The following is a 72,089-nucleotide window of genomic DNA, read 5'->3' on the forward strand; positions in this document are numbered from 1 at the left end:
TTATTTTTTGTTCGATCTAGAATACATGTACATTCCTTTATGGAATATCGGATCGATATATGTAAAATTCTATATTTGTCGCAAATCGTATCTTTGCGAGGCGTGGTGCTATTGGTGGACCGGAGGCGTAGCGGAATAAGAAGCAAGATAGATGTGACAACTCGACCCGATGGCGGTGGCTAAAGATGACAGCAGCTAGGGTTGGAGCACACAGAGAACAGTGATGGAAAAGGCCATAATAGTTGGAAAATTAATTTCCATATTTATTGTTTTTATTTACTGTGATGTGTGTGTGCATGTGATGTATGCTAGTATAGGTTAAAATTCCTCACCTTAAATAACTAAGTGGGAGAGGGATTTATAAATAAATTCCACGGTCTCCATTACTGGTTTTTAAGTGATGCAAACAAACTTGCGCGTTGGCTCTGCGTGCCTTCCTCCATATCGGATGAGTTTGTTTGTGGATCACTAGATCAAACTTCCATTTGGATGACTATAGGAAATTAACTAAGAGTGTGTGATCTTCCCCATCGGAAGGGGCACAATCTTATTTGATAGACTAAGTTTCAAGTAATGGTATACACTTAGGCACATCTAATAGTATCCTCCCCATCGGAGTCACTGCTATTATTTGTGTGACCAAAGAAAACCAACTATTAATTTGTCATAAATATAAGTTGACAAGATAATAAAATTAAAACCCCCTCTAACAAATGTTGAGATTTTGTATATGTCCACACTATCATGGCATACAAAATTTATGGTGTATGAGGTAATTTTATTTGTCAGATTGACAAGAAAATTAATAGGAAAAACCTCTCTTATAAATGTTTGGTTTTGTATACGTCCACACTATCATGGCATACAAAATTCACGATGTTTGAGGTATTTTATTTGTCATAAAGATTTATTGACAAGATAATTAATGGGTAAAACCCTCCTCTTACAAATGTATGAATTTGTATACGTCCACACTATCGTGGCATGCATAATTCCCGGTGCTTGAGGTGTTAGTGAATTTTAATAATATTGTTTGAGGAATCAATGTTAGTTTAAATTCAAAGTTTTGACCAAATATTTGACCTAAGACAGACTAACTATTAATTTTATTCGTCATAAAAAAAGGTTGACGAGATAATAAAATTAATAGATAAAATCTCCTCTTTGATTTTGTATGTGTTCACACTATCGTGGCATACAAAATTCATGAGGATTTTAAGGAGTTGGTCTTGACCAAATAGTTTTGTAATTCTTAGGATGTTTGTCAATCCCCTAGTTGTTATACTATAGAATAGACTTAGTAGTCCCAATTATGATTGGAAATAAAACTTGGAATCTAAGGTGGACTGTCCTCTCAGAAATGAGAACAATAAAAGTGTATTTAATTCATTAGTTGGTGAAACATGTTTATTGGTGTTATCTACCAGTACATGTTATGTAGATATGGGAGCCACTGATCATGTCTGCAATTCATTGCAAGGGTTCCAGGAAACCTGACAACTATGTGAAAGGGAAAATACTGTCTACATGGGCACTGCTGCAAAAGTAGCAGCTATTGCAGTGGGAGATGTTTATCCTTTGAAAGGAATAAAACATTGATTGTCTTGACGTACTAAGTTTTAGAAAGAACTTGATTTCAATTTCTAAAACTATTTAAGGATTGATATACTGTCTCTTTTGATAACAAAGTTGTTATCAAGAAAAAGAGGGAAGTTATCTATTCTGGTACGTTGGTTGACAATTTATAACTTCCACGATGCAACAAATTGGAAATTAATAACACATCTTCTAACTTTAATAAGAGAAAGCAACCTTCGTAAATGAACCAATCACATCTTTGGCAGTCTAAGGCTAGGTTATATTAATTTGAGTAGGATTCAAAGGATAATAACAAATGAACTCTTGGGTTCATTGGTGGTGAAATTTTTCCAACCTGCGGGTCTTACTTGGAAGGAAAAATAACCAAGAAGCTTTTAAATCTAAGGGGTATAGAGCCGAAGATATGTTGGAATTGGTTCATTCTGATTTGTGTGGTCCTATGACTATCCAGACAAGAGGTAGTTTCGAATATTTCGTCTATTTTATAGACAACTATTCGAGATACAGATACATTTACTTGATGTGCCGCAAGTCTAAGTGCTTTGATTAGTTCAAAGATTACGAGGCTGATGCGAAGAAACGTCAAAGTAATAGTATAAAGACACAACAGTGAGATCGTAGTGACAAGCACCTCTTAGGAGAGTTTAGGAGTCGCTTATCAGAAGTCGGGATTCAATCCCAACTAACTGCACCTGGTATACCCCAACAGAATGGTGTAGTAAGAAGGTATAGGACTCCTATGGAAATGATTAGATCGATGAGTCATTCAGAAAATTACCAAAATTCGTTTTAAGGATATATTCTGGAAACGGAAGTGAGCATAGTACCTCTTAAGTCAGAACTCTCTACTCACATAGAATTGCATAATAGGTGTAAGCCTAAGCATATTCGGATTCAGGGTAGTCTAGCACATGTGCTGAAGGGAGACACTGATAAGATGGACAGGAGTTCACTTGTTTGAGGGTTATCCTAGAGAAACGAAAGGAGGTTTATAGTCCTAAAAATCAGAAGGTCATGATTAACACCAATGCCCAATTTTTCAGAAGAGGACTATGTAATGAACCACAAGCTCATAAGTAAATTTGTTCTTACAGAAATAATAAAGGACACATCTAACCTAGTACCAACTATACAAGATGAAATATCACAAGAAACTGCAACACGTATCACAAATGATACACAATTGCAGAAAGTGTCTCGTCGTAGTGGGAGGGTAAAAGGTGTAAAAGGCATTAGGTGAAAATAGGTCTATAATAGGAAAAGAGGGATAGATGGGAAGGTGGAAACTTTCAAAGCAAGGCTTGTTAAACAAGGAAACTTTTTCACCGGTAGTCATGCTTAAGTCTATCAGGATTTTTTTATCTATTACTGCTCATATGGACTATAAGATTTGGCAAGTGGATGTCAAGACAGCTTTCCTTAATAGAAGTCTTGAAGAAAACATCCATATAAAGCAACCAGAAAGATTCATTGCAAAGGGCAAAGAGCATATTGTGTGCAAGCTCAATCAATCTATGGACTGAAGCAAAGCTTCAAGGTCTTGGAATATCCAGTTTAATGAAGTAATCCAGTCGTATGGATTTATTCAGTGTACGGATGAGTCTTGTGTATATAAGAAGTGTGATGGAAGCGTGGTGGTATTTCTTGTACTATACGTAGATAACATTTTTGATAGTTGGAAACAATATCAAAGTGTTGTCGGAAGTAAGGGTATGGTTGTCCAAGCAATTCGATATAAAGGACTTGGGAGAATGCGCACATATTCTCAGGATCAAAAAGGATCGCAAGAAAAGAATGTTGTGTTTATCCTAAGCTTCATATAACGAGCTCATTTTAGCATACAAGACTACAAGAAAAGTTTTATACCTTTTAGACATGGAGTAGCTTTATCTAAAAAGATGTCTCCAAAGATATCAAAGGAGATAAAAGGACATGAAGGCAGTTCCTTAAGCTTCGGCTGTTGGAAGCCTAAAGTATGCTATGTTGTGCACGAGATATGATATCTGTTTTGCCCAGGGCATAGTTAGCAGATATCGAAGTAACCCAGGACCGAGACACTAGAATGTCGTAAAGCATATATTAAAGTACCTTAGAGGCACTAGAGATTATATGCTACTTTACTAGGCAGACGATTTGATTTCTATGGGTTACACGGATTTGATTCCTATGGGTTACACGGATCGCAAGAAAAGAATGTTGTGCTTATCCTGAGCTTCATATAACGAGCTCGTTTTAGCATACAAGACTCCAAGAAAAGTTTTATACCTTTTAGACATGGAGTAGCTTTATCTAAAAAGATGTCTCCAAAGATATCAAAGGAGATAAAAGGACATGAAGGCAGTTCCTTAAGCTTCGGTTGTTGGAAGCCTAAAGTATGTTATGTTGTGTACGAGACAGGATATCTATTTTGCCCAAGGCATAGTTAGCAGATATCGAAGTAACCCAGGACCGGGACACTAGAATGTCGTAAAGCATATATTAAAGTACCTTAGAGACACTAGAGATTATATGCTACTTTACTAGGCAGACGATTTGATTCCTATGGGTTACACGGATTTTAACTTCCAATCAGATGGGGGCAATAGTAAGACGACGTCGGGGTTTTGTGTTTACTTTAGGAGGTGAAGTCATAACTATGGAGGAGTGTTAAGCATAGGTGTTTTTCCGGACTCCACCATAGAAGCTGAGTATGTGGCAGCCTCTGAGGCAGCCATAGAAGTTATATGGCTCAGAAACTTCATGATGGACTACATGATTTCTGGTTTGTCCAAAATTATTACAATTTTTGTAATAATAGTGGTGCAGTAGCAAACTTGAAGGAATCATAAGTCCATAAGGCAAGTAAACACAATAGAGCGCAAGTACCACCCAATACGAGACATCGTATAACGAGGAGAAGTTATTGCCGCCTAGATTGCATCAGATGATAGCCTGAGGGATCCTTTCACTAAGAGCCTTAAGGCAAGAGCTTTTGATGGGCATGTTGAAGGGTTGGGAATCAGATGTATAGCAGTAGATATGGCAACTTAGTCTTTTATTATAAGTGGGAGATTGTTAGAGTGTATACTAAAAGTCTAGCTTTTTGTAAACATTTATATTTGAAATAAAAAGAATCATATTGATCAATATCTACATTTATATGATAAGTGTAGTTGTTCAATTGATTTATATTGTAGATAACATGGTGTGTGGTGTCACATTCAGAAAATCATGTTATCAATTCCTTATAAATTACAAACAGTAGCTCACGACTAAGATGGAAAGAAACAAACCATTGGAATAGTCGTAGTGTAATTAGGTATTAGTTTATTTTGACTAATAAATTACACTAGTATACTCAGAGTGTATTGAGTAGGACCATTTAGGTAAGTTCTTTTTATACTGACTTAATAAAAGAACTAGACCTTAGTTATTATGGAAGTGTGTGCTCTTAATCCTAATATAATAACAAGCATATATATTTAGTATTTATTTATTTAACTTATCAAAGGGTGAGATTTAGCTCGATAAATCAATAGGCCCGATAAGTTGGGAAATGATATTACTTATAGTGTGTGTTGTTGATTATAGAAAGAAACTGTGTCCTAGTTATCTAGGTTGAGAATGTCCCCAAGAGGAGCTCATAAGGATTGTCATGTTAAACCCTGCAGGTGGACTTAGTCTGACATGAAATGAGGTTGAGTGGTACTACTCTTGGAGCTAGATATTAATTAAGTGAGTTGTCAGTAACTTACCTAATTAGTGGGCATTCGTTATCTTAAACACAAGGAGACTAACACACTCATAATAAGAAGGAGCCCATAATGTAATTTGGGATTGGTGCGGTAGTGCGATAATAACTCTCTAGTGGAATGAGTTATTATCGATGAACTTGAGTTGGGTGTTCGGGGCGAACATGGGATACTCAAGCTCATCGGAAGGCCAAAACCAATTTCTCCTCTAGGTCACTATCGTAGCCTCATTAAACCCTCAACTCCATCCAAAGAAAGACCCATCTTGGCGTCCAAGAAGGGGGTCGGTCCATTGCTTGGTGACCAAGGAATGGCCGGCCACATTTCCTCTTAAAGGGTCGGCCCTTTGCTTGGTGCCCAAGCATTTAGGGGTCGACCACAATAATTCAAAAAAGGAGGGGTGTTTTGAATTTTTAAAATCTTCTCTTTGTAGAAAACTACAAGTTTTAAAAAAGAGGTTTTAAATTTAAAAACTTTCCTTATTTTAATTAGGCCACATGTTTTAAAAGAAAGTTTAAAAGTTTTAAAACTTTTCTTTTTTAACCATCCTCATGGTTTAAGAAAAAAAGGAAGAGAAGTTTTAAAATTTAAATTTTCTATCACCATATTAAAAAAGGAAATTTTATAAGAGAATTTTTAAATTTTAAAACATGGTTTTATTTTTAAAAACTTTCCTTTTTTAATTCCTACTTTAGGAAATTAAAAGAGAGCTTGTAAAATTTTATAAGGGCTTATAAAATTTTATAAAAAATTATTTCTCCCTTTTCCTTGATGAGGTGGCCGGCCACCTTGCTTGGTGCCCAAGCAAGGGGTCGGCCCGGCCAATCAAAATTAAAACCAAATCCATGATTTGGTGATTGATTCAATCAAGAGGAAAGAAAAGGAAAAATTAAAAGGGAGAAGGAAAACTATGAGGAAGATTTTAACTTTTGTAAAAAGTCTTTCCTTATTTGCCTTGGTCAAGTAATATAAAAGAAGGGGTGAGGAGGTCTCATGAGACAACAATTCTTATTCTCTTGCTTGGAGATCTTGGTGTGCCTGGCCCCTCTCTCCCTCTCCTTTCCCTTGCTCTCTTTTCCTTGGTGGTGGTGGTGGCCGAATATTAGAGGAGGAAGAAGAAAGCCCTTTGGGTGGTGTTCATCTTGGAGGATCGTCGCCCACACGATGTCCAAGGTGAGGCGAGGAATACGACAGAAGATCTCGAGGTCATTAACATACAAGGAGAAGGTATAACCAGTAATTTTCTTCCGCACCATACTAGTTATTTTTCTTTGTATAAATTCCAAACACAAGAGGCATTAGATCTAGTTTTTCGAATTTATTTTTCGAGTTTGTGTTTTCCTTATTTTTCAAATTTGTGATTCGATTGTTCTTTTTGGTTAAACCTAGAGTTATTTAAGGAAATTAAATATTAGCTTTCCTTAAAAGGCTTTGTCTAGGCGGTGGTGGTTGCTCCCATATCCAAGAAGGTCATGTGCATCGTCATGTAGTCCTGGAAGTCAATTTTGGAAATTAATATTTAATGAAATTAATAACATAGGTGGATTTGGATCAATAGTGTTAAGTTCCGCTTGCGATCCCAATTTAAACCATCAAGAACAGATAAGTTAAATTTGGAATCAATAATGTTAAGTTCCTTTTGTGATTCCTAATTTAACTTCTAAAGAACACAATAGGTTATTTATGGAAAGGTTCGACACTTGTACAAAATTTTTGTACAGTGGAACCGATACGATTTTCTTAGGACTAACCAACAATACCTTCCTTCCAAGGGAGGAATGCCCCCAAAACATATCTTGATTGGGAGATGAAAATAGAGCAAATCTTCTCATGCCACAATTACAATGATGCAAGGAAAGTAAAGGTGGTTGCCCTTGAGTTCACCAATTATGCCTTAATTTGGTGGGATCAATTGCAAAAGGAGAGAAGAAGGTATGGAGAGCATCCTATCATCACTTGGGACGAAATAAAGACTTTGATGAGAAGGAGATTTATGCCTTCCCACTACCACAGGGAATTGCACAACAAATTGCAAAGACTCACCCAAGGGAGTAGGAGTGTTGATGATTACTACAAGGAGATGGAGGTGGCTTTGATTAGGTCCAATATTGTGGAGGATTGGGAAGCTACCATGGCTCGGTTTCTCCATGGCCTAAACCGAGATATTGGAGACATTGTGGAGTTACAACATTATGTGAAGCTTGATGACTTATTGCATCAAGTAATGAAAATAGAGCAACAATTAAAGAGAAAGGGCGTTATGAAGAAATCATCTTCTCCAAACTACTCTTCAAGTTGGAAGGACAAGCCAAAGAAGGAGGGTTCTTCTTCAAATTCTAAGGAGGCAGCAAGCTTTAAGAAGCCTATTCCTACTACCTCTTCTTCCACTTCTAAGAGTAGGGATATCAAGTGTTTTAGGTGTTTGAGAAAAGGACATATTGCGTCTGAATGCCCGAATAAGAAGACTATGGTGTTGAGGGATAATGGGAGTATCTCTAGTGAAGAAATTTCTTATCAGTCCTCTTCCTCAAGCGCTGAGGAAAATGATGGAGCAACCTATGCGTAAGATGGAGATCTCTTGGTGGTTAGGAGATTATTGGGAAGCCAAGTCAAGGAGCATGAGGAAGACTAAAGAGAAAATATTTTTCATACCCACTGCCTTGTTTAAGGTAAGACATGCTCTATGATCATTGATGGTGGAAGTTGTACCGATGTGGCAAGCACTAGGTTGGTCACCAAACTCAACCTCAAGACTATACCACATGCAAGACCATATAAACTCCAATGGCTAAGTAATAGTGGTGAATTGGTAATGAACCAGCAAGTGTTGATTAATTTCTCCATTAGCAAATATGAAGATCAAGTTCTATGTGATATTGTGCCTATGAAGACAAGCCATATTCTTCTTGGAAGACCTTGGCAGTTTGATAGGCGAGCTCACCATGATGGATTCTCCCAACAAGTTCTCTTTTGCCCACAATTCTCGCAAAGTCACACTTGTACCATTATCACCTAGGGAGGTTTGTGAGGATCAAATAAAAATGAGAGAGAAAAGAGAAAAAGAAGAGCGAGAGCTTAAGAAAAAAAAAGAGTGTGTGAAAAAGAAAATACTTGATTTTGAGGACAAAATTCAAAAGAAAAGAGAGAATGAGGAAAAGAAAGAGAGAAAAATAGAAAATGTTTACAAGAGGAAGTGAGGTGAAGAAAGCTTATTTGACAAGGCAACCTGTATTTCTTCTTTTGTGCAAGGAAACTTGTTTGGAATCTAATACTAACTCCTTGCCTAGTTATGTTGTTGTTATTTTGCAGGATTTTGAGGATGTGTTTCCCAAGGAAGTACCTCACAGTTTGCCACCAATGAGGGGGATTGAACACCAAATAGACCTTATTCCTGGTGCTTCTCTGCCCAATAGGCCAGCTTATAGGAGCAACCCTCAAGAAACAAAGGAGATACAAAATCAAGTGGAGGAATTATTGCAAAAAGGATGGGTTAGAGAAAGTTTAAGTCCTTGTGTTGTACCCGTAATTTTGGTGCCTAAAAAGGATGGATCATGGAGGACGTGCACTGACTGTAGAGCAATCAACAACATCACAATTTGGTATAGACATCCTATCCCTAGACTTGATGATTTGCTTGATGAATTGCATGGTGCTTGCTTCATTTCTAAAATTGATTTGAAAAGTGGGTACTGTTGGTGCGGGAAGCATCAGATGATCGAACCCAAGTTTTGATAATGGCAAAGGGTTCAAAGTTAAGTAGTCCTGTGATCTAACAAGTTCATGGAGCTTGCAGGAAAGCCCTAAGTGGTACTTAGGCAAAAGTCCTAGCTGCGGTTAGGCAGGTGGAAAACCCTAGGGGGTGGTAAACCTAGGTCATAATGGGTGGTAATCCTATGCGAAAAGTCTTGGCGGGTCTAGAGCTTCAGGCAAAAGTCCTAGGGGAGGGTAACCCTAGGTGGAAAGTCCTGGTGTCGCGAACCAGATGAAAGACTGGACGGGCCGGAAGCGGAAGTCCAGCAGAAAGTCCGGAAGCTTCGAACGCTGACCAAAAGTCCAATCGATCTGGAGGATCGCACTGGCAACAGGTAAATCTCCTGAGTGGAGTAGGTGAGGGTGCGTTCCCCGTAGAGGGAACAGTAGGCGTCGGGTCGACCTAGGGTTTTCGGTTGGAAATCCGAAGTCAGACCCGGACAGTCCGATGACTGTCGATTATATCACTTATAATATGTCTGTGCTAACTTTTTTTTGCAGGGGTTTGTATTTGGGACTAACACATTTTGCAGGAACAAAGAAGCACATTTGACCTCGGATAACAGTATTCGAGACGCCTCCATGGGGCTTGGAGGCGCCTCGGGTGCAAGCCGAAGCCAGCTGTCCAGAGGAGCTGGAGGCGCCTCGGAGGAAGATGAAGGTGCCTTGGACCAGGCATTGGAGGTGCCTTGGAGCAGCTTGGAGGCGCCTTCAATGGGATAAGGCGCGACCAGATCAGAGCTGATCCACGCGTGCGACTCAACGACCTGGAGGCACCTCGGACAGGCATGGAGGCGCTCGGACATTTTGTACCTTCATATCCTCGCATTATTTTGGAGAATATACTTACTAGTCCTAATTATAATGATTGGAAACAAAACTTGGATACTAAGGTGGACTGTCCTCTCATAAATGAGAACAATAAAGGTGTATCTTATTCATTAGTTGTTGAAACATGTTTAGTGGTGTTATCTACCGGTACCTAGTGTGTAGATACGAGAGTCACTGATCATGTCTGCAATTCATTACAAGGGTTCCAGGAAACCCAACGACTACATGAAGGAGAAATCACCGTTTATATGGGCAATGCTACGAAAGTGGCGTTTGTTGCAGTGGAAGATGTTTATTTATCCTTTAGGAATAAAATATTGATTTTGAGAAATTATCTTTACGTACCAAGTTTTAAAAAGAACTTGATTTCAGTTTCTAAACTATTTAAAGATAGATATACTATCTCTTTTGATGACAAAGTTGTTATCAAGAAAAAAAAGAGAAGTTATCTGTTCTGGTACGTTGGTTGGCAATTTATACTCTAAATCCGATAACTCCCACGATGCAACAAATGGAAATTAATAACACATCTTCTAATTCAAATAAGAGAAAGCAATCTTCGGATATAAACCAAACATATCTTTGGCATCTAAGGCTAGGTTATATTAACTTAAGTAGGATTCAAAGGTTTATAGCCGATGGACTTTTGGGTTCATTGGTGGTGGAAAACTTTCTAACCTGCGAGTCTTGCTTGGAAGGAAAAATGACCAAGAGACCTTTTAAGGCTAAGGGGTATAAGAGCCAAAGATGTGTTGTAATTGGTTCATTCTGATTTATGTAAACCTATGACTATCCAGGCAAGAGATGGTTTCGAATATTTCATCTCTTTTATAGATGACTATTTGAGATATGGGTACATTTACTTGATGCTCCACAAGTCTGAGTGCTTTGATAAGTTCAAAGAGTACAAGGCTGATGTGAAGAAACGTCATGGTAAAAGTATCAAGATACTACGGTCTAATCATGGTGGAGAGTACCTCATAAGAGAGTTTAAGAATTACTTATCAGAGGTCAGGATTCTATCCCAATTGTCTGCACCTGGTACACCCCAACAGAATGGTGTGGCGGAACGAAGGAATATGACTCTTATGGAAATGGTTAGATCGATGATGAGTTATTCTGAATTACCAAATTCATTTTGGGGATATGCTCTGGAAATGACAACGTACATTCTGAACTTAGTACCTTCTAAATCAATATCCTCTACTCCCACAGAATTGTGGAATGGGTGTAAGCCTAGTCTAAGACATGTTCGGAATTGGGGAAGTCCAGCACATGTGCTGAAGGAAGACGCTGATAAGTTATAATCACGTATAGAAGTCCGCTTGTTTGTGTGATATCCTAAAGGAACAAAAGGTGGTTTGTTTTATAGTCCTAAAGATCAGAAGGCCATTGTTAGCACCAATGCCTGATTTTTAGAAGGGGACTATGTAATGAACCACAAGCTCATGAGTAAAATGTGTTGGGACTTTCGGGCGGCAAAAATCACTTTTTGCGTTGCGGAAACCCCGAAGTTCCATGCCACCGGATCCGTGCGAAGATTAAAATTTTCATATACATATTTTCTAATCCTTGATCTACACTAGATCTACAAGAAAGTGAGTATACCTTTGAAGCAAAGTCCTTCGCAAATCCCGCTCATCCAAATGTTGCCGGATCTCGAGTGTGTTCAAGTGTACACACCTCTAGTAGTATCCACACGAACAAGAAGTGATTCTCAAACCACTCTATATGGAGAAGAGAGCACCAAAAGTGTTCTAGCACTCCCAAGGGCTCTCGGATAGGATTGAAAGAAGAAAGGAGAGAAAAAGAAGAGGATTCTCATACACTTCTCTAAACTCTCTACTTACCCTTTCTTCTTGGATTAAACTCACTCACCTTCACCCTTCTTGCTTGGAACTCTCGACCAAGAGGAGAATGAGAACCAGAAGGAGCTAAGGAGGAAGAAGACAACAACCAATTATCACAATTCAATGCCAATGAATCCCATATTCATTTGGTCGCCCGCACATGGAATGCCAAGGGTCTTTGGCTCTTGGCATTCCATGCCTCTAGCTCTCCCTTGATGATGTGGAGATGATGTGGCAAGGATGTATTGGTTAGCCATGCCCTGTAGGATGTCAAACTTGATGTTTCAATTTCCAATTTGGTCAAGTCAAAATTGACCACTTATCTTCCTTGTTGAGTTAAATCCAACCTTTGATTCAAATGTCAATTTCAATTTAATGAATCTCAATTCATTAATATAAATTGACTCAATGAATCAACTCTAAATTAAACTCATTCAACAATTGAATCCAATTGAGTCTAACTCAATAAGTCTAATTTGGATTATTCTTAATCCAATTTTGGTTCATCATATGAACCTCATCCAATTGGTTCACCATATGAACCTAATCTCCATCCACTTGTTCTTTATGTGTGACCCAATAGGTTCTTGTAACATTGGCAATATTTCTAAATCTTATTTAGAAACATAAACAATGAGCGACATCTAGCAATACATCATTGTTACCCAAGTTACAAGAATGTTGAGATCCAGCATCACCTTGTGACTACTAATTGTGACTCTTCACAATGTATGACAATGTCCTTCTATCTTGACATCTAGATTGATCAATTTGAGGCGTAGACGGTGTCATCCTCTGATCAATCTAAATCTTGAACTCCAAGTAGACACACTATAATCAAATGAGCTCAATATCTCATATTGACTCATTTGGGCATGGTCATGCACTTAGTGGTCTCACTCTATCAAGAATAACGATTTCACTCCCGTTATATAGGAGGGATAGATCCCATCTACATCACTCACATCCCTCCACATAATTTGTTACATACCCAGTAATCGCCTTTATAGTCCACTCAGTTACGGGTGGCGTTTGACGAAGCCAAAGTATGCAACTCCTTATGTAGGGAACCATGGTGACTTCAGGTCCAAGGACTAATAGTCATACTAATAGAAACATGAGAAAGTATATGACACTCATATAATGATCCATGATACTTTCTCATGGCAGGTCATTCAGTATACATTCTCCAATGCATACCCATGTGTCAACTTGATATCTCTATATCCATGACTTGTGAGATCAAGTCATCGAGTTGACCTACATGCTAGTCTCGTCGCATTAACATTATCCATGAATGTTAATACTTGACTATGAATGATTAAGAGTAGTATTCTCTATATCATCTCACTATCGATTCAACCAATCGATTGATATAGATAAGAACCTTCTACTTAAGGATGTTATTATACTTAGTTATTTGGCACCAATACAAGTAAGTATAATAACCAAAACAAATAACTTTATATACATAGGAATATGATACAATGAGTCCATACAACAATCACCATATGATTGACTCTAGGGCTCTAACTAACAATATCCCACTAGCACTAGTGCCAATCAGTGTAGGCTCTAAGGCCCAATGACCTAGTGTGACCATCATGCTTTCTCTGTGCCAAAACCTTGGTCAAGGGATCAGCGACGTTAGCCTCTATGAACTCTTCCCGCTCACAGCACCACCATTCATGTTAGCTAGAGCCCTAGGGCCAATCATTTGATGATTGTATTTTGGACTTGTTGTATCATATTCTATATAAATATAGGCATTTGATTTTTGGTTATTATACTTACTTGTATTGGTGCCAAATAAACTAAGTATAATAACGTCCTTGAGTAGACAGTTCTCACCTATATCAATCGGTTAGTTGAACTGATAGTGAGATGATATAGGGAACACTACTCTTAATCATTCCTAGTCGAGTATTAACATTCAGGGACAATGTTAATGCAATAAGACTAGCATGTAGGTCAACTCGATGACTTGATCTCACAAGTCATGGATATAGAGATATCAAGTTGACACATGGGTATACATTAGATAATGTATACTGAATGACCTGCCATGAGAAAGTATCATCGATCGTTATATGAGTGTCATTTACTTTCTCATGTGGCTATTAGTATGACTACTAGTCCTTAGACCTGAAGTCACCATGGTTCCCTACATAAGGAGTTATGTACTTTGGTTTCGTCAAACGTCACCCGTAACTGAGTGGACTATAAAGGTGATTACTGGGTATATAACGAATTATGCAGAGGGATGTGAGTGATGTAGATGGGATTTATCCCTCCCATATGACGGGAGCGACATCGGTATTCTTGATAGAGTTAGACCACGAAGTGCATGCCCAAATGAGTCAACATGAGATGTTGAGCTCATTTGATCGAGTGAGTCTACTTGGAGTTCAAGATTTAGATTGATTAGAGGATGACACGGTCTATGCCTCACATTGATCAATCTAGATGTCTAGGATAGAAGGACAATGTCATATATTGTGAGGAGTCACGATTAGTAGTCACAAGGTGATATTGGATCTCAACATTCTTGTAACTTGGGTAGTAATGATGTATTGCTAGATACCGCTCATTACTTATGTTTCTAAATGAGTTTAGGGGCATTGCCAACGTTACAAGAACCTATTAGGTCACACACAAAGAACAAGTGGATGGATATTAGGTTCATATGATGAACCAAGAGGATTAGATTCATTTGATGAATCAAATTAGATTAAGAGTAATCCTAATTGGGCTAATTGAGTTGGACTCAAGTTGATTCATGTGTTCAATGAGTCTAATTTAGATTATGACTCATTGAATCAATTTAATTAAATGAATTAGATTCATTATATTAAATTGGCTTGAATTAAATGGTTGGATTAGATCAACCATGAGAGAGATTAAGTTAAGTTTGACTTGACTTGAGAGGAAGATGAAGAGTCAAGTTTGACTTGACTTTATGCCACCTCATTGGTGAGTTGGCATTAAGTGGACCAATGATGATGCTCCACATCATCATGGTTACTTAAGTGAAGTGCCACCTCATGGGAGTTACCAAGAGTTGTGACCCTTGGTATCCCATGGAGGTTACAAACCACTTAATTAGATGAAAAGAGTTTCATTTTGCAAGTGTAACTCTCATTCAAGTGATCTTCCTCCTCCTAAGCTCTCTTCTTTTGGTCATGGGTTTCAAGCAAGGGAGAAGAAAGGAGAGTGAATCTAATCCAAGAAGAAAGGTTAGTGAAAGTCACATAGAGAATTTAGAAGAGTGTGTTCTCTTCTTTTTCCTTTCTTCTTCTTCCAATCCTACCCGAGAGCCCTAGAGAGTGCTAGCACACTTGTGGTGCTCTCTTCTCCATCCTTGAGTGTTAGAGAACACTTCTTGTTTGTGTGGATATCACTAGAGAGTTGTCTACGTTGACAACTTCGAGATCCGGCGTACCGTTGGACGAGCGGGATTTGCGAGGGCACGCTTCAAAGGTATAAAATATTTTTCCTTTGTAGATCTACTGTAGATCATAGTTTGAAACTCGTACTCATATTTTTGAAATCTATCCTTCGCACAAGATCCAGTGGCATGGGTGATTCAGGGTTTCCGCGACGCGAAAAGCGGTTTTCGCGGCCCAAAAATCCCAACAATTTAAACAAAACACAAACCCAGACTGCGATCTATAATCATCCTGATCAGTTTGGAAACTGGCATCACTATAACCCTTTACAGCTAGCTCATTATCGCCTCCATATATCAAGAAATATTTTTTTAGTCCTTCTTAAGTACTTAAGAATATTCTTGACCGCTATCCAGTGACGCTCACCTGAATCTGACTGGTATCTGTTGGTACGGGAAGCATCCGACGATCGAACCCAAATTTTGATAATGGCAAAGGGTTCAAAGTTAAGTCTTGTTGTTATCTAACATGTTGAATGAGTGTTTCAGGAAAGTCCTAACTGCGGTTAGGCAAAGGTGAAAACCCTAGGGGGTGGTAACCCTAGGTCCTAGGGGGCGGTAACCCTAGGTGGAGGAAAGTCCTAGCTGCGGTTAGGCAAAGAGAAAACCCTAGGGGGTGGTAACCCTAGGTCATAGGGGGTGGTAACCCTATGCGGAAAGTCTTGGCAGGTCGATGGCTTCAGGCAAAAGTCCTAGGGGGTGGTAACCCTAGGTGGAAAGTCCTGGTGTCGAAAACCAGATGAAAGACTGGACTAGCCGGGGAAGCGGATGTCCAGCAGAAAGTCCGGAAGCATCGAGTGCTGAGCAAAAGTCCAGTCGATCTGGAGGATCGACTGGCAATGACGCGTTCCCCGTAGAGGGAACAGTAGGCGTCGGGTCGACCTAGGGTTTCCGGTAGGAAACCCGAAGTCAGACTCGGACAGTCCGGAGACTGTCTATACTTCATTTATCATGTTTATTGTGCTAACTTTGTGTTGCAGGATATTGTTTGGGACTAGAGTATCTTGCAGGTGCAAAGGAGCAACCTAAAGCCTCGGATGAACAGTGTCCGAGGCGCCTCCATGGAGCTTGGAGGCGCCTCGGGTGCAAAAGCTGAGCTGGCTGCGAAAGTTCATCGAAGGCGCCTTGAAGGGAGTATAAGGCGCCTTGGAAGGCGCCTTGAGCAGGGTATAAGCGCCTCCAAGGGATGAAGTTCGACCAGTTCAGATCTGATCCACGCGGAAGACTAGGCAGCATGGAGGCGCCTTGAACAGCCTTCAAGGCTCCTTGAACACCCTTTATAAGGAGGTTTCGACCAGCACTTCAAGGCATCAAGTTTGAGGCTTTCCTTCTTCAACGTGCTGCTAACAAAATCATTCCGAAGCGCTGCTACAACATTCCGACGACTCGGAGCTCTGCTTTCTTCTTCTTTAAGTTGTCGGTATAACTTTATTATACTTTCTTTGTAAGAAGCTTGTAATTCTTATCGAGATTATAGTTGTTGCCCACGGAAGCGATCAAGGATCGCGGGCCTTCGAGTAGGAGTCGATCAAGGCTCCGAACGAAGTAAAAATCCTCCTGTCTCTGTGTGCTTGTTTTGTTTTATTCCGCTGCTTAATTACTCCGATAATTCTTACGTTTTCGATAATCGAACAAAATAGCCACGAGCGCTATTCACCCCCCCCCCCTCTAGCGCGGTCTCAATCTAACAATTGGTATCAGAGCGGGGTCGCTTTGAATTGGTGCAACCACCATTCAAGCATTTTTCGTGGCTTTGTCGTTTATATAGGTTAAAAATATAACCTTACGCCTTTCGTTTTTCCCTCCAAAACTATTTTTAAAAAATTAATTTTCATTTTTTCACCATTGGTTGGAATTAGCGAAATATTGCGTTTTCAAAAATTTGTGGTAATATTATTTTAATATTATTTTAATAATATTTTATTATTTTTTTTCTCGAAATTCCTGAATTACTATCTTTATTTCTCTCCCGCACTACTAATCCAAGACTAAGTCTTGGAACAAGCTTTATTGTGTTTATTTTGCGAGATTGTGTTTCTAAAATGGCCCATCAAGAAGGCTACAACACTGCTCGCCCACCGCTCTTCTCCGGAGATAATTTCGGAGACTGGAAGGGTCGGATGGAAGTGTATCTCCAGACTCACTTTGAAGTCTGGATGATCGTCAAAATCGGGCTTCACCTTCCAACTGACGGTGTCGGCAAGACACTACCGTACGAAAATTAGGATGCGAACCTTATCAAAAAGGTAGAAGCAAACGCAAAAGCAACGTATACACTTCAGTGCGGCTTAACGAATAAGGAGCTGAATCGTGCCAAACCATTCTCAAGCGCCAAGGAGCTGTGGGAGAATCTGATAGAGCTTCATGAAGGTATGTCAAACACAAGTAAGCATGATTTAAATGATTTATTTGAATTGGATGAACAGAATGATACTACTTCGGCCGAGGAAGGTATTACGATGGTTGCAGGTACAAGTAAGACAGAGAAACATATGTTGAAAGCAACTTGGTCTGAGTCATCAGATGAATCTGAATCCGATGAAGAAGAACAAGCAAGCCTCCTCGCTCTACCAGTACTAGCACATGTTGTTGAAACAGAGTCCGAGTTCGAGTCCGATTCAGAAATCGAGAGTGAATCAGACACCGAGTCCGAGCGAAGCCACGGATCCGTATCCGTTTCAGAAGGACCCAAAACCACTGTAAGTGCTTTAATGTCTAGTATTAACTTAGATGACTCGCATAATTTAATTCCATACTTGCTTAAAAAAATTGGCTAAATCCAACGTCCGGGTTAAGTCGCTCCAAAAGGAGGTGACAACACTTAAGGAAGCAACTGACTCAAGTTCTTTAACTGAGTCAGTTCAAATTGGAAGTTCAACTCAAGTCCAACAACTTGAGGAAGAAACATCCAATCTGAAAGCTCAAATTAAAGAACTCAAGAACACATTGGAATGGTTCACCTTGGGTTCCAAGAATCTGGATCTGATTCTTGGAAAACAGCGAGCCGTTTACAACAAAGTCGGACTTGGATTTAAGACCAAAACGAAATACAAATCGTATTTATCATTAGTTAATAGAAATAAAATAAAGGTAGTCCAAGCATGGGTACCTAAGTCCAAATTGGTTAATCAAGTTGGACTTGGTCAATATTGGGTCCCGAATGATCAAATACACTACCTCGATAGACCATATCGAGGCTATGATCCAGGGGGAGCAAAAAGAAAAATAATCTTAAAAATTTTAAAAATTCAAAATAAAAAATTCAAAATTAATTCAAAATTTGAAATTCAAAACTAAATTTAAAATTTGAAATTAAATTCAAAATTCAAAATTCAAAATTCAAAATTCAAAATAAAAAATTCGAAATTAAATTCAAAATTCAAAATTTGAAATTCAAAACTAAATTTAAAATTCGAAATTAACTCAAAATTCAAATCAAAATCAAAATTCAAATATAGATGGAGGATCCAGACTAGCTGGCACCCCCAACTGAACTACCCACAGGGTAACTGAACCTAATCTACCCGAAATGAGTAAAACAATAGTAGATTACCCGGTAGGGTAACTAAGGTTAGATTAAAACGGACTAGGTTTAACTTGACTCATAGTACTGGTGAAGTTTTTGGATGATAGTACGTTAGGGAAGCTTGGGCATCGCATGTCTAGGAAGATATGGCTTCGACCTGGTGCATTTGGCCAAGTGGAACTGGCCGAAGCTACCCTTAAATGGATCCTAACTAGTTAGGCCAAGGATTAGTATTAAGTTCAATGGGTAGGACTATTTGGAAAACCTCGAAGGCATGGTTACTTTAATGAGCTCCGTGTGACTCACCATAGCCCAGAAGTTTATCCAAAGAATGCTTACTTGTGGAAACCAAAGCTAAACCTGAATCTAACACAAAGTTAAACCAGCCCCTTAAATTGAACCTCAATTCATCTCACAAAAATTATAGGATTACCTGGTTGAAAACTTAGATCGGGTGAGATGACTAACGAATTTAAAATTCAAATTAAACTCATAACTATAATTCTATAATCAATTAATCTTTGAAAAATCATTTCAAAATCATTTAAAACTTAATTTCAAAATTATTTGAAAAATATTTTCAAAATCATTTCAAAATCTTTAAAACTTAATTTCAAAATTATTTGAAAAATATTTTCAAAATTATTTTAAAAATCTTTTAAAACTTTATTTCAAAATTATTTGAAAAATATTTTCAAAATCATTTCAAAATTTTTTAAAAAACTTCATTTCAAAATCTTTAAAATTTATTTGAAAAATCTTTTCAAAATCATTTTAAAAATCTTTTAAAACTTTATTTAAAAATTATTAGAAAAATCTTTTCAAAATCATTTTAAAAAGCTTTTAAAACTTTATTTCAAAATTATTTGAAAAATATTTTCAAAATCATTTCAAAATTTTTTAAAAACTTCATTTCAAAATGTTTAAAATTTATTTGAAAAATCATTTCAAAACTTATTTTAAAATTCTTTTCAAAACTTAATTTCAAAATCATTTTAAAAATCTTTTTAAAACTTAATTTCAAAATCATTTTAAAAATCTTTTCAAAATCAATTTCAAAATTATTTGAAAAATATTTCAAAATCATTTTTAAAATCTTTTAAAATTTTATTTCAAAATTATTTGAAAAATCTTTCAAAATCATTTTAAAATCTTTTCAAAACTTATTTTAAAAATCTTTTCAAAACTTAATTTCAAAATCATTTTAAAAATCTATTCAAAATCAATTTCAAAATTATTTGAAAAATATTTCAAAATCATTTTAAAAATCTTTTAAAATTTTATTTCAAAATTATTTGAAAAATCTTTCAAAATCATTTTAAAATCTTTTCAAAACTTATTTTAAAAATCTTTTCAAAACTTAATTTCAAAATCATTTTAAAAATCTTTTCAAAATCAATTTCAAAATTATTTGAAAAATATTTCAAAATCATTTTAAAAATATTTTAAAATTTTATTTCAAAATTATTTGAAAAATATTTCAAAATCATTTTAAAAATCTTTTAACATTTTATTTCAAAATTATTTGAAAAATATTTCAAAATCATTTTAAAAATCTTTTAAAATTTTATTTCAAAATTATTTGAAAAATATTTCAAAATCATTTTAAAAATCTTTTAAAATTTTATTTCAAAATTATTTGAAAAATCTTTCAAAATCATTTTAAAAATCTTTTCAAAACTTATTTTAAAAATCTTTTCAAAAATTAATTTCAAAATCATTTTAAAAATCTTTTAATATTTTATTTCAAAATTATTTGAAAAATATTTCAAAATCATTTTAAAAATCTTTCAAATTTTCATTTCAAAATTATTTGAAATTCAAAACTTATGTTTTATATCAACTGTAAAGACAACTCCATCTCACGTTCACTCAAATGTTAAACATGTTTGTTAATCTAGATTGAGTGAGATGGAAAATTAGGAAAATAATTTTTTAACCTCTCATGCTTGAACTTCTGAACTCAAAAATTTATTTAGGCATTAATTAAGGGGGAGTGATTTTGAGTTGGTTTTAAAATTAGTTTTCCTTTAAAATAAAATTTTGACTTGACCTCAAAATTAAAAATTATTTTTTACTTATCTTCAAAAATTCAGGTTATTTTTAACTTAACTTTAAAATTAAAATTATTTATAACCGGGCTTTTAAATTACAAGTCTTTTAAATGTTTTCAAAACTAAGCCTTTATGTAAAACCTCTTTAAGCTAAGTACTTTATCAAGTCTTCTTTAACTAAGCTTAATTAGACTATACTCTAAACTTAGCTATTTGGCAAGAAGTTTTCTCAAGGCAATCATTTTTAAGCTAAATATATAGCTAAGTATTTTCAAACCTAGCTAAGTACTTGTTAAAGTTTTTTTAAAAAAAAAGGACAAAAAGGAAGTATTTTCCAAAGCATTCTCAAAATTTCATCAAAATAAATTTTTTTTGAAAAACTAAGTCCTTTCAAAGTTAAATACTTAACAAAGTTATTATCTTCATAAGTTTAGCTAAGTCTTTGATAAAAGTATTTTAAAAGTAAAAATCTTAGCTAAACTGAGTCTTGATCAATTTTTTTCTAAACTCCCTCTTTAAAAACTAAGAATTTAAAGTGTTGTGATCTTATCTCAGCTAAAAGTCTCTCTCAAACTAAAGGAAATGGAAATATTAAGATTAAGCATGTTTGTACTTTAGGGCTCTGATACCTGATCAACACCAATTAGATAATTTGAAATCTATTGAACTTGACTCATGCTTGGACTTAAGAACCAACTAAATAACCTAAACCAAATTTTTAGCTACTTCACTCCCTCCTTGTCCTAAAATTTAATATTGTTTAAAATTATGCTAAGTTTTTTTTAACCTAAGCTATAGTTTTCAAAATACAATACTTGCAAAGAGCTTAGCTAAGGTTCAATCTTTATTTTCAAAATTTTAAAACTTAGCCCACAAAAATGTCTTCTTAAAAATCACTTAGGCTCCAAATATTTCACTAACAAAATCTATACATATAGTGTAACTAGCTTTTTCAACTTAGTTAAAGACTATCAAAAGGTTCCACCGTCTAGTGGTTTCCAAAGAGCTAACATCATCCATTCACTTAGCTAAAAGTAAGAAATGAAAAACTGTTAAGTGTTTTCAAAATCTTGTTATCCATCTTTAAAAATCAACTGCCTATTTTTGCTTATTTTTTGATATATGGCAAAGGGGGAGAGTAGGAAATTCAAAATCAAAAGTAAAAAGTGTTTTATTAAGGGGGAGAATCCTGTATTAAAGGGGAGCTTCACAAAAGTTTAAGTGTTAGCTTAAGTTAGGCATTCATTTGAATTTACATACTTAAGCTTGCTCACTTAAAACTTTTTAATATACTTATGCATTTGTTTTACTTAACTTTGAATTTGGGTTGCCATAATCAAAAAGGGGGAGATTGTTGGTGCGGGAAGCATCCGACGATCGAATCCAAGTTTTGATAATGGCAAAGGGTTCAAAGTTAAGTCTTGTTGTTATCTAACATGTTGAATGAGTGTTTCAGGAAAGTCCTAACTGCGGTTAGGCAAAGGTGAAAACCCTAGGGGGTGGTAACCCTAGGTCCTAGGGGACGGTAACCCTAGGTGGAGGAAAGTCCTAGCTGCGGTTAGGCAAAGAGAAAACCCTAGGGGGTGGTAACCCTAGGTCATATGGGGTGGTAACCCTATGCGGAAAGTCTTGGCAGGTCGATGGCTTCAGGCAAAAGTCCTAGGGGGTGCTAACCCTAGGTGGAAAGTCCTGGTGTCGCAAACCAGATGAAAGACTGGACTAGCCGGGGAAGCGGATGTCCAGCAGAAAGTCCGGAAGCATCGAGTGCTGAGCAAAAGTCGACCGGACTGGCAACAGGTAAATCTCCTGAGTGGAGTAGGTGAGGACGCGTTCCCCGTAGAGGGAACAGTAGGCGTCGGGTTGACCTAGGGTTTCCGGTAGGAAACCCGAAGTCAGACTCGGACAGTTCGGAGACTGTCTATACTTCATTTATCATGTTTATTGTGCTAACTTTGTGTTGCAGGATATTGTTTGGGACTAACGTATCTTGCAGGTGCAAAGGAGCAACCTAAAGCCTCGGATGAACAGTGTCCGAGGCGCCTCCATAGAGCTTGGAGGCGCCTCGGGCAAAAGCTGAGCTGGCTGCGAAAGTTCATCGAAGGCGCCTTGAAGGGAGTATAAGGCGCCTTGGAAGGCGCCTTGAGCAGGGTATAAGGCGCCTCCAAGGGATGAAGTTCGGCCAGTTCAGATCTGATCCACGCGGAAGACTAAGCAGCATGGAGGCGCCTTGAACAGCCTTCAAGGCGCCTTGAACACCCTTTATAAGGAGGTTTCGACCAGCACTTCAAGGCATCAAGTTTGAGGCTTTCCTTCTTCAACGTGCTGCTAACAAAATCATTCTGAAGCGCTGCTACAACATTCTGACGACCCGGAGCTCTGCTTTCTTCTTCTTTAAGTTGTCGGTATAACTTTATTATACTTACAAAGAAGCTTGTAATTCTTATCGAGATTATAGTTGTTGCCCACCGGAAGCGATCAAGGATCGCGGGCCTTCGAGTAGGAGTCGATCAAGGCTCCGAACGAAGTAAAAATCCTCCTGTCTCTGTGTGTTTGTTTTGTTTTATTCCGCTGCTTAATTACTCCGATAATTCTTACGTTTCCGATAATCGAACAAAATAGCCACGAGCGCTATTCAACCCCCCTCTAGCGCGGTCTCGATCCAACAGTATCTACTCGTCATTCTCAAAGCATATGAGACATCAAGACGAGTACATAGCATGGCGTAAATGATAGATCCTATGGCTGAAGCATAAGGGATCTTATCCATGCGGTCTCTCTCCTCTCTAGAAGAGGGACTTTAAGTCTTCGAAAGACTCACACCATGTGACATCGGCATAAATCCTTTCTTGGAATTCTGCATGGCAAATCGTAGTAATACCTTGTCAATATATGTACTTTGACTTAGGTCAAGCAATCTCTTAGATCTATCTCTATAGATCTGTATGCCTAGAATACGGGCTGCTTCACCTAAGTCCTTCATTGAGAAACAATTCCCTAGCCAAGTCTTGACAGACTGCAGCAAAGGGATGTCATTCTTAATGAGTAGTATGTCATCCACATATAATACAAGGAAGACAACTGTGTTCCCTACAACCTTCTTGTAGACACAGGGTTCATCTTCATTCTTGATGAAACCAAATTGTTTGATTGCTTCATCGAATCGAAGATTCCAGCTCTGAGAAGCTTGTTTTAGTCCATAAATAGACTTATGCAGTTTACATACTCTGCCAGTATGCTGTGGATCTACAAAACCCTCAGGTTGTGTCATGTACACATCCTCGAGCAAGTTTCCATTCAGAAACATGATTTTGACATCCATCTGCCAGATCTCATAATCGTGGTATGCTGCAATAGCAAGCATGATCCGAATGGACTTAAACATCACTACTGGAGAAAAAGTTTCATCATAGTCAATACCATGAATTTACTTGAAACCTTTAGCTACCAGACGACCCTTATATATCAGTCCATCCATGTCAATCTTTCTCTTAAAGACCCACTTACACCCTATGGGTTTTATCCCTTCAGGTGGATCAACCAAAGTCCATACTTGGTTGGTGTACATGGATTCCATTTCGGATCTCATGGCCTCTAGCCATTTCTCAGAATCTGGTCTCATCACAGCTTCCTGATAAGAGGTAGGCTCATTCTCAATGAGCATAGCGTCATCATGGTCAGACAAGAGAAATGAGTATCTCTCAGGACGTACCCTATCAGACCTGCGAAGAGGTAGATCTACTTGAACTGGTTGTTGTTCCTCAGATCCTTGTGGAACAATCTCATCATCCACAACACTTTGTGGTTCCAGTTCAACTTCCATCAAGGCTTCAGTGCTATGGTCCATATCCTGAACTTCTTCAAGATTGAACGTACTCCCACTAGTTTTTCTAGAAATAAAATCCATTTCTAGAAATACCCTAGTCTTAGCCACAACTACTTTGTATTGACTGGGAATATAGAAGTAATATCCCTTCGTTTCCTTGGGATATCATATAAAATAGCACTTATCGGATTTGGGTCCTAGTTTGTCCGAGACTTGACGTCGAACATAAGCCTCATAACCGCAAATCCTCATAAAAGACACCTGGGCATCTCTCCCAGTCCATATCCTATATGGTGTCTTTATCACATCCTTGGACGGAACACGGTTGAGTATGAAGGCTGCTGTGTCCAGAGCATAGCCCCAAAGAGATATAGGAAGATATGTGTGACTCATCATAGACCGTACCATATCTAATAGGGTACGATTCCTCTTTTCGGATACACCATTCCACTGTGGTGTTCCAGGAGGAGTGATCTGGGATAGAATCTCACACTCAGCTAGATAATCACAAAACTCATGGCTAAGGTATTCTCAACCTCGATCTGATCGAAATATCTTAATACTCTTGTCAAGCTGGTTTTGTATTTCATTCTTGAATGCTTTGAACTTTTCAAAGGATTCTGACTTATGTGTCATCAAACACACATAACCATATCTACTGAAGTCATCAGTAAAGGTAATGAAGTACCTATAACCACCTCTGGCTGCGACATTAAAAGGGCCACATACATCACTGTGTATTAGTCCTAGCAAGTCATTCGCTCTTTCGCTGTGTCCACTAAAGGGAGTCTTGGTCATCTTGCCCAGTAGGCATGACTCGCATGTCTCTTATGATTCAAAATCAAATGAGTCCAGCAAACCATCTTTATGGAGCTGGGACAAGCGTTTATCATTTATATAACCTAAGCGACAGTGCCAGAGATAGGTTTGGTTCATTTCATTTGATTTGAACCATTTGGTATTTATGTTATAGATGGGGTTCTCTAAGTCTAGAATGTAGAGTCCGTTCATCAGAGGTGCACTACAATAGAACATATCATTTAAATAAACTGAACAACATTTGTTCTTTATAAACGAAAAACCTTTCTTGTCCAAACAAGAAACTGATATAATGTTCTTAGTAAGAGCAAGCACATAATAACATTCATCTAATTCTAGTACAAGCCCAGAGGGCAAAGATAGATAGTAAGTCCCTACAGCAACAACTGCAACCCGTGCTCCATTGCCTACTCGTAGGTCTATCTCGCTCTTCATCAATGCCCTGCTATTTCTCAGCGCCTGTACATTAGTACGAATGTGAGAAGCACATCCGGTATCTAATACTCACGATGAAGAAATAGAGAGATTGACTTCTATAACATGTATACATGAAGTAGAAATCTTATTTCTCTTCTTCTTAATATCTTCCAGATATCCTTTGTATTTCCTCTTCCAGTGCCCTGCTTGTCCTTGATATAGTTGACGAAGATGTTCAACCATATCATAAGCAGTCATCAACTCATGTTGCTTCTGAAGCTCAGAGTTCATGGTTGCGAGCATGAGGCATGATACATCTAATGCGTCATCTTGATACTTCTTGTAAGCATCTCGGTCAGCTCGCGTGGCAGTAGCAGGAGGTGCCTCGGGCATGGGCTGCTACAGGATGTACAGTTTTCTTTCATGAGTGAGAACTATTCTCAGATTCCTGTACCAGTCCAGGAAATTAGCTCCATTGAGCTTGTCCTTATCAAGGATAGAACGCAAGGAGAAGGTGTTCGTGTTTGACGACATGGCAATCTACAACAGAAAATGTAGAAAATAAATATCATATTCCACTAATCATTTAATTAGGCCTTTAACTAAATGATGCTCCCACTGAATTATAGAACTTTTGTATAATCAAGTCATGGATATGGTCAAACCACACCTACTAGATTCTAACCAACTAGCTATAATTCTTGCGGGACAAGATCCACATCATACTACGCCTTGAGTTAGCTTTGGCTAAATCACCCAAGACTTAGTATGATCGGTAGGTAACTAATTACCAATTACATCTCTATGCAACTCTTGTTTCTAGGATCAAGATCCACATGTATATTAAAACTCGAGTTAGCTTTGGCTAAATCGCCCAAGAGTTAATATAAATGTGATTTTGACCTATCTACCAACTATTGGAAAATGCCTATAGTTAAACCCAATCCAATTGAGTTTAACTAGTTTTACTCAATCTGATTGAGTTTGTACTCACCCAGGTGTTGATAGGCGGGACCAAGATTGTCCCTCCGTGTTGGGTTTTTCGGGCCACGAAAACCGCTTTTCGCGTCGCAGAAACCCCGAAACCCCCAGCCACGGATCCGTGTGAAGTAAAAACTTTCGAAAGCATACGAGTACGAGTTTACAAAAACTTAGATCTACTCTAGATCTACAAAGAAGAAGAGCTTATACCTTCGATGCGTGCCCTTTTCGTATCCCGCTCGTCCAAAGAGATGTCGGATCTCAAGTTGTCAAGGTAGACAACTCTCTATGCGTATCCACACGAACAACTTGATGGAGGGAGAACCTTTGAGTGTGCTAGCACTCCAAGAAGGTCTCGGCAATGGAGAGGAGAGGGAGAGAAGAATTGGAGCAAGGAAGAAGATAAGAGTTACACTTGGAAAATGAAACTTAAACTCATCCAATAAAGTGGCCGGCCACTTATGTGGTTTGTAACCTCCATGGGATACCAAGAGTCACAACTCTTGGTAACTCCCATGAGGTAGCACTTCACTTAAGTAACCATGATGATGTGGAGCATCATCATTGGTCCACTTAATGTCAACTCACCAATGAGGTGGCATAAAGTCAAGTCAAACTTGACTCTTCATCTTCCTCTCAAGTCAAGTCAAACTTGACTCTTCATCTTCCTCTCAAGTCAAGTCAAACTTGACTTAATCTCTCTCATGGTTGATCTAATCCAACCATTTAATTCAAGCCAATTTAATATAATGAATCTAATTCATTTAATTAAATTAATTCAATGAGTCATAATCTAAATTATGCTCATTGAACACATGAATCAACTTATGTCCAACTCAATTAGCCCAATTAGGATTACTCTTAATCCAATTTGATTCATCAAATGAATCTAATCCTCTATGTTCATCATATGAACCTAATCTCCATCTAATTGTCCTTAGTGTGTGACCCTATAGGTTCTTGTAACGTTGGCAATGCCCCTAAACCCATTTAGGAGCATAAGTAATGAGCGGTATCTAGCAACACATCATTACTACCTAAGTTACAAGAATGTTGAGATCCAACATCACCTTGTGACTACTAATTGTGACTCCTCACAATATATGACAAGTGTCCTCCTATCCTAGACATCTAGATTGATCAATGTGAGGCATAGACCGTGTCATCCTCTAATCAAACTAAATCTTGAACTCCAAGTAGACTCACTAAATTAAATGAGCTCAATATCTCATATTGACTCATTTGGGCATGGTCATGCACTTCGTGGTCTCACTCTATCAAGAATATCGATGTCACTCTCGTCATATAGGAGGGATAGATCACATCTACATCACTCACATTCCTCTGCATAATTTGTTACATACCCAGTAATCGCCTTTATAGTCCACCCAGTTACGGGTGACATTTGACGAAACCAAAGTACATAACTCCTTATGTAGGGATCCATGGTGACTTTAGGTCTAAGGACTAGTACTCATACTAATAGCCACATGAGAAAGTATATGACACTCATATAACAATCCATGATACTTTCTCATGGCGGGTCATTCAGTATACATTCTCCAATACATACCCATGTGTCAACTTGATATCTCTATATCCATGACTTGTGAGATCAAGTCATCGAGTTGACCTACATGCTAGTCTTATTGCATTACCATTGTCCCTGAATGTTAATACTCGACTAGTAATGATTAAGAGTAGTGTTCCCTATATCATCTCATTATCGGTTTAACTAACCGATTGATATAGGTGAGAACCTTCTACTCAAGGACGCTATTATACTTAGTTTATTTGGCACCAATACAAGTAAGTATAATAACCAAAAACAAATGCCTTTATTTATATAATAATATGATACAACAAGTCCATAATACAATCATCAAATGATTGGCTCTAGGGCTCTAACTAACAATCTCTGACTAGCACTAGTGCCAATCAGTATAGGCTCTAAGCCCCAATGACCTAGTGTTACCATCATGCTTCCTCTGTGCCAAAGCCTTGGTCAAGGGATCTGTGATGTTAGCCTTAGTGGATACTCTGCAAATCTTCACATCTCCTCTATCGATGATCTCTCGAATGAGATGGAAGCGCCGTAGTATGTGCTTGGTCCGCTGGTGTGAGCGAGGTTCCTTCGCCTGTGCTATAGCTCCATTGTTGTCATAATAGAACTCAATAGGGTCAGCGATACTGGGAACCACCCCAAGTTCAGTGATGAACTTGCGGATCCAAACTGCCTCCTTTGCTACCTCTGATGCAGTAATGTACTTTGCCTCTGTCGTAGAATCAGCTACTGTGTCCTGCTTCGAACTCACAGCACCACCATTAATGTAAAATACGAACCCTGACTGCAATTGATAATCATCCTGGTCGGTTTAGAAGCTAGCATCACTGTAACCCTTTACAGCTAGCTCGTCGTTGCCTCCATATATCAAGAAATATTCTTTAGTCCTTCTTAAGTACTTAAGAATGTTCTTGACCGTTATCTAGTGACTTTCACCTGGATCTGACTGGTATCTGCTCGTCATGCTCAAAGCATACGAGAAATCAGGTCGAGTACATAGCATGGCGTACGTGATAGATCCTATGGCTGAGGCATAAGGGATCTGATCCATGCGGTCTCTCTCCTCTCTAGAAGAGGGACCTTGAGTTTTCGAAAGACTCACGCCATGTGACAGCAGTTCTGCATGGCAAACCCAAGGAGTACCTTGTCAATATATGTACTCGACTTAGGCCTAGCAATCTCTTAGTATCTCATAGATCTATATCCCGAAATTGGGATGCCTCACAAGTCCTTCATTGAGAAGCAACTCCCTAGCCAGTCTTGACAGATGAAGCAAAGGGATGTCCTTCCCAATGAGTAGTATGTCATCCACATACAGATGAGGAAGACAACTATGTCCCTACAACCTTATTGTAGACACAAGGCTCATCTTCGCTTGATGAAACCAAACTGCTTGATTGCATCATCGAATCAAGATTCCGAGAAGCTTGCTTTAGTCCATAAATGGACCTATGCAGCTTGCATACTCTGCTAGTATGTTGTGGATCCACAAAACCCTCAGGTTGTGTCATGTACACATCCTCGAGCAGGTTTCCATTCAGAAACACGATTTTGACATCCATCTGCCATATCTCATAGTCATGGTAAGCTGCAATAGCAAACATGATCCGAATGGACTTAAACATCGCTACTGGAGAAAAAGTTTCATCATAGTCAATACCATGAATCTGCTTGAAACCTTTAGCTACCAAGCAACCCTTATAGATAAGTCCATCCATGTCAGTCTTTCTCTTAAAGACCCACTTACACCGAATGGATTTTACCCCTTCAGGTGGATCAACCAAAGTCCATACTTGGTTGGTGTACATGGATTCCATCTCGGATCTCATGGCCTCTACCATTTCTTGGAATCTGGTCTCATCACAGCTTCCTGATAGGTGGTAGGTTCATCATCTATGAGCACAACGTCATCATGGTCAGATAGAAGAAATGAGTATCTCTCAGGCTGACGACGTACCCTATCAGACCTGCGAAGAGGTATGTCTACTTGAACTGGTTGTTGTTCCTCAACTCTTTGTGGAACAACATTATCCACAACACTTTGTGGTTCTAGTTCAATTTCCATCGAGGCTTCAGTGCTATGGTCCTCATCTTGAACTTCTTCAAGATCGAACGTACTCCCACTAGTCTTTCTAGAAACAAAGTCCCTTTCTAGAAAGACCCCAGTCTTTGCCACAACTACCTTGTGCTGACTGGGAATGTAGAAGTAATATCCCTTAGTTTTCTTGGGATATCCAATAAGGTAGCACTTGTCGGATTTGGGTCCTAACTTGTCTGAGACTTGACGTCGAACGTAAGCCTCACAACCCCAAATCCTCATGAAAGACACCTGGGCATCTCTCCCAGTCCATATCCTATATGGTGTCTTTATCACGGCCTTGGATGGAACTCGGTTGAGTATAAAAGCTGTCGTGTCTAGAGCATAGCCCCAAAGGAATGTCGGAAGATCTGTGTGACTCATCATAGATCGTACCATATCTAATAGGGTATGATTCCTCCTTTCAGATATACCATTCCACTGTGGTGTTCCAGGAGGAGTGAGTTGGGATACAATCCCACACTCAGCTAGATAGTCATGAAACTCATGGCTAAGGTATTCTCCACCTCGATCTGATCGAAGTATCTTAATACTCTTGTCAAGTTCTTCATTCTTGAATTCTTTGAACTTTTCAAAGGATTCTGACTTATGTGTCATCAAGTACACATAACCATATCTACTGAAGTCATCAGTAAATGTGATGAAGTACTTATAACCGCCTCTAGCAGCGACATTGAAAGGGCCACATACATCACTATGTATAAGACCTAACAAGTCAGTCGCTCTCTCACTGTGCCCACTAAAGGGAGTCTTGGTCATCTTGCCTAGTAGGCATGACTCGCACATCTCATAAGATTCAAAATCAAATGAGTCCAGCAAACCATCCTTATGGAACTGGGATAAGCGCTTGTCATTTATATGACCTAAGCGACAGTGCCAGAGATAGGTTTGGTTCAGGTCATTTAACTTGAACCTCTTGGTATTTATGTTATAGATAGGGCTTTCAGGATCTAGAATATAGAGTCCGTTCATCAGAGGTGCACTACAATAAAACATATGTTTTAAATAAACAGAACAACATTTGTCCTTAATTATAAAAGAGAAACATTTCTTGTCTAAACAAGAAACAGAAATTATGTTCTTAGTTAATGCAGGCACATAACAACAATCATCCAACTCTAATACAAGCCCAGAGGGCAGAGATAGAAAATAAGTCCCTACAGCAGCAGCAACATTCCGTGCTCCATTGCCTACGCGTAGGTCCCTCAGCGCCTACACATTAGTACAAATGTGAGATGCACATCCGGTATCTAATATCCATGATGAAGAAATAGATAGATTGACTTTTATAACATATATACCCGAAGTGGAAGTCTCATTTCGCTTCTTCTTAAGATCTTCCAGGTACACCTTGTAGTTCCTCTTCCAGTGACCGGTCTGACCGTAGTGGAAGCAGGTAGCATCCTTGCCTTGCCTTTACCCTTGGCTTGGGACTTTCCTTTGTCTTTGGGCTTGCCCTTGCCCTTGTGTTTCGAACCATCGAGCAGAGTGGGGCTTTGCCTTCTTAAGGTTCAGCTCTCGGGCAGTGGCTTGTCAATTTCATTCATATTGTAGTTTAGAACGAACTGACTATAGCTATCCAGCAAGGATTGCAAGATCAGGTCAGTGGCCAGCTCTTGGCCAAGCGGGAATCCCAACCTCTGTAGGTTTTCTATGTACCCAATCATTTTGAGTACATATGGGCCTATGGGAGCCCCATCTGACATCTTGCACTGAAACAATGCCCTTGAGATCTCAAATCTCTCATGCCTCGCTTGTCCTTGATACAGTTGACAAAGATGTTCAACCATATCGTAAGCGCCCATTAACTCGTGTTGCTTCTGAAGCTCAGAGTTCATGGTCGCGAACATTCGACAGGACACATCTAATGCGTCTTCTTGATGCTTCTTGTAAGCATCTTTATCTGCTCGCGTGGTATTGGCAGAAGGAGCCTCCGGAATGGGATGCTCCAGAATGTACAGTTTACGTTCCTGGGTGAGAACTATTCTCAAGTTCCTGTACCAGTCTAGGAAATTTGCTCCGTTGAGCTTGTCCTTCTCAAGGACTGAACGCAAGGAGAAGGAGTTCGTATTCGACGTCATGGTTATCTACAACAGAAAAATGCAGAAAATAAATATCATATTCTTTTAAATCATTTAATTAGGCATTTAACTAAATGATGCTCCCACTGAATTCTATAATTCATGTGGGACAAGATCCACATCATACTAACCCTTAAGTTAGCTTTGGCTAATACACCCAAGATTTAGTATGATCGGTAGATAACGATTTACCAATTACATCTCTATGCAACTCTTGTTTATAGGATCATTATCCGCAGTTATATTAAAACTTGAGTTAGCTTTGGCTAATACGCCCAAGAATTAATATAAATGTGATTTATGTCCTATCTTTCCAACCATTGGAAGAATGCCTATAGTTGTACTCGATCCAACTGAGTTAACTAGGAATACGCAATCTAATTGAGTTTGTATTCGCCCATGCGTTGATAAGCGGGACCAAGATTGTCCCTCCGTACCCTACCAAGATAATATGTGTTGCTCTGCTTTGGCAGATTCAACAACACATATGATCGAGGTAGTGAAAGGTATCATGGCACAATAGGCATTAGAGTTGACGTGATTTAGATCTAATCTAAACGATGATGCGTATCATATACTCGATAGATCTAATCTAATCGAAAGGGTGCATCATGTGCACGACTTAGATCTAATCTAATCGTTAGGCACTAATTAATTACTTAATCATGCATCACATATACACAAGCAATTAATTAAATTAATTTGTGATTAGTCATGGCCCTACTACAATCTTCTCAAGCCAATGAGAAGATCGGATGGTCAACCTAGGGTCAACAGCTTCTTAAGCTCCTCCCTTTGACCACCTTGTGTTGTTCGCGCCCTCCTCGTAACTCCGTCTCGAGTGGACCTTCCACGGCTCCAATTTTGTACATTACAATTTTTGAAACTCGAGTTACATTCGAGTCTAAACTAATTTACAACAAAAATAAATAGAGAAAGGCACGACGCGTAGGTCGCGTATCAAATAATACAGCACACACAATCACATGACGGCACGTAGGCCGTATTATGAATTACAACACAAAATATACCAATCCAATTGGGTCTTTTTGGGCCATGACTATCACAAATTATACATAATTCTAAATTATGTAATTTCCATAATTTTCTGTAATTTTAATACTAATTTTTACAATTTTTACAAGAAAAATTTCCCGGCGGTCCCGTTTAGCGGTTTTCGAGCGCAATCGCGGAACGAATCCCTTTGCGGGGCCAGGGGCAGCGCCCCTACCCGTGATCTAACCATCATGAGGGTTCCATAGCGATCCTACAGTGCCTTAGTCCGCTGTCCCAAAAAGTTTTGGGGCGAAACCTTGCTGTTTCGGAAAAATCTTCTCAGTAGTCGAAGCCTACAAGTGTCGAAACACTTGTGCTTCGCTTCTACGAGAAAAATACCCATAAAAACTCTAAAAATCAGAAATTTACAGAATGTTACAGTACTAAATTTTTTTCATAAAAACAAAAACTAAACTCGTACAAACTTCTCACGTGGCTCTGATACCACTGTTGGGTTTTTCGGGCCACGAAAACCGCTTTTCGCATCGCGGAAACCCCGAAACCCCCAGCCACGGATCTGTGTGAAGTAAAAACTTTCGAAAGCATATGAGTACGAGTTTACAAAAACTTAGATCTACTCTAGATCTACAAAGAAGAAGAGCTTATACCTTCGATGCGTGCCCTTTTCGTATCCCGCTCGTCCAAAGAGATGTCGGATCTCAAGTTGTCAAGGTAGACAACTCTCTATGCGTATCCACACGAACAACTTGATGGAGGGAGAACCTTTGAGTGTGCTAGCACTCCAAGAAGGTCTCGGCAATGGAGAGGAGAGGGAGAGAAGAATTGGAGCAAGGAAAAAGATGTGAGTTACACTTGCAAAATGAAACTTAAAACTCATCCAATAAAGTGGCTGGCCACTTATGTGGTTTGTAACCTCCATGGGATACCAAGAGTCACAACTCTTGGTAACTCCCATGAGGTGGCACTTCACTTAAGTAACCATGATGATGTGGAGCATCATCATTGGTCCACTTAATGCCAACTCACCAATGAGGTGGCATAAAGTCAAGTCAAACTTGATTCTTCATCTTCCTCTCAAGTCAAGTCAAACTTGACTTAATCTCTCTCATGGTTGATCTAATCCAACCATTTAATTCAAGCCAATTTAATATAATGAATCTAATTCATTTAATTAAATTGATTCAATGAGTCATAATCTAAATTAGACTCACTGAACACAAGAATCAACTTGAGTCCAACTCAATTAGCCCAATTAGGATTACTCTTAATCCAATTTGATTCATCAAATGAATCTAATCATCTTTGTTGATCATATGAACCTAATCTCCATCTAATTGTCCTTAGTGTGTGACCCTATAGGTTCTTGTAACGTTGGCAATGCCCCTAAACCCATTTAGGAGCATAAGTAATGAGCGGTATCTAGCAACACATCATTACTACCCAAGTTACAAGAATGTTGAGATCCAACATCACCTTGTGACTACTAATTGTGACTTCTCACAATATATGACAAGTGTCCTCCTATCTTAGACATCTAGATTGATCAATGTGAGGCATAGACCGTGTCATCCTCTAATCAAACTAAATCTTGAACTCCAAGTAGACTCACTAAATCAAATGAGCTCAATATCTCATATTGACTCATTTGGGCATGGCCACGTACTTCGTGGTCTCACTCTATCAAGAATATCGATGTCACTCCCGTCATATAGGAGGGATAGATCACATCTACATCACTCACATCCCTCTGCATAATTTGTTACATACCCAGTAATCGCCTTTATAGTCCACCCAGTTACGGGTGACGTTTGATGAAACCAAAGTACATAACTCCTTATGTAGGGATCCATGGTGACTTCAGGTCTAAGGACTAGTAGTCATACTAATAGCCACATGAGAAAGTATATGACACTCATATAACGATCCATGATACTTTCTCATGGAGGGTCATTCAGTATACATTCTCCAATGCATACCCATGTGTCAACTTGATATCTCTATATCCATGACTTGTGAGATCAAGTCATCGAGTTGACCTACATGCTAGTCTTATTGCATTAACATTGTCCCTGAATGTTAATACTCGACTAGGAATGATTAAGAGTAGTGTTCCCTATATCATCTCACTATCGGTTCAACTAACCGATTGATATAGGTGAGAACCTTCTACTCAAGGACGCTATTATACTTAGTTTATTTGGCACCAATACAAGTAAGTATAATAACCAAAAACAAATGCCTTTATTTATATAATAATATGATACAACAAGTCCATAATACAATCATCAAATGATTGGCTCTAGGGCTCTATCTAACACTCCACACCCTACCAAGATAATATGTGTTGCTCTGCTTTGGCAGATTCAACAACAACATGTGATCGAGGTAGTGATGGGTATCACGGTATGGTAGGCATTTTGAGTTGACATGATTAAGATCTAATCTAATCGTCAATGTGTATCATATACGTGATTAAGATCTAATCTAAACGTCAATGTGTATCATATACGCGATTAAGATCTAATCTAATTGTTAAGGCACTAATTAATTACTCTACTCTAGCATGCATCACATACACACATACAAGCAATTAATTAAATTGTGATTAGTCATGGCCCTACTACGATCTTCTCAAGCCAATAAGAAAATCGGATGGTCAACCTAGGGTCAACAACTTCTCCAAGCTCCTCCCTTTGTCCGCCATGTGTTGTTCGCACCCTCCTCGTAACTCCTCCTCGAGTGGACCTTCCACCGCTCCAATTTTGTACATTACAAATTTGAAACTCGAGTTACATTCGAGTCTAAAACTATTTTACAACAGGAATATAAAAATAGAGAAAGGAACGGCGCGCAGGTCGCATAGAAAATACAACACGCACATCACACAAAATGACGCGCAGGCCATAATATGAATTACAACACATTTTGTCCAATCTTATTGGGTATTTGGGCTACGACCATCACAAAAATTATACATAATTCTAAATTATGTAATTTCCATAAATTTCTATAATTTTTTCTACTATTTTTACAATTTTATGAGTTACAACTTCCCAGCGGTCCCGTTTAGTGGTTTTCGGGTGCAATCGCAGGACAATGCCCCTTGCGGGGTTAGGGGCAACACCCCTTCTCGTGAAATGAGTCTCATGAGTGTCCCACGATGATCTTACAGCGCCCTAAGCCGCTGTACCAAAACATTTTGGGTGAGACCTTGCCGTTTCGGAAGGTGTTTCTCGATAGTCGAAGCCTACAAGTGGCCAAACACTTGTTGCTTCGCTTCTACGAGAAAAATACCCATAAAATACATAAAAACAGTAAATATACAGAAACTTACAGAACTGTAGTTTTTCATAAAAACCAAAATAAAACACGTACACGCTTCGCACGTGGTTCTGATACCACTGTTGGGACTTTCGGGCCACAAAAACCGCTTTTTGCGTTGCGGAAACCCCTAAGTTCCATGCCACCGGATCTGTGCGAAAATTAAAATTTTCATGTACATGTTTTCTAATCCTAGATCTACACTAGATCTATAAGAAAGTGAGTATACCTTTGAAGCAAAGCCCTTCGCAAAACCCGCTCGTCCAAATATTGCCGGATCTCGAGTGTGTTCAAGTGTGCACACCTCTAGTAGTATCCACACGAACAAGAAGTGATTCTCAAACCACTCTAGATGGAGAAGAGAGCACCACAAGTGTGCTAGCACTCCCAAGGGCTCTCGGATGGGATTGGAAGAAGAAAGGAGAGAAAAAGAAGAAGAGGATTCTCATACACTTCTCTAAACTCTCTACTTACCCTTTCTTCTTGGATTAAACTCACTCACCTTCACCCTTCTTGTTTGGAACTCTTGTCCAAGAGGAGAATGAGAACCAGAAGGAGCTAAGGAGGAAGAAGACAACAACCAATTATCACAATTCAATGCCAATGAATCCCATATTCATTTGGCCGGCCACACATGGAATGCCAAGGGTCTTTGGCTCTTGGCATTCCATGCCTCTAGCTCTCCCTTGATGATGTGGAGATGATGTGACAAGGATGTATTGGTTAGTCATACCATGTAGGATGAGTCAACCTTCACCAAGTGGCATTTCATCAAGTCAAACTTGATGTTTCAACTTCCAATTTGGTCAAGTCAAAATTGACCACTTCTCTTCCTTGTTGAGTTAAATCCAACCTTTGATTCAAATGTCAATTTCAATTTAATGAATCTCAATTCATTAATATAAATTGACTCAATGAATCAACTCTAAATTAGACTCATTCAACAATTGAATCCAATTGAGTCTAACTCAATAAGTCTAATTTGGATTACTCTTAATTCAATTTTGGTCCATTATATGAACCTCATCCAATTGGTTCACCATATGAACCTAATCTCCATCCACTTGTTCTTTGTGTGTGATCCAATATGTTCTTGTAACGTTGGCAATGTTTTTAAATCTTATTTAGAAACATAAACAATGAGCGGCATCTAGCAATACATCATTGTTACCCAAGTTACAAGAATGTTGAGATCCAACATCACCTTGTGACTACTAATTGTGACTCTTCACAATATATGACAATGTCCTTCTATCCTTGACATCTAGATTGATCAATTTGAGGCATAGATGGTGTCATCCTATGATCAATCTAAATCTTAAACTCCAAGTAGACTCACTATAATCAAATGAGCTCAATATCTCATATTGACTCATTTGGGCATGGTCATGCACTTAGTGGTCTCACTCTATCAAGAATAACGATGTCACTCCCGTTATATAGGAGGGATAGATCTCATCTACATCACTCACATCCCTCCGCATAATTTGTTATATACCCAGTAATCGCCTTTATAGTCCACCCAATTACGGGTGACGTTTGACGAAGCCAAAGTATGCAACTCCTTATGTAGGGAACCATGGTGACTTCAGGTCCAAGGACTAATAGTTATACTAATAGCCACATGAGAAAGTATATGACACTCATATAACGATCCATGATACTTTCTCATGGCGGGTCATTCAGTATACATTCTCCAATGCATACTCATGTGTCAACTTGATACCTCTATATCCATGACTTGTGAGATCATGTTATCGAGTTAACCTACATGCTAGTCTCGTCGCATTAACATTGTCCCTGAATGTTAATACTTGACTAGGAATGATTAAGAGTAGTGTTCTCTATATCATCTCACTATCGATTCAACCAATCGATTGATATAGATAAGAACCTTCTACTCAAGGACGCTATTATACTTAGTTATTTGGCACCAATACAAGTAAGTATAATAACCAAAATAAATGTCTTTATATACATAGGAATATGATACAATGAGTCCATACAACAATCATCATATGATTGGCTCTAGGGCTCTATATACAAAATGTTCTTGAAGAAGTAAGAGAGGAGACGTCTAATCTAGTACCAATAGTGCAAGATGAAATATCACAAGAAACTGCAACACGTATCACAAATGATGCACAACTACAGACAATGTCTCGTCATAGTGTGAGGGCTGTTAGGCAACCTGAAAGATTCATGTTTTTGGGGGAGTCTTCGAACTTGATCCCAGGTAAACATGAACCTGATCCCCGAACATATGACTAAGCACTCCAAGATAAAGATGCAGCATCTTGGCAAAGAGCAATGAATTCAGAAATAGAATCTATGTATTCTAACAAAGTATGGGAGCTAGTAGAACCACCAAATAGTGTAAAATCTATTGGATGTAAATGGATCTACAAAAGAAAAAGAGGGACGAACGGGAAAGTGGAAACCTTCAAACCAAGGCTTGTTGCGAAGGGGTATACTCAAAAAGAGGGAATCGATTATGAGGAAACCTTTTCGCCGGTATCTATGCTTAAGTCTATCCGGATACTTTTATCTATTATTGCTCATATGGATTATGAGGTTTGGCAAATAGATGTCAAGATAGCTTTCCTTAATGGAAGTCTTGAAGAAAACATCCATATGAAGCAACCAGAGGGGTTTATTGAAAAGGGCAAAGAGCATCTTGTATGTAAGCTCAATCGGTCTATTTATGAACTGAAGTAAGCTTCAAGATCTTGAAACATCCGGTTTAATGAAGTAATCCAGTCTTATGGATTTATTCAATGTCCGGATGAGTCTTGTGTATACTGTTGGAACCCCAAGGTGTTTTGATGTGATCAAGTAAGCTAAGTTAGGTCCTGCGTTTGTTTAACCCTTGTGTCAAAGTGTGCAGGAGCTTAGGAACACAGGAAGTCGAGCGGAAGACGCGGCTAGCGAGAAGGATGGCACGGGGAGAGATCCGACGGGCTCGGTGCGTCCGAGGGACGAGGTGACCGCGGAAGAGTACACCGGTGGAAGAGAAGAACGTGCGCGGCGTTCGAGGGACGAGAAACTGGGAAGGAAGGCTGCTCGAGGAGAAGGCCGGAATTTGGGTTCGGGTGAGCCCTATTCCAGATGACCGAGATCACCCAAGCTAGCGGAGCCGGAGCGAACAAGACCCGGACCGAGACGAGCTGAACCGGAGGCGAAAAAGTCAATGTTGTTGACATTGGGCTCCGGGGCGCCCGGAGCCCTCCGGGGCACCCGGAACCCTCCGGGGCACCCGGAACCCTCCGGGGCACCCGGAACCCTTCAGGGCGCCCGGAGCTGGATTTTGACCAGGATCGCGTCAAACGTGATCTGATCGTTGGGGATAGAATTTTATCCCCTCCAGGGCGCCCGGACCAGTACTATAAATATAGTGCTGGTCTGCACATTCAGAACAACTCACTTGTAATCTATACTTTCTGTGCTTTCAGTTGTGTTCTTTTCATTTGTGCTGTCAACGTTGTAAAGAGGCTTCTCCGCCCAGAGGAGATCATAGTGCGCTTACTTTCCTTGGATTGGCAATCCTCTGATTACAAACCAAGTAAATCTCTGGTGTATGATTTCTTTACTTAGTCTCTACTTTTTATTACAAGTGTTTATGATATAGTTGAAATTCGAGAAAGGTTCGAGTTTTATTTTGTATGGCAATTCACCCCTCCCCTCTTGTCGGCCTCCAAAGGGATCAACATATACAAGAAGTATGACGGAAACGTGGTGGTATTTCTTGTACTATACGTAGATGACATTTTGTTAATTGACAACAATGTCAAAGTGTTGTCAGAAGTAAGGGTATGGTTGTCCAAGCAATTCGATATGAAGGACTTGGGAGAATGCGGGCATATTCTTAAGATCAAAGTAATAAGGGATCGCAAGAAAAGAATGTTGTGTTTTTCCCAAATTTCATATATCGATACTATCCTAGCTCATTTTAGCATGCAAAACTTCAAGAAAGGTTTTTTACCTTTTCAGTATGGAGTATTTTTATCTAAAGAGATGTCTCCTAAGACATCAAAAGAGATAGCGAAAATGAAGGCAGTTTCTTATGCTTCAACTGTAGGAAGCCTAATGTATGCAATGTTATGCACGAGACCGGATATCTGTTTTGTCGTGGGCATGGTTAGCAGATATCAAAGTAATCCAGGACAGGGATATTGGACTACCGTAAAGCATATATTAAAGTACCTGACAAGGACTAGAGATTATATGCTAGTTTACAATGCAGATGATTTGCTCCTTGTGGGTTACACGGATTCGGACTGATAGGGACAATAGTGAGTCGACCTCGGGGTTTTGTGTTTACTTTGGGAGGTGAAGCCATAACATGGAGAAGTGTTAAACAGAAATACGTTTTGGACTCCACCATAGAAGCTGAGTATGTGGCAGCCCCTTGGGAGCTCATAAGGATTATCATGTAAACCCTGCAGATGGACTTAGTCCGGCATGACAATGAAGTTGAGTGGTACTACTCTTGGAGCTAGATGTTAATTAAGTGAGTGTTAGTAACTCATTTGATTAATGGACATTCGATATCTTAAACACAAGGATATTAACATACTCATAATAAGAAGGAGCCCATAATATAATATGTGATTGGTGCGGTAGTTCAATAATAACTCTTTAGTGGTATAAGTAATTATTGATGAACTTGAGTTAGGTGTTCAGGGCGAACACAGGAAGCTCAAGCTCATCGGAGACCAAAACCAATTCCTCCTCTCGATCCTTGTTGTAGTCTCTTATTTACAAAGCCTTATATCCACCTAAAGCTCAGCTTCTTACCTATCTTGATGTGGCCAGCCAAGCCAAGCATGGAGCCCAAGCTAGGGTCGGCCAAGTCCTTCATGGAGCCCAAGTAAGGGTCGGCCAAGCCATGCTTGGTGACCAAGCATAGGGCCGACCAAAATAAAAATAAAGGGAGATTTTATTTTGTTAAAATCTTTCCTTTTGTAGCTATTCATGAAAGGATTTAAAAGAGAAATTTTAATTTTTAAAAAAAATTCATTTTATAGTCATCCTCATGGTTTTTAAAAGAGAGTTTTAAAATTTTAAAATCTTTCCTTTTATGGCTATCTACAAAAAATTAAAGAGAGATTTTAATTTTATTAAAATCTTTCCTTATTTATAGTTATCTATAATGTTTAAAAGAGAGATCTTAATTTAATTTTTGATAAAATTTTCTTTTTTGTAACCATGATTTAAAAAGAGAAGTTTTAATTAATCTTTCTTTTTTGTAGTTGTCTACATGTTTTAAAAGAGAGATATTAATTTTAAAACTTTCCTTTATTACCATGTACAATAGGAAATTTAAAAGAAAGATATTTTAATTGTTATTAAAATTTCCTTTTTAAGGGGAGGCAACAAATAAGGAAGTTTTAAGTATGTTTAAAACTTTCCTTTTTTGCCATGACCAAGGAATATAAAAGAGAGGTAGAGGATGCCTTATGAGAAGATAATTCTAATATCTCTCTAAGTCCTCTCTCTTAATCCTTGTGGTGGCCGACCCTCTTTCCTTTCTCTTCTTCCCTTGATTTCTTCCTTTAGGCCGGCGGTATACCATCTTTCCTACTCCCCCTTTCTTCTTTCTAAGGTCGGTCTTCATATCCATTGGTGGTCGAAACTTGAAAGAAAAGGAGAAGACTCTGTCTTGGTGGTCGATTACTAGGAGAGGAAGAAGAAGAGAAGGAGTTTCCTATTTTGGCATCCCTTGGTGGCTCGAGAGTCTTGGAGGAGAAAAAGTGGTTCGGGTGAATTCTATCTTGGTAGATCGTTGCCCACACAACGTCCAAGAGGAGGAGAGGAATACAACAGAAGATCAAGAGGTCTTTAGCTACAAAGAAATGTATAACTAATTAATGGTTTCCGCTTCGAATTAATTAGTTAGTTTTCTTTGCATGGATTCTGAAACACCAACACAAGAGGCTAGCGATTTTATGTTTCGATGTCGTGCTATCGATTTTGTATTTCGATTTTGCATTTTGATCTTATGTTTCTATTGTGGTCTCTGTAGTTAAACCTAGGGTTACTGTACGAAGTTAAATATTCAATTTCTTTGAAAGGTTTTATCTAGGAAGTGGTGAATGATCCCATAGCCAAGAAGGCCTAGTGCCTCGTCATGTTTAATCTGGAAGTCAATCTTTGAAATAGATATTTAATCAACTTCTGTAATATAATTTAACTTAGGAAGATCACATCAGTTAAACTTGGAGTAAAAACGTTAAGTATCGTTTCCAATCTAAGTTTAACTTCTGAAGAGCAACTTGGATTAATAATGTAACGCCCGAAAATTCTCAAAACAATTTTAGGAATATTCTATGATTTTTCTAGAATTTTTAGATATTTTTCCGGAATTTTCCGAGTAGCGGAAGTAGCAAAAGTAATTAGATAAGCAAAATGGTTTAAGCGGGAATCGAACCCGGGACCTCTCGAGTCCGCTAAACCTTTAGTTAGCCTTAGTAACCGGTGAAACCAGCAGGGCCATGCTGAAAGGAAAGGGAATCAATTATATTTATAATTGGTTTGGCCGAATTAATTACTTAGTATAAATAGGAAGGTTAAGTTGGGGGTTGGTTTTATTTTAGAACTTGGTTCGGCAAAACCTTTCCACCGAGACCCAACACCCACGCCGCCTCTCCCTTCTTCTCCTCTTCCTCACGCACAGCACACCAATCCCCAAGGGCCAAGGGAACTTCTTCCGGCGAGATCTTCGGTACGAGGACGTTCCCCTTCGCGAGAAGAACACGTAGACGCAAGAGGATCGTCGAGAAGATCATCTCCACCGGAAACCTAGCGATTAGAATCGTAAGAAATTATGAATAGGAGGTAAGAAACCCCTCACCTGCAGTATAATAGCTTCCGTTTGAGTTTTTATACTTTAGTTAGGATGTATGCGGATTTTTGTCGATATCTAGGGTGTATTTAACTCTCTTCGCAGATTAGGGATTTAGTCGAGCACCTCTAGATGGGCCGGGCACGTCTTCCCTCTTCAGATAGGAGGTTAGACGTTGTCGGGTGCCTAGAGGTGGTCTCCCTAATAGGGAGAAGAGTTAGAGCATCCTAGGTGCTCGATTAAATGTCTAGCTCAGTAATAGACAGTTTAAATAACTTATTAAATGCACTAGAAGCATTTAAAACAGTAAATTAGTTTTTTCAACTTATGTAGGACTACAGTCTAATGGGTGGCCTCCCACAGTCGCCTCTAGGTTCAGACAACCTAGTTCTAGGTTCAGATAACCTAGATTCAGCAAAATAAGTATATAGCATTCAGTATTTTACTTTCAGCAGTGGCACTGTACTGGATTAGATATCCACTGGGCTGGACTCCCATAGTCGTCCCTAGGTTTAGCTAACCTAGTAAACCCTACTAGATTCGGAACTTGCAATCCCGGGTTTGGATAGGGATGCGCGCATAGCAAGTACAGTTGTCAGGGCCCATCAGCAGCATGTTTAGTATTTTCACTTATTATATGTATAGCTTTTCAAATCACAATCAGTTATGTGAGTTCAGCTTAGTTTCAGTACCAGCTCAGTTAGTTTAGTACAGATCATGATTAGTTTAGTTCAGTTCCATGAATTGTTTTCAGTTCCAGTTTTCATGCTCAGCTCTATTTTCGCAAGTATGATAGCTTATGTTCAGTTCTTGATTGCTATGCTTGTATGATCACATGCCATGCCATGTTTAGCCTAGTCAGTATATTTCAAATAGCATGCTTTGAAAATCACATCTGCATCGTATGCATGTTTTTGTGAGGTAGATGGCTTCTTACTAAGCTTTTTAGCTTACAGATGCTACTTTTCTTATACTGCAGATACAGGTAAAAGAAAAGTGGACTAGTGGAGGCTGGAGGGCAATGCAGATCAAGATGTGTGTGGGAGGAACCTGGAATAAAGATCTGAGGGATCTAGCAAGTTTATCTTATGGTTTAGAATATTTAGCAAGTTAACTGCCTTACAACTTTAGAGAGTTATCTTTCAGAACATTGTTAGTTGTTTTTCTGCACTTAGCGTGGTTACTTGTCATGAAGTAATGAATCATATCTCACATCATGTTTAGTATGTTAGCTATTGCCTAGTAGAATGTTCATTTAGCATTTATAGTGTTGTATAATGATTTTGGCATGCATCAGTACTGATATCAGAGTTTCTGATACGAAATCAAAAACCCCTGATCGGTCAGCAGATCGATCAGGGGGTCTCGGATCGGTCGGTAGACCGATCAGGGAGCTGGTTTCGGTAGTCCTAACTCTCTGTTCACAGCTGGATCGTTCGGCAGATCGATCCAGCCAATCCCGATAGTTGGATCGCGAACAGCACCCCACTGATCGATCAGTGAGACACTGGATCGGTCAGTCCGACCGATCAGTGAGGTCCTGGATCGGTCGGCAGACCGATCCAGGTGCGCACAGAAACTCTAGTGAATCATGGATCGGTTAGTCGACCGATCCAAAGGTTCTTCCCCGTGCCGTGTCAGTGGACCGGTCCGTGGACCGATCAGAAGTCCGGTACCAGTGGTAAATACCTTCCCTAGCATGTGTACAATTATTAGGTACATGTAGAACATTTAGTTACAGCGTTCCCAGCAATTAGATTAGCAAAATTTTAATAAACCCAATTTTCCGCACAGCACATAAACAGCAGAAACTGTAGCGACCGGCCTTACAGCCAGTACCCAGAAGGTGGGTCGTTACAGAGTGGTATCAGAGCAGTGTTCCATACTTCCTACACACACATCAACATTGTACCTGTAGCTTCCAAGTAAGAATACCTCTACTCTCTTTATTGTTCTTGCTTTCTAGTTACAGTCCATATTTATATGCCTACTGCTTGTTAGTATGTGATAGTTTTAAACATGATATCAGTAGTTATATGACTGTAATTACCTTAGTTATGTTATGTTCTCTATGTCTTTAGAAATGGCACGAGGACGCCCAGCTAGAAGGGCACTAGCTACTGAGCCCCAGCAAGAGGCAGGCAGTTCAGTGCCTCCTCCACATCTGACATTAGTGGCTCGATTCTGACTAGTGAGCGACAGAAATAGCCACCTTAAAGGCTAACCAGAATACTCCCCCAGCCACCCCGGAACCAAATTTGACGACTTCGGTAGTCTTAGAGGTTCCACCCGCTCAGTCACAGCAGCTGAGCCAAGAAAGGAAGCCTATCCGATCCAATGGCAGTGGTCAAGCCAGAGAACTTCTCGGGCACTAATGAACCATGGGATGCACAAGCCTGGTTCAAAACATGGAGAGCACAATGGAGCTTACGGAGGCCGGAACACGAGAAGGTGAAGTGTGCCTCCTTATGCCAGCGACGCATGTGGTGGGAAAGAATCGGAACGGCGCCCAGTGAACCGGATGTCATGGGCTGACTTCGAGAAGGAGTTCTTCGAGGAGTTCTTTCACATACGGGTTACAAACCGCCACTACGACGAGTTCAGTTTCGTCAGGGCAACCTTTCGGTTGAGGAAGCCGTGAAGAAATTCAATGGGTTGGCTCGTCTATGCCCGAGTTAGTCGAGAAGGAACGAATCCGGTTGATGCTCAAGATGCTGAGGCCGGAAAACGTGGCTGGTGGCATACATAAGCCACAAACCACAAAGGAGTTAGTGGCGGTGCCGACCACGAGCATTACGAGCAGCATTAAGCAGCAAGTCTCCTCGAGTCAAAGGCCAGGAAACTCTCACACTCAAAACAGCAAGGCCAGCTCTACTGGAAAGGGAACTCCAACGGCAAGCGCAAATCGGGAGTGAACCAAAAGGAGGACCATCTGCCCGGTTATCCAAAGTGTGCTACTTGTGGAAATTCCACCGGTTTGTCGCAAGGGCACCCGAGGATGCTTTGAATGTGGGCAAGAAGAGCACATGGCCAAGCAGTGCGAACAAGACCGGTCTTCCTCGACCACAGCAGATTCAGTATGCAGGCCAACGGATGCAGGCGGCTCTAGAAGGTCCACTTATCATCCGGGCAGATTAGAAGCCCTCCAGCTATGGCGAATGCGAGGATCTACTCACTCACCGGAGAGGACGTCGCCAATGCCTCGGCAGTTGTCACAGGTCGATTAGCATTTTACAATATAGTGCTACTGTTCTATTTGATTCTGGGGCAACCCATTCATATATAGCAGGATGTTCTCCAAAAATTAGAAATACCCTCGAGGTACTCGGTGGTGGGTTTTGCGATACTACCTTGAGAGAGATCAAGGCATCCACGCGGCTCGAGGCGGTGGTCATTATAGCGAGAGAGCTCTTTTGTGATCGATAGTGCTAGAGATGACCGACTATGACGTTATCTTTGGAATGAACTTTACGATCGATCGGTGCTACCATAGAGTAAGCAGAAAGTCATCTTCCAACTGAAGCGGTGCAATTTGAATCTGTGAGGAAGAGAAAGGCCAAGAAGTTTCTCTCAGCTATGAAAGCACAGATGGATTCAGGATGTACAGGATTCCTAGCACACGTAGTCAACGCTAACCGGGAGGACCAACAGCTAGCAGAGGTCCGAGTCGTATGTGACTACCGAGTAGTCTTTCCTGAAGAGTTACTAGGCTTAGCACCACAGGGAGATTGACTTTGAGATAGAGCTCATTCCAGTACGAATCCTATCTCCAAAGCGCCTTACCTCATGGCAATGAGCAACTACAGGAGCTGCTCGACAAGGGTTTCATACGCCCTCACTCATGGGAGCGCCTGTATTGTTTGTGAAGAAGAAGGATGGAAGCATGCGTGCATAGACTACGATCAGAACCAAGTCACAATCAAACAGGTATCCCTTCCCGAATCGATGACTGCTCGACCGGTGAAGGGCAGCGGTGTTCTCTAAGATAGATCTCGATCGGGATATCATTAGGTAAAGGTTAAGGAAGGGATATACCCAAGACAGCATTAAGGACTCAGACACTACGAGTTCGTAGTCATGCCCTTTAGCGTAACTAATGCTCCGGCTACATTCATGGATCTCATGAGCAGTATTCAGGAAGTATTTAGATAAGTTTGTTATTGTGTTTATCGATGACATTCTTATCTACTAGGAACTCAGGAAGAACACTCGAGCACCAAACTAGTATTGCAGACCCTTCAGCAGAACCAGCTATACGCCAAGTTCACGAAATGTGAATTTTGGCTAGATTAGGTGTCCTTCCTGGGTCACATCATCTCAAAGGATGGTATTATGGTAGATCCCAGCAAGATAGAAGCAGTAAGGAGTGGGAAGAGACGTAAGAATGCCAGCGAAATCAGGAGCTTTCGGGATTAGCAGGATATTACGGGAAGTTTATAGAGGACTTCTCAGATAGTCTCCCCAGCAGCTCTTACCGGAAAGAAGGAAATTTCGGTGGCGGAGGGTGAGAGTGAGCTAAAAGGAGATTGACCGGTGCTCCCATTTTGGCTCTACCGGACAACACCAGCAACTTTGACATCTATAGTGATGCCTCTAAGTTGGGACTAGGAGCGATCTGATGCAAAACGGCAAGGTGATCGCCTATGCCTCCAGACAACTCAAGGATTATGAGAAGAATTACCCTACTCATGACCTTGAGCTTGCAGCAGTAGTGTTCGCTCTCAAAATTTGGAGACATTACTTATATGGAGCTCAGTGCAGAGTGTATGCAGATCATCAGAGTCTGAAGTACTTCTTCACTCAGAAGGATCTGAATATGCGACAGCGCAGATGGCTAGAACTGGTCAAAGACTACGATATAGACATCCTCTACCATCCAGGGAAAGCCAATAAGGTGGCAGATGCACTTAGCAGAAAATCCAGTGCTACCTTGTTATCTCTTACAGCCATGTCACCGCCCCTATAGAAGGAGATCGTAGATTTCGGTCTTGAACTCATCGTTGGACAGCTCTCTACTATGACCTTAGAATCTACCTTGCTTGGTGATGTTCAGTCAGCTCAGGAGCAGGACCCTGAACTTCAGAAAATCAAGCAAGGGCTAGCAGAATCAGAAAATAGAGAATTCAGAGTGTCCGATAGCGGGGTGTTGTATTTTGGTGACAGACTCTGTGCTCCAGATCAGGAGGAGCTACGGAGACAGATTTTAGATGAGGCTCACAAGACTCCCTATGCGATGCATCCAGGTTCCACCAAAATGTATCAAGTGTTGGGTTCTTCGAGCCGCGAAAACCACTTTTTCGCGTCGCGGAAACCCCGAAGGACCCAAAGCCGTAGATCCGTGCAAAGATTCGTATACAAAATTCGAAAAACTATTTCTTGTACGAGTTCAAAAACTGATCTACTACTTAGATCTACGAGGAAAAAGTGTTTACCCTTGATGCGCACCCTACGCGAATCCCGCTCTTCCAAGGTGTTGCCGGATCTCAAGACCGTCAAGCGCCGGTCCTCTAGAAGTATCCACACGGACAACTTAGGTGGAGAAAACCTCACACAAGGGTGTGCTAGCACCTTGGTAAAGTTCGGCCAAGTAAGGAGGAGAGGGAGAGGGAGAGCTTGAGAGGGAGAAGGAGGAAGATGCACACTTGAATGAAAAATCAAATTCTCATCCAAAAACCAAGTGGCCGGCCACTTTTCAAAAATTCACATTAATTGCATTAATTGCAATTAATATGAAACCATAAAATCACATTAATTGCATTAATTGCAATTAATATGAAACCATTAAGAGAGTGGCTTTGTCACTTCCATGAGGTGGCACCCATGATGATGTGGAACATCATTATTGGTCCACCTAATGCCAAGTCACCAATGAGGTGGCAAAAGGTCAAGTCAAAATTGACCTTTGGTCTTCCTTCTCAAGTCAAGTCAAACTTGACTCAATCTCTACCATGGTGGATCTAATCCAACCATTTGATTCGAGCCAACTTAATATAATGAACCTAATTCATTAAATTAAATTGATTCAATGAGTCAAAATCTAAATTAGACTCATTTAACACATGAATCAACCTGAGTCGAACTCAAGTTAGCCCAATTAGGATTACTCTTAATCCAATTTGATTCATCAAATGAATCTAATCCTCTTGGTTCATCATATGAACCTAATCTCCACCTAATTGTCCTAAGTGTGTGACCCTATAGGTTCTTGTAACGTTAGCAATGCCCTAAACCCATTTAGGAGCATAAGTAATGAGCGGTATCTAGCAACACATCATTACTACCCAAGTTACAAGAATGTCGAGATCCGACATCACCTTGTGACTACCAATTGTGACTACTCACAAAATAATGACAAGTGTCCTTCTATCCTAGATATCTAGATTGATCAATGTGAGGCATAGACCATGTCATCCTCTAATCAATCTAAATCTTGAACTCCAAGTAGACTCACTCGATCAAATGAGCTCAACATCTAATGTTGACTCATTTGGGCATGGCCATGCACTTAGTGGTCTCACTCTATCAAGAACACCGATGTCGCTCCCGTCATATGGAAGGGATAGATCCCATCTACATCACTCACATCCCTCTACATAATTCGTTATATACCCAGTAATCGCCTTTATAGTCCACCCAGTTACGGGTGACGTTTGACGAAACTAAAGTACATAACTCCTTATGTAGGGATCCATGGTGACTTCAGGTCTAAGGACTAATAGTCATACTAATAGCCACATGAGAAAGTATATGACACTCATATAACGATCCATGATACTTTCTCATGGCGGGTCATTCAGTATACATTCTCTAATGCATACCCATGTGTCAGCTTGATATCTCTATATCCATGACTTGTGAGATCAAGTCATCGAGCTGACCTACATGCTAGTCTTATTGTATTAACATTGTCTCTGAATGTTAATACTCGACTAGGAATGATTTAGAGTAGTGTTCCCTATATCATCTCACTATCGATTCAACCAATCGATTGATATAGGTAAGAACCTTCTACTCAAGGACGTTACTATACTTATTTTATCTGGCACTAATACAAATAAGCATAATAACCAAACTATTGCCTTTATTAATATAAGAATATGATATACATGAGTCCATACAATCATCAAATGATTGGCTCTAGGGCTCTAACTAACAATCTCCCACTAGCACTAGTGCCAATCAATATAGCCTCTAAGGCCTAAAGACCTAGTGTGACCGTCATGCTTCCTCTGTGCCAAAGCCTTGGTCAAGGGATCTGCAACGTTAGCCTCTGTAAGTACTCTGCAAATCTTCACATCTCCTCTATCGATAATCTCTCGAATGAGATGGAAACGTTGTAGAACTGTTGTGAACTCTGCCAGCTCATAGCACTACCATTCAAGCAAAACACGAACCTCGACTGCGATTTAATCATCCTAGTCAGTCTGGAAGCTAGTATCACTGTAACTCTTTACAGCTAGCTCATCATCGCCTCCATATATCAAGAAATATTCTTTAGTCCTTCGTAAGTACTTAAGAATATTCTTGACCGCTATCCAGTGACTTTCACCTGGATCTGACTGGTATCTGCTCGTCATGCTCAAAGCATATGAGACATCAGGTCGAGTACATAACATGGCGTACATGATCGATCCTATGGCTGAAGCATAAGGGATCTGATCCATGCGGTCTCTCTCCTCTCTAGAAGAGGGACCTTGAGTCTTCGAAAGACTCACGCCATGTGACATCGGCAGAAATCCTTTCTTGGAGTTCTGCATGGCAAACCGAAGGAGTACCTTATCAATGTATGTACTCTGACTTAGGCCAAGCAATCTCTTAGATCTATCTCTATAGATCTGTATCCCTAGAATGCGGGATGCCTCACCTAAGTCCTTCATTGAGAAGCAACTCCCTAGCCAGGTCTTGACAGACTGAAGCATAGGGATGTCCTTCCCAATGAGTAGTATGTCATCCACATACAATATGAGGAAGACAACTATATCCCCTACAACCTTCTTGTAGACACAAGGCTCATCTTCGTTCTTGATGAAACCAAACTGTTTGATTACATCATCGAATCGAAGATTCCAGCTCCGAGAAGCTTGCTTTAGTCGATAAATGGACCTATGCAGCTTGCATACTCTGCTAGTATGCTGTGGATCTACAAAACCCTCAGGTTGTGTCATGTACACATCCTCGAGTAGGTTTCCATTCAGAAACGCGGTTTTGACATCCATCTTCCATATCTCATAGTCATGGTAGGTGCAATAGCAAGCATGATCCGAATAGAGTTAAACATCGCTACTGGAGAAAAGGTTTCATCATAGTCAATACCATGAATCTGCTTGAAACCTTTAGCTACCAAGCGACCCTTATAGATAAGTCCATCCATGTCAGTCTTTCTCTTAAAGACCCACTTGCACCCAATGGGTTTTACCCCTTCAGGTGGATCAACCAAAGTCCATACTTGGTTGGTGTACATGGATTCTATCTCGGATCTCATGGCTTCTAGCCATTTCTCAGAATCTGGTCTCATCACAGCTTCTTGATAAGTGGTAGGCTCATCCTCTATGAGCACAATGTCATCATGGTCAGACAAGAGAAATGAGTATCTCTCAGGCTGACGACGTACCCTATCAGACCTGCGAAGAGGTATTTCTACTTGAACTGGTTGTTGTTCCTCAACTCCTTGTGGAACAACATCATCCACAACACTTTGTGGTTCCAGTTCAATTTCCATCGAGGCATCAGTGCTATTGTTCGCATCTTGAACTTCTTCAAGATCGAACGCGCTCCCACTAGTCTTTCTAGAAACAAAGTCCCTTTCTAGAAAGACCCCAGTCTTTCCCACAACTACCTTGTGCTGACTGGGAATGTAGAAGTAATATCCCTTAGTTTCCTTGGGATATCCGATGAAATAGCAGTTGTCGGATTTGGGTCCTAATTTGTCTGAGACTTGACATCGTACGTAAGCCTCACAACCCCAAATCCTCATGAAAGACACCTGGGCATCTCTCCCAGTCCATATCCTATATGGTGTCTTTATCACAGCCTTGGATGGAACTCGGTTGAGAATGAAAGCTGCCGTATCTAGAGCATAAGCCCAGAGGTATGTCGGAAGATCTGTGTGACTCATCATAGACCGTACCATATCTAATAAGGTACGATTCCTCCTTTCGGACACACCATTCCACTGTGGTGTTCCAGGAGGAGTGAGTTGGGATAGAATCCCACACTCAGCTAAATAGTCACGAAACTCATGTCTTAAGTATTCTCCACCTCGATCGGATCGAAGTATTTTAATACTCTTGCCAAGCTGGTTCTGTACTTCATTCTTGAATTCTTTGAACTTTTCAAAGGATTCAGACTTATGTGTCATCAAGTACACATAACCGTATCTACTGAAGTCATCAGTAAATGTGATGAAGTATCTATAACCGCCTCTAGCAGCGACATTGAAAGGGCCACATACATCACTATGTATGAGTCCTAACAAATCAGTCGCTCTCTCGCCGTGCCCACTAAAGGGAGTCTTGGTCATCTTGCCTCGTAGGCATGACTCACATATCTCATATGATTCAAAATCAAATGAGTCCAGCAAACCATCCTTATGGAGCTGGGATAAGCGCTTGTCATTTATATGACCTAAGCGACAGTGACAGAGGTAAGTTTGGTTCAAGTCATTTGACTTGATCCTCTTGGTATTTATGTTATAGACAGGGCTCTCTAGGTCTAGAATGTAGAGTCCGTTTATCAGAGGTGCACTACAATAGAACATATCGTTTAAAAAGACGGAACAACATTTGTTCTTTATTATAAACGAGTATCCTCTCTTGTCCAAACAAGAAACTGATATTATGTTCTTTGTCAAGGCAGGCACATAACAATAATCATCTAATTCTAGTACTAGCCCAGAGGGCAGAGATAGATGATAAGTTCCTACAGCAATAGCAGCAACTCGTGCTCCATTGCCTACTCGTAGGTCTATCTCACCCTTCGTCAATGCTCTGCTATTCCTCAGCGCTTGTACATTAGTACAAATGTGCGAAGCACATCCGGTATCTAATACCCACGATGAAGAAATAGAGAGGTTGACTTCTATAACATTTATACCTGAAGTAGAAATCTTATTTCTCTTCTTCTTAAGATCTTCCAGGTATTCTTTGGAGTTCCTCTTCCAGTGCCTTGCTTGTCCTTGATATAGGTGACAAAGATGTTCAACCATATCGTAAGCGCTCATAAACTCATGTTGCTTCTGAAGCTCAAAGTTCATGGTTGCGAGCATAAGACAAGACACATCTAATGCGTCATCTTGATGCTTCTTGTAAGCATCTCGTGCCTTCGCGTGGCGATGGCGGGAGGGGCCTCGGAATGGGCTGCTCGAACGTCATGCTTACGTTCTTGGGTGAGAACTATTCTCGATTCCTGCAGTCCAGAAATTTGCTCCGTTGAGCTTGTCCTTCTTAAGGACAGATCGCAGGGAGAAAATATTCGTATTCGACGTCATGGCAATTCTACAACAGAAATAAATGCAGAAATAAGTATCATATTCTTTAAAATCATTTAATTAGGCCTTTAATTAAATGATGCTCCCACTGAATTCTATAATTCTTGTGGGACAAGATCCACATCATACTAACCCTTGAGTTAGCTTTGGCTAATACGCCCAAGGCTTAGTATGATCGGTAGGTAACGATTACCAATTACATCTCTATGCAACTCTTGTTTATAGAATCAATATCTGTATTTATATTAAAACTCGAGTTAGCTTTGGCTAATACGCCCGAGAGTTAATATAGATGTGATTTTGACCTATCTTTTCCAACCGTTGGAATAATGCCTATAGTTGACTCGATCCAACCGAGTAACTATGAAGACTCAATCTAATTGAGTTCGTATTCACCCATGCGTTGATAAGCGGGACCAAAATTGTCCCTCCGTACCCTACCAAGATAATATGTATTGCTCTGCTTTGGCAGATTCAACAATACATGTGATCGAGGTAGTGATAGGTATCACGGCACGGTTAGGCATTTAGAGTTGGTTCGATCTAGATATAATCTAATCGAGAAGGATGCATCTTGTGCACGACTTAGATCTAATCTAATCGCAAGGGTGCATTATGTGCACGACTTAGATCTAATCTAATCGTTAAGGCACTAATTAATTAATTAACTATTAAACATGCATCAGATACATAATAATTAATTAATTAATCTATTTGTGATTTAGTCATGGCCCTACTACGATCTTCTCAAGCCAATGAGAAGATCGATTGGTCAACCTAGGGTCAACAGCTTCTCCAAGCGCCTCCCTTTGACCACCTTGTGTTGCTCGTGCCCGTCTCGGAACTCCGTCTCGTGTGGACCCTCCACCGCTCCAATTTGTACATTACAATTTGAAACTCGAGTTACATTCGAGTCTAAATCTAATTTACAACAAGAAAATAAGAGAAGGCACGACGCGCAGGTCGCGAATATAATACAACACTCGCAAACACATAACGGCACGCAGGCCGTATTATGAATTACAACACAACCAATCATATTGGGCTTTGGGCCATGACTATCACAAATTAATATATATAATTCAAAATTATATATTTTCATAATTTTCTATAATTTTAAAATTAATTTTACAAGTTTTCCGGGTCCGTTTAGCGGTTTCGGGCGCAATCGCTGAACGGATCTCCTTGCGGGGCCAGGGGCAGCGCCCCTACCCGCGATCTAACCATCGCGAGGGTCCCATTGCGATCCAACAGCGCCTAAACCCGCTGTCCCAAAACGATTTGGGCCGAGACATTACCGTTTTGGAAAAATCTTCCCGACGGGTTCGTTTTAGCGATTTGGTGCGATCGCGGAGCAATTCCCCTTGCGGGGTTAGGGGCAGCGCCTACCACGATCTAACCATCGTGAGTTGCTCCGTTGCGATCTAAAGGCACCGAGTCCGCTGTCCCAAAAGATTTTGGGTCGAAGCGAACGTTAGGGAAAATTCTTCCGATGGCGAAAGCCTACAAGTCGAGACACTTGTGCTTCGCCTATAAGGAAAAATTACCCATAAAAACATAAAATTGAATTTTACAGAAAATCACAGAAGCTTTTGTTTTCCAAAACCAAAAACTAACTCGTACAAGTCTTTGCGTGGCTCGATACCTTGTTGGGTTCTTGAGCGAAAACCGCGTCGCGAAACCCCGAAGGACCCAAAGCCGTAGATCCGTGCAAAGATTCGTATACAAAATTCGAAAAATTATTTCTTGTACGAGTTCAAAAACTGATCTACTACTTAGATCTACGAGGAAAAAGTGTTTACCCTTGATGCGCGCCCTACGCGAATCCCGCTCTTCCAAGGTGTTGCCGGATCTCAAGACCGTCAAGCGCCGGTCCTCTAGAAGTATCCACACGGACAACTTAGGTGGAGAAAACCTCACACAAGGGTGTGCTAGCACCTTGGTAAAGTTCGGCCAAGTAAGGAGGAGAGGGAGAGGGAGAGCTTGAGAGGGAGAAGGAGGAAGATGCACACTTGAATGAAAAATCAAATTCTCATCCAAAAACCAAGTGGCCGGCCACTTTTCAAAAATTCACATTAATTGCATTAATTGCAATTAATATGAAACCATAAAATCACATTAATTGCATTAATTGCAATTAATATGAAACCATAAAATCACATTAATTGCATTAATTGCAATTAATATGAAACCATTAAGAGAGTGGCTTTGTCACTTCCATGAGGTGGCACCCATGATGATGTGGAACATCATTATTGGTCCACCTAATGCCAAGTCACCAATGAGGTGGCAAAAGGTCAAGTCAAAATTGACCTTTGGTCTTCCTTCTCAAGTCAAGTCAAACTTGACTCAATCTCTACCATGGTGGATCTAATCCAACAATTTGATTCGAGCCAACTTAATATAATGAATCTAATTCATTAAATTAAATTGATTCAATGAGTCAAAATCTAAATTAGACTCATTTAACACATGAATCAACCTGAGTCGAACTCAAGTTAGCCCAATTAGGATTACTCTTAATCCAATTTGATTCATCAAATGAATCTAATCCTCTTGGTTCATCATATGAACCTAATCTCCACCTAATTGTCCTAAGTGTGTGACCCTATAGGTTCTTGTAACGTTGGCAATGCCCTAAACCCATTTAGGAGCATAAGTAATGAGCGGTATCTAGCAACACATCATTACTACCCAAGTTACAAGAATGTCGAGATCCGACATCACCTTGTGACTACCAATTGTGACTACTCACAAAATAATGACAAGTGTCCTTCTATCCTAGACATCTAGATTGATCAATGTGAGGCATAGACCATGTCATCCTCTAATCAATCTAAATCTTGAACTCCAAGTAGACTCACTCGATCAAATGAGTTCAACATCTAATGTTGACTCATTTGGGCATGGCCATGCACTTAGTGGTCTCACTCTATCAAGAATACCGATGTCGCTCCCGTCATATGGGAGGGATAGATCCCATCTACATCACTCACATCCCTCTACATAATTCGTTATATACCCAGTAATTGCCTTTATAGTCCACCCAGTTACGGGTGACGTTTGACGAAACTAAAGTACATAACTCCTTATGTAGGGATCCATGGTGACTTCAGGTCTAAGGACTAATAGTCATACTAATAGCCACATGAGAAAGTATATGACACTCATATAACGATCCATGATACTTTCTCATGGCGGGTTATTCAGTATACATTCTCTAATGCATACCCATGTGTCAGCTTGATATCTCTATATCCATGACTTGTGAGATCAAGTCATCGAGCTGACCTACATGCTAGTCTTATTGTATTAACATTGTCCCTGAATGTTAATACTCGACTAGGAATGATTTAGAGTAGTGTTCCCTATATCATCTCACTATCGATTCAACCAATCGATTGATATAGGTAAGAACCTTCTACTCAAGGACGTTACTATACTTATTTTATCTGGCACTAATACAAATAAGCATAATAACCAAACTATTGCCTTTATTAATATAAGAATATGATATACATGAGTCCATACAATCATCAAATGATTGGCTCTAGGGCTCTAACTAACATCAAGACCTGAAGAAACGTTTTTGGTAGCCCGGGATGAAGCGAGACATCGCCAGATATGTTAGCATCTGCCTCACCTATCAGAGGGTCAAGGCAGAACATCAGCGACCAGGAGGAGTTCTGCAGCCTATACAGATTCCAGAATGGAAGTGGGAGGATATCTCTATGGATTTCATAGTGGGACTGCCCAGAACCACGAATGGTTTTGACGCCATCTGGGTAATAGTCGACAGGTTGACTAAATCAGCCCACTTCTTAGCCATCAAGATATCCTACTCCATGGAGAAGCTAGCTCAGTTGTATCTCCAGGAGATCGTCAGACTACATGGAGTCCCACGAACCATCATTTCAGACAGAGACAGCAGATTCACATCACACTTCTGGGAGTGTGTACAGTCAGCGTTGGGCACTAAGTTAAAGTTCAGCACAGCCTTCCATCCTCAGACAGATGGTCAGACGGAGCGAGTAAATCAGGTACTCGAAGATATGCTCCGAGCGTGTGCCCTAGACTTCAAGGGAAGTTGGTGCAAATATCTGAGCTTAGCAGAATTTGCATACAACAACAACTATCAGGCCACTATCGGCATGGCACCTTATGAGGCTCTCTATGGGCGGAGGTGTAGATCTCCAATCTGTTGGTATGAGATTGGTGAACAGAAAGAACTAGAGCTTCAGACAGATCTAGTAGCAGATACCACAGCAGCTATACAGTAGATCCGCCAGAGGATAGAGACAGCTCAGAGCCGCCAGAAAAGCTATGCTGATACACGGCGCAGACCCTTAGAGTTTTCAGTCGGGGATACAGTGTTCCTCAGAGTAGTTCCCATAAAGGGAGTGATGCGTTTTGGGAAGAAGGGCAAGCTTAGTCCCAGATATGTGGGACGATACCTTATCAGCAGAAGAGTGGGCAAGGTAGCATATGAGCTAGAGCTACCCCAGGAAATGTCAGCTGTCCACAACGTATTTCATGTCTCCATGCTGAAGAAGCATATCCCAGATGCCACCCAGGTGATTGAGCCCCAGTCGGTACTGATCCGCGAAGACCTCAGCTATGATAGTCGGCCTATTCAGATAATAGACCGGGCAGTTATGAAATTGCGGAACAAGGAAGTACCATTAGTCAAAGTCATTTGGCACAGTCACACAGCAGAAGAGGCAACTTGGGAGACAGAGGCCAGCATGAGACAGAAGTACCCAGAATTATTCTAAGTTCGAGGACGAACTTTTTATAAGGTATGGGGGATTGTAATGCCCGAAAATTCTCAAAACAATTTTAGGAATATTCTATGATTTTTCTGGAATTTTTAGATATTTTTCCGGAATTTTCCGAGTAGCGGAAGTAGCAAAAGTAATTAGATAAGCAAAATGGTTTAAGCGGGAATCGAACCCGGGACCTCTCGGGTCCGCTAAACCTTTAGTTAGCCTTAGTAACAGGTGAACCCAGCAGGGCCGTGCTGAAAGGAAAGGGAATCAATTATATTTATAATTGGTTTGGCCGAATTAATTACTTAGTATAAATAGGAAGGTTTAGTTGGGGGTTGGTTTTATTTTAGAACTTGGTTCGGCAAAACCTTTCCACCGAGACCCAACACCCACGCCGCCTCTCCCTTCTTCTCCTCTTCCTCACGCACGGCACACCAAGCCCCAAGGGCCAAGGGAATTTCTTCCGGCGAGATCTTCGGTACGAGGACGTTCCTCTTCGCGAGAAGAACACGTAGACGCAAGCGGATCGTCGAGAAGATCATCTCCACCGGAAACGTAGCGATTAGAATCGTAATAAATTACGAATAGGAGGTAAGAAACCCCTCACCTGCAGTATAATAGCTTCCGTTTAAGTTTTTATGCTTTAGTTAGGATGTATGCGGATTTTTGTCGATATCTAGGGTGTATTTAACTCTCTTCGCAGATTAGGGATTTAGTCGAGCACCTTTAGATGGGCCGGGCACGTCTTCCCTCTTCAGATAGGAGGTTAGACGTTGTCGGGTGCCTAGAGGTGGTCTCCCTGATAGGGAGAAGAGTTAGAGCATCCTAGGTGCTCGATTAAATGTCTAGCTCAGTAATAGACAGTTTAAATAACTTATTAAATGCACTAGAAGCATTTAAAATAGTAAATTAGTTTTTTCAACTTATGTAGGACTACAGTCCAATGGGTGGGCTCCCACAGTCGCCTCTAGGTTCAGACAACCTAGTTCTAGGTTCAGATAACCTAGATTCAGCAAAATAAGTATATAGCATTCAGTATTTTACTTTCAGCAATGGTACTGTACTGGATTAGATATCCACTGGGTTGGACTCCCATAGTCGTCCCTAGGTTTAGCTAACCTAGTAAACCCTACTAGATTCGGAACTTGCAATCCCGGGTTTGGATAGGGATGCGCGCATAGCAAGTACAGTTGTCAGGGCCCATCAGCAGCATGTTTAGTATTTTCACTTATTATATGTATAGCTTTTCAAATTCACAATCAGTTATGTGAGTTCAGCTTAGTTTCAGTACCAGCTCAGTTAGTTTAGTACAGATCATGATCAGTTTAGTTCAGTTCCCTGAATTGTTTTCAGTTTCAGTTTTCATGCTCAGCTCTATTTTCGCAAGTAAGATAGCTTATGTTCAGTTCTTGATTGCTATGCTTGTATGATCACATGCCATGTCATGTTTAGCCTAGTCAGTATATTTCAAATAGCATGCTTTGAAAATCACATCTGCATCGTATGCATGTTTTTGTGAGGTAGATGGCTTCTTACTAAGCTTTTTAGCTTACAGATACTACTTTTCTTATACTGCAGATACAGGTAAAAGAAAAGTGGACTAGTGGAGGCTGGAGGGCAATGCAGATCAAGATGTGTGTGGGAGGAACCTGGAATAAAGATCTGAGGGATCTAGCAAGTTTATCTTATGGTTTAGAATATTTAGCAAGTTAACTGCCTTACAACTTTAGATAGTTATCTTTCAGAACATTGTTAGTTGTTTTTCTGCACTTAGCGTGGTTACTTGTCATGAAGTAATGAATCATATCTCACATCATGTTTAGTATGTTAGCTATTGCCTAGTAGAATGTTCATTTAGCTTTTATAGTGTTGTATAATGATTTTGGCACGCATCAGTGCTGATATCAGAGTTTCTGATACGAAATCAGAAACCCCTGATCAGTCAGCAGATCGATCAGGGGGTCTCGGATCGGTCGGTAGACCGATCAGGGAGCTGGTTTCGGCAGTCCTAACTCTCTGTTCGCAGCTGGATCGTTCGGCAGATCGATCCAGCCGCGAACAGAAAGAATCCCGATAGTTGGATCGCGAACAGCACACCACTGATCGGTCAGCTGACCGATCAGTGAGACACTGGATCGGTCAGTCCGATCGATCAGTGAGGTCCTGGATCGGTCGGCAGACCGATCCAGGTGCGCACAGAAACTCTAGTGAATCATGGATCGGTCAGTCGACCGATCCAAAGGTTCTTCCCCGTGCCGTGTCAGTGGACCGGTCCGTGGACCGATCAGAAGTCCGGTACCAGTGGTAAATACCTTCCCTAGCATGTGTACAATTATTAGGTACATGTAGAACATTCAGTTACAGCGTTCCCAGCAATTAGATTAGCAAAATTTTAATAAGTTTTCCGCACAGTACATAGACAGCAGAAACTGTAGCGACCGGCCTTACAGCCAGTACCCAGAAGGTGGGTCGTTACAAATAATGTTAAGTATCGTTTGCAATCCAAGTTTAACTTTTGTAGAGCACATGGGTAGCTAGGTTAAGTTCTGTGCTTGTACAAATTTTTGTACAGGGAAAACAAAACGGTATCCAAGTGTAGCAACCAACAGGCACGACCATGTGAATCCACACGGCATGTCATGCTTCTACTCTGCTAATACTGCACGGGTTGTCTGCTCCACACGGCCAAGGTCATTTTCCCTTTGCATGGTCGTGTGGCTCACATAGCCGATGTTGTCTTCCTTTACTTGCTTATAGAGTTAGCCACGAACATCACATGTGAATATGCATTAAAACATGCTAAATAAATATATACAATCTACCCACATCACCTTAAAAATCTTAGTATCACTAGAATTTTTGATTAAATTATCTGCACAATTAGTCAACCTTCATTTAATCATAATAACTTTAAACTTTTATCAATTATCAAAACAGCTTCGAACAAACATTGCTATTATCTATTACATTTGCAACTTAAAAAAGTGTATTTTTAATAATGAAAATAATTAAAATTTTATTTCGTAATCTATTGAAAGATGGTATAGTAAATAATTATTTGATATCATATATATTGACTAATATAAATTTGATACGGTTGATAATAAAGTTAATATTTAGTAATTTTAAAGTATTAAATTTTAGTGAGTGATATTGTAAAAATATATAAAATTAATATATGACTTAAAATATATTTTGTATTGTATTTTTTTTAAAAAAAATTATTGAATTGCGCCGCTGCATGTGTCCTCTGGATACGATTGTGTGGCTAAATTTGAAAAAGCATGGGCCCCTTGGGAAAAGATAGCTATGAACACGGCTGGTTATGCTTGGTTGCGTTATCTCACATAAATAAAAAAAAAAAATTGATTAAGTTGGGTGATCGGCTGGATGTGTCCTCTGGATACGATTGTGTGCCTAAATTTGAAAAAGCATGGCCCCTTGGGAAAAGATAGCTATGAACACGGCTGGTTGCGTTATCTCACATAAATAAAAAAATTGATTAAGTTGGGTGATCGGTTGGATTCCATATAAAATTTTTATCTACCGTCAGAATAATTAAATTAGGAAAATACATATGAAAATATATCTGATAGTTAGTATTATCAAGTCATGCCGTCTCAAGATTCCTTGAGGCCTAGGTAAAAAAAATTTAAAAATAAATTTTTTTTAATATATTTTTAATTTTCTTTAACATTTTTCATTTAGATTTGGGAACGAAAATAATAATTTAAAAAATTTTAAAATTAGTTATTAAAAAGAATTAAATATTATTTTTTAAAAAGACTAATTTTTGATATAAAATTTAGTTTTCTTACGGGTATTTTGATAATAATTTTATTTTTTATTAATAAAATTATTAAATTATTTAATGTTTTTAGTTAGAATGTCAAATGACCTTTATTAATTTTAATTTTAAAAAATTTATTTTTATTAATGCATTTTACTTTGTATTTTATGATAAAAAAATCTCTAATTCATATTATTATCGAGAAATAAAAAGAAAGAGCGAGAAAGAAATATTATCGACAAAGGAAGGGAAGGACGTTCTCTGTAAGTATCATTGAGGAAGGAGAAACATGCAAAATCGCACAATGCACTGATAAGAGAACTATTAGGATATTTAAGAAATATTGAGGAGAAAAGAATTCATTAGGTTTTATAAGAATAGTATTACTAATTGTAAAATAAAATAGAATCGGAGTAATAATAAAAAAAAAGAAATATGTCAATTTAAAAATGAATTATATTTAAGGTAGAATAAAATCTCATATAAAATTATGGTAGATAATTAATGAGGAAATAAAGATAAGTACAAGATATAAATAGGAAGTGGAATAATTAATTGATAAGGTGTCATTAATAAATTAGCAAGACATTTATAATTAATTAATATTAATGATGTTAATTTAATTTTTTCAATATCTTTAATTAATTAATTAATTAATTAATGTGCCCAATAAAATTGGGGCCCTAGGCATAGACCTTAATAACCTATGTCTTAGAGCCGAACCTGATTAAGTCTATTATTCATTAAGAAAAAAAATAATAATAAATGAGTCTAAAATTCTAGATGTTTGATCTAGAATTTAATCACGATACCCTACCCCGGATACTATCGTCTCATATAGATAATGAAGCATGAATGTTATGGTAAACCTAACACGCAGCTTTCTCTGCCGTGATGGACTAGTTAATTAAATTCACGAAATAGTGTTATATCATGGAAATAGTTCGTCATTCCTTTATCTGCGAAAGTTAATTATTCGTGGTTAGAAAATGCAAAAAATTGGCGCTTTAAAATGATCCATGTGACATTAAAGTATTTGTTTTGATTTAATTCTACAGGACAAATCATAACATTAAATGAGCAATTTTGATGTTCACCAGTGTAATTAAATAAAAAAAACTTAAATTAAATAAAATAAATATACATAAATTAATCTCTAAACCCAAAGGAAAAAACTTTATTAGTTTAATCGAGAGTTTAAGAAAATAATAGGATGATACCCTACACACCCATGATGGGTGCGCCTCTCACATACGATCGAAGGCACTTCTATGCGTGAAAGACATCGACGATGGTTATATATATATATATTTATATATTAATTAAGTACATTAAAAAAATTTCATATGTTATTTCAAATTCCGTAATTATAATATTAAGTACTTAAAAAATTTTGATTTAATTTTTTTATTATTCTTAATACTATAATTAAACCTTTAAACCTTAAAGGTAAAAATTTATTAGAATAACTGAAAGTTTAAAAAAAAAACAAAGCATACACTATTGTTGCTCACTTTGGACATCCCAATTTGAATGATCTTATATATATAGAATTTTTATTTTATACATATCCTGTACACTGTTGAGGGATAGACACTGGCTACTCATGCACCCCATGTGCCTGGGTATATATTCTGTTAATATTTATAAACGGTGATTATGAGCTTTGTCAAAAAAAATTTATAAATAATTTTTTTTCAAATTTATAATAAATAAAATAATTCTAAAAATAATAAATAAAGTTATAATATGAAATTTAATTAAATAAGTCTAGAAATATAAAAATTTAAAATCATATTTAATTTAGAAGACAGTGGCACTCTCAAAGATATTTGCTCTAATTTAGACGTGTTTCGTTCTAGAGAACTAATCACACAATTAAATGAATATGTTTAGTGTTTGGTATGTTTATTTAAATTTCATGGTAAATTAAATAAAAAAATTTACATAACTCTTAAATTAAATGGATAAGTTTAAACATATATATTTAGTCATTAATATTTATAAATAAGATTATGAGCTATTTATAAAAAAAATTATTAAATAATAGTCTTGATTAAAACTTATAAATAAATAAAATTATAATATTAAATTAATTACTAACTAACCAAATTCAAATCAAGGTCAATCTTGTAAAAAAAAATTAAATAACAATTGTAATTGTTAATTATATTTTTGATTATTTAGATGTCTAAATTAATTTTAGAAAAAGATAATTTTTCTTTCTTATTCTAAATTTGAAATACAATTTATACACACGTAAATGTTATGATTCAAGTTTAGCCCCACTTATGACTTAACTAGTTTAGTTATTCCACTCAACTCTGGCACGGTGGATCTGCTGCTCGTGCTCCCTTGATTATTATACTCCCTTTGTTTCTTCTGTGAGCCAAACCACTGGATCACGACCGCAGACACTGGGAAATGCGTTTGCAGCATGTTTAATTTGCATTGGTTCCACTGTCACTGTGTGCTTGCAACCAGACGACGTTACCAGGACGACAGAGCATGTGGCTAGAAAAGCTAGAAAAGCATCGAGCTCGATCCGCCCTCGGAGGATCGATATCTCCACGTCCACCTCAGTCCCATCCCCACCCACCTCTATAAATCCTCAGCAGTGGCGCCAGTACTGATGATGTAGTCTCCTCCCTTCCTTCGGAAATCGCCAAGAAGTAACAGCTGAGCAGCAGCATCGAGAGCTGCCTCTCATGTCTTCTAGCTCACTTATCTGCGTCGTTTCGCCCAAAGTGCCGCCTTTCGTCGAGACGAAGAGTCGATTGCGACGAACCAGAGGTGGCTCGGTAATCTCCGCCAGTCTGCGGGTGGCCGTGCCGCCTCCCACCTCCGAGAAGGTGGTGTACGAGGTCGTGCTCCGTCAGGCGGCATTGGTGGGCGAGGCGCGGAGGAGGACGCCAGCGGCCGTCGAGGTCCCCATCGCACCGCTGCGAGGAGACCTCCTCGATGAGGCCTACGAACGCTGCGGCGAGGTCTGCGCCGAGTATGCCAAGACCTTCTATCTCGGTAATGTTAATTTTTTTTTTCCTTCTTGTGATTTTATCTTGAATTACAATCAAATCCTACAATATTTTCATTGGTACGAGGCATAGAATTAAAAAATAAATTCATATTCATCAAGTGATATCAATTGTTAGAATTATAATTAAACTTTCGTATTGAAAATATATGAAAAATATCTTCACTGATACAGGTTTGTTTGAGTAAAGTTTAAAAATAAATCCATAAAAATTTGGGTCCAATTCATCAATATAATTATCACTTCAACAACATCTACTTTGACCATTGCGGCATTTTATCAGTCGCGTATATGGTCAAAAAAAAAGTTCTTCTGTCTCTTAGAGAGCCAAAGTTCTAAATATATATGTTTCTGAACAGTTTGATTTATGTACAGATTTGTGTCAAGAATGTTTCCTTTGATGAAATTTAATTGTTTCAGGAACATTGCTTATGACACCAGAGAGAAGAAAGGCTATCGGGGCAATCTACGGTATGACTTTCTTCTTCCTTTTTGTGCTTCTATCTTCTTCAAGGAAAGACTACGATTTCTATGCTTGATAAACTGAATGTCAAAGTAAAGTCAAAAGGTCTTAAGAGTTTCTTTTGTTTCTGGCCTTTGTCTAGGTTACATACAACCCAGTACATGATTACCCTGTCGGTTTTAATTATTGTAATAAAAAAATCAAATTATTGATACATAAAATTTCAAGAGGGATTGGTAAGATTTTAGTGGGATAAGACTTAATTATTATTCTTGGTAAGATTAAAAGGGAGGGGTCATTGCTAATTTCTCCTTATGTCCATCACCCCTTGTGTTTGTCACCACCACCATCTCCTTGTGTCCACCACCGCCCTTTCGGAGAATTCTTATAAGTTTTATTCATATCTCATGGGGTTGTTGGGTAGAAGTATTGGATATTTGTTTTCATAACTAATGAGCTAGCTAGGTTGAGTATGAATATGGATTATTATAAAATTAAGGAGAAGATAAGAATAATCTAAAAAAAATAAAGAGAAAAATTAAAAAGATTTTATTAATAATTGAGGGATGAATCTCCATATAATTAGAATGGTGTTTATATAGATGTTAGATCCTAAGACAAAGATAGAAAAGAAATTTTAATATATGTATCTTAATTCAAATCTTATAGAGAGAAAAAAAAATCTTTCTAAAAAAAAACTATTGATAGAAATTAAAATTAATAAAACAATACGTTATTATAGACTAACTATAACCCATAATTATTAGAAATATTAAAAATATCCTAAATACTATTAAAATGGAATACCGTACGTGAATCAATTTATATTTGGATGAGGACATTTGCTTGTATGCAGAGTGCACATATATGAATATGTGAATGCTAACTCAAATATAAGTAAGCAATTATTCTCACTAGATCATTGGTGGGGATAATTATAAATTGTACAAATGAAATTGGACTAGAACACTCAATTGAACCAATAACAACATAATTTATTGTGCTAATAGCACAACAAGGCTTATTTCCCACCCGGTGCATATACTTAAAGGGGTACTTAGACTACCCGAACAAGTGCATATAATCGAAAAGGTCCATTTATCCAAAAGAGTGCCTACGCTATCCCAAGAGGTGCCATCTGCCTAAATTGATGCTTAGACTAACTGAAGGAGTGCATCTACAGTTAAGGGTGGGCCTGGAATATGTCAGGATGATCGGATGCTTGCGAGAAAATCCGAAGCATATCAGAGTGACTGAATATCTACTTGAAGGGGTGCCTAGACTATTTTAAAAGAGTCCATCTACCTAAAGAGATGTCTAAACTACTCGAAGGGATTCCTAGAATATTCAGAAGGAATTTGAAGGGGTACCTAAACTATCTAAATGGATGCCTAGAGTACTAGACGGAGCCAGGCCCGACCCAGAGGCCGGGCCATCCTGGCGATTGCCCAGGGCCCCAAGTGTGGATGGGGCCCACAATATTTAAATATTTGTATAATTTATACATATATATTAATTGTTTTAAGAATTTCTAAACCTTGCACTGTTGTTCCTTTCTTCCGCCGCTGCACAAGCAGACAAGTTCAAAGTTTCAAACCTTCTCTTCCGCCGCTGCACAAGCGCTCAAGCTTTTGCAATTTCCACTAACGTTCTCCTTTTCCATATTCTCTCTTTTCTCTTGGAATTTTTTTACAATTACATCGTTTTTCTCTTAGTCTTCTATTTTCATTTTTATTTGCAGTTTGCTCTCCTTTCTACCGACGACTCCGCGATGGCGTCACAGCGAAGCTACGCCTTTGTCTCTTCTCTATACGGCTGCACTAGCAGTCCAGCACATTTTGAAAATTAATAATATTATAGATAATTTTATATTTAGAAAAACTAAAAGAAGTCATTATAAATAATTTTTATTTTATGAAAAAAAATTAAAGACATATTTTGATAGTTTCGCCCTGGGTCTCCTGATTGTTAGGACCGGGACTGGACGGAGCCAAGGCCCCAAACACACATCTTAAGCTTTCACCCCACAATATTAAATTCCTGGTTCCTGATCAGCTTGTTTGATGATAATTTACATGTAATTTAGATGATTAATCTCTCTACTCTTTAATCATAGTTTTTGTTTTCCTCTTTAATGTTCAGTATGGTGCAGAAGGACCGATGAACTAGTCGATGGCCCCAATGCTTCCCATATAACACCCACTGCTCTGGATCGCTGGCAGCACAGGTTGGAAGATCTATTCGATGGTCGGCCTTACGATATGTATGATGCCGCTCTATCAGACACTGTATCAAAATATCCAGTAGACATTCGGGTAAATGAAGATAGAAACATTAGATGTCTTTTGAGGTTTTAATTAGATTGTTCATATTCTTCCTGGTACAGCCATTCAAGGATTTGATCGAAGGAATGAGAATGGATCTGCGGAAATCGCGATACAATAACTTTGATGAGCTCTATCTCTACTGTTACTATGTGGCTGGTACGGTCGGCCTAATGAGTGTTCCTGTAATGGGAATTGCTCCAGATTCAAAAGCCTCCATAGAGAGTGTCTATAACGCAGCACTAGCTCTTGGCATTGCTAATCAGTTGACCAACATACTCAGGGACGTAGGAGAGGAGTAAGTACTCCTTCCGATTGCGATATGGCAAAATTCTTCATTAGATAGAACTTCTCTTTGTCTTATTTCATTGTTTCAGCTCGAGACGGGGGAGAGTGTACCTTCCGCAAGACGAATTAGCTCGAGCTGATCTATCAGATGATGATATTTTCAATGGAAAAGTGACCGAGAGATGGAGGAGCTTCATGAAGGGTCAAATTAAGCGAGCCAGAATGTTCTTTGACGAAGCTGAGAAGGGCATCTACGAGTTGAATTCAGCTAGCAGATGGCCGGTATGAAATCATATAACTGCTCTGAATGGATCATCATTTGAACAATAGTGTTCTTCTTCTTCTTCGTTTTTTTTTCCCTTCAGGTTTTGGCCTCCTCGCTGCTTTATCGACAGATCCTTGATTCCATTGAAGCCAATGACTACGACAACTTCACGAAGCGTGCCTACGTAGGAAAGGCGAAGAAATTGATCTCATTGCCCATAGCATATGCCAAGGCACTGGCGAGCCTTTCAAGATAGACAGCAGTGATTTTTAATTTTTTTTTCAGTTTCGTTCCAGCAGAGATTTAAGATCTTTATAAAATTACAAATTTCAGAAATCAAGGGCGTCATTACAGAGGATAATATCGTAATCAAAGAAAACAATCGAAATATTATACTCAAACGTGAAGAGAGAAATCCAAAGGCACTCACGAAAGAACAAAACAGAAACTAAACACGATCATCACAAATTTCCTGCGCCTTCCTTGGCGTAGGTAGTTGGAAGAGAAGGCTCAACGACGCCGGGAGGTGGTGCCGGAGGTCCGTAGGCCTGCATGCCGACGCCGGCGAGAGCTTCCTGTCTCCCCTTTGCTCTTCCGAGGAAGTAGCAGCCGAACCCAAGTAAAATGGCAAAGAGAATGAGTGGGAGGGACAGATCTATGACCAGGCCCATGCTCTCTGGCTGTAAACGTAATCCGACGCGTGGTGGAGGACCTTAAATTTGTTGGGGAGGAAGAAGAAGAAGGAAGATTAGAGAAGGCACTGGAATAATCTGAGGTGTTTGGGAATCTTAAGCTTGCTTTTCTATTTGTGCTGTCAAAGCCAAAAGTAACATTTTTTTGAAGAAAAATTAACAATTGTTAAAGTAATTAAATTGATATGGACTGAGACTCTAAGATGAAGGGATGGGGGTTGACGAGTGCTCGACTCACCTTATAATCTTTGTTTAGTAAGATGCACGTCAGGATAGCTTTCGTCGGTGGGTTCTATCAAGTTGGCTTCCATCTAGTTGAACTTTTTCTCACTCCCCCAAATACCTGGGTGCTCTTAGTATGATGCGATAATTGAGACGATATATTATCCTATTAAGTTTTGGGGACTCGACGTATATGAACATGTTTTCTCTCATGTTTGAATACATACAATTATTCATTATATTAATGGTTAGTAGTCATATTTGATTTATCTTTTTCATGTTAACTTAATAATGGATTAGCAAAGATACTAAAGACGAGTAAATCATCTTTTACCATATCATATAATCGGTACTTATCCTCTCGAGTTAGATGGTTGACTAGCGCATGATGGCAACCTTGAGAAAGAGATTTTTTTTGTATATTTGTTGTAGGAGAAACAAAAATAAAGGAAGAGAAAGGAGAAATAACGTGAGGGACGGTTAACACTTGTAGCCTATGGCCCACGATCAGTCTGGGTACATCATCTGTGTTGGCTCCGTCATTAGATCTGGGGTCAAATCCTGACTAGTAGTCGTCCGTATCTATCCTCTCTATATGTTATTCAATCGCTCACTAATAGTCTTAGAACATCTCCAATGGAAGATATTTAGAGAAGATATTTTTCTAAATATCCACACCTCTCGAAAATCTTCTGCAGAGGATATTTAAGGAGTGATTGAAAATTACTAAACACGGGTCCACCAAAATGGTAGGCTATCATTATTTTTAGCTGCTTTATTAAAATTTTTTAATTTAATTAAATTGAAAAATAAAGAAACGAACGTTAAGAAAAAAATAAATGTACGAAGTAACGTAAGAAAACAAAAACAGAACATTAGAAAAAACATTAAATATAGTTAATTTTTATAATTTATTTTATTGATTATTTATTTTATTAATTGTAATTTATCATTTTATGTTTTATTAATTTAATATGATTCGTAAATCTGTATTTCAATTTTAATTTATAAAATATTTATATTCGTATGAGTATTTTTCTTAAATTTATATGTCTTCTATTTTATTTTTTAAAAATTAAATTTAAGTTAATTAAATAGTTATGGACCCCATAAATATTTGATTGGTGATATATTTAATTGTGGAATTAGGAATATTTAAGAATGAATATTTGATTGATGGAATATATAAATTTTTGATTGATAGAGTATTTTATTATGAGATTTAAAATATTTGAATAGTAAAATATTTAAAGAATAATGTAAACATGAACATCATAAATATTTAAAAAAAATATCTTTACTATTATGAGGGGCAATGACTTCCTACCAATGACTAGTCCAGTCTTTATATTTTTACATTAATAGGAGGTAATGACTCTCCATCTGCTAACAGATGGAGGTTATTACCTTCTATCAATTTTCTTATTTGGTCCAAAAATAGATCAGAAAAGAGAATAGGAATACTACCGTCTTTTAGCACCACTACTACCACTGTCATGTAGGGTCGAAGGTCCACGGACGTGCACTGGATGAATAATCTGGGCCGGCTGTGTTAAATTCTGGAGACACCACGTTTTACCCAGACCAATATTCACCGCTGATTTACCTCCTAAGATCTCTGTGGGGCCAAGCCTACGGGGCCACTGGACGGCAGGACCCACCTTTTTACCCAATGTAACCAGCACTTGCTTGAACTGCTACATCTTTTAAAACTACTGGTAGCCCGCGTAACGACTACGTCATTTGGGAAACACGACTGCGTCACTTGCAGTCGCTGGTGGCTCAAGTAACAGCTGGCGCCTTGAGGTCACTGACAGGAAAGGCTCAACTTCGATGTGGCTCAGATGATTTTGGTTTAATTTGTTCTAAAGTTGACTGGCTCGACCTGAGTTGCATGGATCATGCCACGTGGCATCATTATCTCGACCACATTAGAAATAATGCATAAACAAAGGATCGATTAAGCTTCAATGACAATAAGTGTTGCTTGACGGAGATACAT

The sequence above is a fragment of the Zingiber officinale genome, chromosome 7A (assembly GCF_018446385.1).
Source record: "Zingiber officinale cultivar Zhangliang chromosome 7A, Zo_v1.1, whole genome shotgun sequence".
In the NCBI taxonomy this organism is placed as follows: Eukaryota; Viridiplantae; Streptophyta; class Magnoliopsida; order Zingiberales; family Zingiberaceae; genus Zingiber; species Zingiber officinale.